Source organism: Equus caballus, chromosome 3 (assembly GCF_041296265.1).
Source record: "Equus caballus isolate H_3958 breed thoroughbred chromosome 3, TB-T2T, whole genome shotgun sequence".
Classification (NCBI taxonomy): domain Eukaryota; kingdom Metazoa; phylum Chordata; class Mammalia; order Perissodactyla; family Equidae; genus Equus; species Equus caballus.
The window spans coordinates 6,790,915-6,862,595 of NC_091686.1; the positions used below are offsets into that span (position 1 = coordinate 6,790,915).

General features: G+C 47.1%; 2 long non-coding RNA genes across 4 annotated transcripts; one reads left to right on the forward strand and one right to left on the reverse strand.

The window, feature by feature from the left end:
* Positions 1–11,499: 11,499 nt before the first annotated feature.
* Positions 11,500–46,247, reverse strand: LOC138923359 (uncharacterized). 2 transcript variants are annotated; one of them, XR_011436856.1, is made up of 4 exons: positions 45,981–46,223; positions 39,275–40,369; positions 16,495–16,707; positions 11,500–16,339 (listed from the first exon to the last, which is right to left on the reverse strand). It is a non-coding gene; the product is annotated as an uncharacterized lncRNA (long non-coding RNA). The 2 variants fall into 2 exon arrangements; XR_011436857.1 differs by lacking the exons at positions 11,500–16,339; positions 16,495–16,707 and adding an exon at positions 37,351–37,972 and having other exon boundaries at positions 45,981–46,247.
* LOC111772754 (uncharacterized) lies at positions 46,172–53,827 on the forward strand. 2 transcript variants are annotated; one of them, XR_011436855.1, is made up of 4 exons: positions 46,172–46,309; positions 47,568–47,685; positions 48,307–49,687; positions 52,753–53,827. It is a non-coding gene; the product is annotated as an uncharacterized lncRNA (long non-coding RNA). The 2 variants fall into 2 exon arrangements; XR_002806763.2 differs by lacking the exon at positions 52,753–53,827 and having other exon boundaries at positions 46,190–46,441; positions 48,307–49,807.
* The last annotated feature ends 17,854 nt before the right edge of the window (positions 53,828–71,681 follow it).

Here is a 71,681-nt window from a genome sequence, read left to right on the forward strand (position 1 = left end):
AAGCAGACAGTGGGGAGAAAGGGGTTTAGAATCATGTCTCAGCTAGTCGGAGGCTTCTCACCTCTCCAGGGAGAGCCTTCCACAGGGAAACACAGTGTCCAAGTCGGCCAGGCCGTGACCTTCCCTCCCTAGAGCCCCCAACTTGTGACTGCCTAGGTTTTCTTTTTCTGTCGTCCAGGCCAGTGTGGCCCATGTCCCAGTCATCCCAGTGGGGAGATCATTACTGGGAGTCTCTCACATTTCTGCATGTCTTGCAAGGGAGGTACTAACTGACCTGTGTTCTCTCACAAGGATGTTTGTGCAGCAAACAGCTTTGGAAGATGGAGATAGTGTTTCCTCCAGAACAAAGGCAGGCGTGCTTATTGCTCACTAGAAAAGATTCCAGTTCCCTAAGCATGGGGTTTCTCTCCTATGATGGAACCCCCTGCGTGGACAGGTATCCATGTGGCTAATCTGCGTCACCCCTGTGGGAGTGGGGATGAAGGGAACTATTGTAAATGTTCAGGTGGCCATGCCATAAGTAATAACATTTTTTCTCTCTGATCCAAGTGGCTTGTGTCTTCTGCCAGCATCCCTGAAACCGGCAAGCTAACTTGTTAACTTGTACTTAGGGTAAGGTCTTACACTTTCCCAGCTCTTGGTAATTCCCATCTAGTCTTCCTGATTTTTACCATATCTGCACAGCACGTGCATAGTTACTTACTTAATATTTGTCTATAAACCAAATTTCTTTTCTAAAATGTTGATTTATCTAAAAAGAATATTTTATAGAACTACCTTAAATGGAAAACCAGTATGCTACCTTACAAATCTAATCTAAACATAAATACAACAAAATAAAAACCCAGAACTTTCCATGCTGTATAATTCCATTTCTATGATGTTCTGGAAAAGACAAAACTATAGAAACAGAAAACAGATCATTGATTGCCGGGGAGCCGGGGATGGTGGGGGGTGGTGGACCTCAAGGGGCCTTGGGGGAGCTTTTTGGGTGGTGGAAAGACTCTGTGTTGTGATTGTGATGCTGACTATACACCTGTATGTGTTCATCAAAACTCACAGAACCATAAACTAAAAAGGGTGAATTTTACTGCGTGTACATTTTGCCTCCATAAACTTGACTTTAAAAGGAAAAATAAAAGCCAACTTCATTCAATTCTGGCCAGGTATCCTTGCTTGCCCAAGGCTTGAGCCTGAATTCTATTCTGTCTTTGCCACAAAGGGAGAGAGATGAGCCCCTGTTGAGGTGGTGTTAGAGATCTCCTAGCACGGAGCCAAGGCTTTCTCCCCGTCCCCATCAGAAGGACGAAAAGATGTGAGAAGGAGCACCTCTCTCCCCGTGGGATTCAGTGTTAGGGAGAACTGTGTCCCCACATTACCCCAAACGATCTTGGTACCTCCTGGGACAACCATGCCATGTTTTGTGAAATGTGCCTCTAAACTAACATTGTCTTCTTAGCTCTCCTTTCGCTGGGTTTCAAAATCACCTCCCAGGCCTGTCTGCTTGAAATTACTCCCAGGCAACCTTGATGAGAGTGTTGGGTGCTCCCAAATTCTCCTGCCCCACGGCACACTGACAGTCCTTGGCTGCCCCAGCGAGAGCCTTGCTCACCCATGGCCTATAGATTGTACTATTTAACTCTCTGGGGGACCTGGCCTTCATCAGTGCCAAGTTCTTGGGGGCATTTTGCTGTCACTTGAATGGACCCTTAATGTGATGAAACAACATATAGCTGAGCCTTTATCTGTCTCTCTATCTCAGTCCACCACTCCACCCTCCCCATCTGCATGAGATTCCGCCCCCCACCCACCCCTCCCCACCACAGATCCGTCTGCCAGTCTCAGCAACGCCCCACCAGCCCACCAGTCAGTCTCAAAGACCACAGTGGGGGAAAATGGCGGCTGCCTTTCACTAGAGGGTGTGATAAATGCTACTGTGTTTTTCTTGACGGCTTCTCTATTTTTCCTGGCATAGGCCTGGAGCAGGGAGTGCTTTGTGGCTGTGTCAGCGCCAATTATTAACGTGAACATCATCGGCGGCGGCTGTTCTGCTGCCCGGTGTTGCAAGCTAAGCTCGGCCGGTTTGCGCAGCCCCACAGTGATCTCTCTAATTCCCTGCGATGATTCACCCCTGTACGCCCATTGTGCTCTTTTCAAAGCCGGCGACATCTACTTACGCGAGGAGCTAAAAACAAGTATTTCCGCGGCCTGCCTTTGGATGAGCGTCTCAAGCATCCACCCAATCTCTCCTGATGGATGGCCTGACCTCACCCTGCCCTCCCTCCTGTCGGAAAACCTAGCCCTTGAAATTAGGCCATCAGGAAGGAGCCAAGGGTTTGGTCCCCCCTTCTTTCAAGAGAGATGCTTGGAGCCATGTCCGCCCCTTATGTTTGACCACATCCACTGCCTCACATATAGTGGGCCCTCAAGGAATGTCTTTTCTGAATTGATGACTTTTTCTCCCAAATTTCAGCTGTCCAAATGGATAGAAGCTTAGAAGAGTGGTTCTCAATCTGGGGCAATGTCTGGGGACATTTTTGGTTGTCACAATGGGTAAATGCTACTGGCATCTAGTGGGTGGAGATCAAGGATGCTGCTAACACCCCACAATGCACAGGACAGTCCCACAACAAAGGGTTATCTGGCCCCAAATGACAATAGTGCCGAGTGGAGAAACCCTGGTTTAGAAGATGCTGCAGCAAGCTCATCTTGCCGTGGATTTATTCCTGTTGGCGTTTGGTTGGGCTGGAGGAAGCCTGGGGATGTTTCTGAAGCCCCGAAATGATTGCCTGGATTTTGTGTGAATGGCTGCTAATGAACACAGCCTGCCTTGATGACTCTGCAGAGGCCACCATTCAAATGAACCAATTACAAAGGGTTTTTTTTAAATGTAAACTTTTAACCAGGTAGCCTGAGGGCTTGCTGAGCATAAAAGTACAATTAGAAAACACGAGGTTTCCTGAGGTTCCAGGCAGCCCCGGCAGGACCCATGCAGGCGCTAAGGCTGGGGCTGAGAACACGGTGTTCTGAAGGCAGCGAGAAGATTTGGCCAATGTGTACCCCAAACCCATCCCGGCAAAGAGGGTAGAGGGCCTCTTCACTTTTGGAAAGAGCTGGCCCCCGGGGCAGGTGCATCTGGGGGCGGGTCTCTGCACACATTCCCTACATGGCCCAAGCCAGTCACTTACATGCTGATTGCTGGTGAGTTGCTGACTCACGGCTTTCCTGCCTTCAGCCAGATGGCTGGGGGTTTAAGTAACCCAATGATTCATTCACTGCTTCCCTTGGCAGGCGTCTGCCCTGACACCTTGTGTGTCATCCCTCGGAAGCTGGAACCCAGCGTGGTCAGGGGGATGTGGAGGACTCCCTTTGATTCTCCTTGTTTCTCTTCTCTCTCCAGCCCTGATTTTCTCTATGACAGGGGATGCAGACGAGAAAGGTCCTTCCTCTCGGGGGTACTGAAGACCCTCACCTCTGCGTGCTCTGCTCCTCACTTCTGGGCTTTTCTTCTAGCACCATCCACCTCCTGTCTTCTTCACTTTCTCTCTGCCAACTGGTGCAACATGATGCTTCCCCAGGCCCTTTGCTTACCAAACAACAAATGTCAATACAAAATGGACAGGGCTCTGGTGATGACCTAACCGGACTTTAGAGCCAGCACTAACCTCATGGCCTTAGATATTTTCTTTTCTGGATCGGTGGCCTTTAAATGTCTTTTCATTTGTTTTTTCTTAGCAATAGAGCTATTCATTGATTCAACAAATACTTATTGGACATCTGCAATGTGCCAATCATCGTCCTGGCCACAGGAGATAGAGCCGTGAATGAAATGAATAAGATTCCTGCTCTTCTGGAACTTACATTGCAATGAGGGAAGACCAATGATAAGCAAATAAAAATGTAACATCTCACGTGGTGAGAAATGTACTAATAAAAAAAGAAGCAGAATGCAGGATTAGAGAGTGCCAGTGGTGAGGGCGTTATTTCAGATGGGTGCACGGAGAGGTCTCTCTGAGAAGGTGAACAGAGATCTTTCTTAAATTAAATCTTCTTTGGGAGCCCAGTATTTAAAGTAGTTAAAAGTGGAGCTATTCTGGTGGGGGATAAAAAAAAAATAGGGGAGACTGACATAGAAGGTGGGGTCCAGGAAGGCCTTGCTGGAGAGCTGATATTTCAGCCGAGAGCTGGAAGGAGAATAAAGAGCCAGGAGATGGAAAGCAACTTTATTTTAAAATTGAAAATGAACTATTTGAACACAGTAACAAACAATTCAAATAGTACAAAAAGTATGGGGGTGGGGTCCGGGGTGGGGGGTGGGGCAAGTATTCTAATCCCTTAGGAACTGGTCTCCTGGTTCCGCTGCCTCAGAGGCAATCTTGTTACTAATTTTGTGTGTCTTCTTCCAGTAACATTTTATATTTATGCAAGTGGTTACGGGTGAGTATCTTTGTCTCTATTGTCCTTTTTAAAGACCAACGGTAGCGTATCATACCCATTCTGCATCTTAATTCTTTTCATTTAACATGGTATCTTGGAGATTTTTCTATATTAGCTTGTGAAGAGTTCTTTCACTTTTCTAACAGTTAAGTGGCATTCCACTTTGGCACTTACTCCCACTTATGCAGCCTGTCTCTTATTGCTGATAGTCAATGGTTTCTTGAATGCATTCAACATCCATTTGCAGATGTGTGACTATTGGGTACATATTAATGGAAATAAATACATTTATAGAATATATTAATTAAATATATCTATTGAATACATTTATCTGTTGGATAAATTCCTAGAAGTAGAATTGCCAGGTCAAAGAGGATGTGTGTTTTTCATTTTGATAGATGTTGAAAATTAGTCTTGCAAAGGGATTATTCCAATTTATGTTCCCTGCCAATTTACAAAGGCACCTTTTTTCTCGAATCCTTATCAACAATGTATTTTTAAATGTTTTGATCTCTCTTTGCCAAACTGATTGGTGAAAAATGCCTCTGTGTGTTTTAATTTACATTTTAAAAACTCTCAATGAGTTTGAACACCTTCGACACGTCTAAGATAGCCTGTTGTGTTTCTTGTTCTGTAAACTGCCTAGTCACGGAAATGTCAAATTGAGAAGCGTGTTAGGTGTCCAAGTGGAGACGTCAAGAAGGCCTCCAGATATACAGCTTGGAGCTCAGGGGAACTTTCTGGGCTGAGGCTATAATTCTGAAAGTCAGTAGTGCATTGATGATTTTTAAAACCATGGAATGAATGAGCTCACCTACAGAGAGAATGAATGAAGCAGAGAAGAGAGGGCTGAGGACTGAACCTAGGGGCTCTCCTACAGCTAGAGGTTGGGTGGAAAAGGAGGGTCAACAAAAGACTGAAGGGCAGCAGCCGAGGAGAGGAGATGGTGGGAAGCAGAAGCTGAGAGAGAAGAGAGTGCCTCAGCAGGGACTAAGGGGTGGACAGAGAAGTCAGGTAAGAAAAGAAGAGAGATGCTCTTCGCATTGGACAATGTGGAATCACTGATGAACTTTAGATCAGTTTTGGTGGAGCGGTGGAGAAGCCGACTTGGACGTCATTGAAGAAATAGATAGGGCTTGGAGGCAAAACTTGCAAAACATTTCGCCCAGGTGGGAATTAGGAAAACAGGGCGTAGTTGGGTGTTCATGATGAGGACCCAGATGAGGGATCAAGGTAGATGTTTTGTTTCGGTTTGGTTTTTGAGATGAGAGATGCTGAGGACGTGTCATTGCAGATGAGAGTGGTCCAGGAGACAGGGTGCCGTTGATGCGTGTGAGTGTGTATAACTGGCAGGGCAGACTCTTCGAAGGGAGGGGACTCAGGACGCAGGTGGAGGGTGGCCCCTGGTGGGAGGAAGGACATGTCTTCTACTATGTCTTGAAGCATGAAAGAGAGTGGAGTTCAAATGAAGGCAAGTCTGTGGGCTTGAGTGGTGGGAAATGAGAGAGCATGAATCTGGTCGTTTCCATTTCCTCCACAAAGAATGAGGCCGAGTCATCAGCCCAGGGTGAGGGGCGAGGGAGTGGTACAAAATCTGTGAGCAAGAAGAAACCACACAAGGGTCCTCTCTCTGAGCAGGACAGGGACTTCTCCAAGGAACCGTGACAGAAGTGCCAGGCTGGTTTTAGTGCCCCTGGGAGCCTTGCCTGACTTCAAGGGGCTCTGCAACTGAGAGATGAATCTGGCCCAGCCGAAGGCTTTGTGCTGCACAGACTGGTTAATTTTGAGGTGTCTGATCTCGACACTGTTCAGGGAGTTATTTATGTCTGAAATGATGAAAATTCCCTCCCCCCACTTCAGGCCCATAAAAAGTGTGGGGAAGTGGCCAAAATACCAGCTTGGGTTCCTGGGTCGTGTGGATTACCGCTGTCACGGGCGTGTTTCGCGCCCCCATCCATCTTCAGCCCAGACTCCCCAGCTCACGCCTGTCAGGACGGGGCGCTGACCCCTGCTGAGGCCGGGGTCCTGACTTTGGGCGCCATGTGGGCCTGCACACAGCTTGTGAGCAAGTGCTTTTAATAAGCGTCAAGTTCCCCAGTCTCTTCTCTTTCCTGGCCTCTTCCTATCGTCTAAAGACAGCAGACCCCGGCTCCCACTGAGCGTGGGATATGGTTTCCTACCTAAGCACACACTTGCCACGGGATGGGGTATGTTCTGGGTCCACGGGGGTCTTGTGCACGTGGTTTTGTGTTACACCATTCTATACTGACTAGATTCTGGAAAATCCTACTCGAGGAAACGTATGGGAGGAGGCTTGTCTGAGACCCCTGACCCTGGGCTCTTTTTAGCTTTACCATTTGACAAAGTCCCCTAATCTCCCTGGATCTGTCTGCTCATCTGTAAAATGAGAGTGATTATTTCTGCCCTAAATATCTACTCTGGGTCTGTGTGTGTGTGTGAAATTTAAATGAAAGAGTGAGCGCAAAATTGCACGTCCATTGTAGATGATTTTTATTAGGCTTCTCTCCTTCCCTTCCTATCTCCGCGTCACAAATATAGAATGTCTAGCATGGAGCCTGGTATATCGTAGGTGCTCAATAAACGTTTGGGGAATTAATGAAGAACAAAATGAATGAATGAATGAATGAACAGAAGGGACAAATGTGTCTGCGTCTAAACCTACATGTGTGGTTAATAGTTATAATTAATCAACACTTAATATGTGCCAGGCACCCCACTAAGGAGTTTACACAGTGATGTCACTTACTCCCTGGAGGCTGATGGTCGTGTTCCCTTGTTATGGATGAGGACAGCCCGTGTAAGGGCTGGGGTGGGGATTTGACCCTAGGACTTTCTGGTTCCAGAGACCATGCTCTTGACCACTATGGTGTCACACTGTGTGTGAGTGCAGAGGGCCAAATGATGCCCAGTGCTGAAGTCATTCACGTTCTTGTGGGGCTGAAAGAGCATTACCTCCATGAGTGAAAGGCTGGTTCCTGAGAGCATCAATAAGCATGGGTGAGTGAGTAAATGAACAGCTTCTGTTCAGAGGAAGGAGACACGGAGTTATGTGTGGATGTACCTGGGGTCATCATGCTGGTTTGGACACAGCCCAGCCAGGTGGGTTCAGGCCTCCCATGTCTCAGTTGGACCGACTGGGTTAGAGGACGAAGCTGACCTGGCCACCAGAATGAGCTCCCTGCTACCTCCCCAGATCAAGCGGCGTTTGGATTGCGCAGGACTTGTTGACTTCTCTGTTATTTTCTTCCCTGTCCTGGTTGGGAGTGGGGTTGGGTCCTGTCCTTCTGACTCTGCTCATTGGGGCCTTTACTACCTGAGGTGGCCCATCAGACAGGCAGTGGGAGGTGAATATCTCACGGTGACCTTTCGCCGAGCCTCAGGCCATTGGTCCCTACCAGCTGGGCCATCTCTACTCCCGCCCAACCGGCTGTTCTCCAGAAGATTGGGCAGCGAGCAGGCAGGGGCCAGCCTGCCTCAGCCTTCCTTTGGTTGTTAGAGAAGATAGGGCTTTCCCCTATGAAGCTGGAGTGTTTGCTCCAGAAAGAGCCTGGGAGGCTGAGATCTGCACGTGGGTGCACAGCGGGGCATTGGGGCTGGATTCAGGAGGAGGGGGAACAAGCTGTCCCCCCCAGGAATGCCAGCCCCGCTCAGCTGGCGGGCCTGCGCTCCTGTGTGCTCTGCTGGCTGGCTGCTGTCTCGTTCTAATAAATTAAATCTGTTATATCATCACTGTTATATTCCTGAGACAAGCACTTCCAAGGCAGATTAGAAAGGAACTTAAGGGGATTAAAAGCTTCTCTTAGTGAAAAACAATGTTTCAGATGGGAAATCCATTTACCAATATGAATTTCAGCAGAAACGCGTGTTTTCCTCAATGCGTTGCTGCTGCTCAGAGAAAGTGGGCCTTCCCCGCACGCCTCCCGCCCTCTGTTTTGCATAAGTTATAATGTGGGCTCTGCGGAGCGGGCCAGGCCTCTCAGGGAGATTGATGGCTTCCATAAAGTTGCACGAAAACATTTCTCCTTTGTTCACCAGGGAGAAGAAAAGTGTCTAATGGATTTGGAGTGTTAAAAGAGTGTCGGTTTGTACTGGAAACCAGGGCAAGTCTAGGAGTAAATACCAGATACCAGAGGAAATGGATCAATTGGAGATGGAAACAGTCAATTCTCAGTTATCTGCATGTGGCTTATCTGCAAGAAGTTAAAAAAAAAGAAAAGGAAAGCATCCTAGTGCTTCCGCTCCTTGCCTGGCTGTCGATCACTGGGTATACTCAGGGAATTGAAAGTCATTTTAATAACCTGGGCCCAATATAATTTGGAAGCAATTCTGCTGCTGCAGCTATAAAAAAAAATCACAGAAGGCCATCCAAAGGATGTGTAATTAATTTTTTTTCTATTACTCACAGGTTGGGTCTCTCTATACCATTAGAAAGTTGACTTAACTTAACATCATGAGCTGGTTCCCAAAGCCAATGGGGAGCTCCTATTCAGGGGCTGTAAAACTTTGGGAAACTGCTGCGTCAGGCCCTAGCACTGCGTTGCAAAGAGATTCTCTCTCCAGGAGGCTGGTGGGACTGGAGAGCTGCTGTCTGGATCCTTTATAAATCTGAGCCTGGGCAAAGAGACAGGCCGTTGGGGTCTGCTGGATTTGGCCTGTTAGTGAGTGCTGTTCTGTTCTAGGTGATTCTCAGGAATTGTGAGGGTGCCGTGTGCAAGCCCTGCTCCCCTATGCCCCATGGAGCTGGGTCTCTGTGCCCATGTCTTTGCCTTGGCCATGCTGCAGAAAGTCCCTCCCTGACATGAAAGCCCCTGCTTAGGGTGGTGGAGAGAGCTCTTCCGGTGGCCAAGGAACAGAAACCCACTCAGGCTCGTTCAAGGTGGAGAAAGGTTTGTTACAAGGAGCCAACTCTCACGGAAGCTAAGACAGTGAAGCCAAGCTGGGGCCAGAGAGCGTCAGGGACTCCTGTCTCTCCTTCCTCCCTCCCTCCCTTCCCCTTTCCTTCCTTCCTTCTCCTCTTCCTTTTTCTCCAGCCTCCTTTTCCTCTTGCCTGAAGTGAGACTGAACCAGAGTTTCTCCAAGGTCCCAGGCCTGAGCTGCACAACTACCTGCCCACCGCCCCTCACCTACCCCGGCCTCTTTAAGAGGTGAGCACCAACTCTCATTCCAGAAGCCACGATGTTCCATGTGCAAAGCTCCTTAGGGGGCCCACGTTTCACCACAAAGACCTTCCATTTTGTCTGCACCGTGCTGGTGCCACATCTGGTAGAGGTTTTCTTCTTAAAAGGAGAGACTGAGTTGCTGGATTTAACTTTCCTAATTTTCAGCCCTAATAAACAACAATATTTGCTCACTGTTATTGGTGCTAACGAGGTGCCAGGCACGGTATTGAGCACTTGACGTGGAACATCTTGTTAAAACCTCTTGACAGCTTTAAGAAGTAGGTGCTATCAGGATCCCATTCACAGCTGGGAAAATACGGCTCCGAGAGGTTGAGTAACTTACCTCAGGTCACATAGTTGGTACATGGAAAAGGAAGATTTGAACCCAGCGACTCTGGGTCTAGAGTCCGTGCTTTTCACTGCAACATTATGTGGCCTTAATGATTGTCTAACTGGAGTCCTTGTGTGTGACTTCATGAAAGGGTGGTTTTTTAAAAGAATCTTTCAGGTTGAAAAACACCAGTCTCCAGCTGAAGAAGCCAGGGTTTTACAACCATATGGATGGAGGTGAACATTTCAGAGTGGATTAAAAACTACATACTGATAGCTGAGGCTGGATCCTAGCCTCGGTGAGATTTCTTACCAGCATTGCCTAGAGTACTCAGCCCTCCCCACAGATCCCTCACCTCCACTGCCTCCTCCTCCCTGGGGCTACCGCGCTCTCAGGATCCTGCTAGAAAACCTGGTGCTAAAATGTTGCTCAATTTTAATTACACTTCCGAGCGCCTTGCTGTCAGCCGCCCTTCTGAAATTGTTTTAATTGAAGTTCCATGAATCCTGGCGAGTTCAGACTGAGTTCATCTCCAAGCCCATCCTGATTTCATTAAAGATCTGATCTTTCTTTTTTCACCAATAAAACATTTATTATCGTTATCTGTTTCGCAACCATTTTCTTTCTGCAAAGAGGGGAAAAATCAATCTCATCTTCATGCCAATGAAACTAAGGAATCATCTGTTGACTTTTCTGGCACACAACAGCAGCAACGTTTTTAAAAAATAATTAATTAATTATTTCCCTTTTAAATTAAGGCAATCCTCATTCAAGAGGATTTTTCAGCCTGCAGGTGAGGAGATTTATGAATTAACTGCACACGGGGCTTAGGAAAGAATCAATTCCCAAATATAGGTGTGTCCCCCCACCGCCCCCCCCCCCCAGCCCCAATTGAGGCAATGTCGGGGCTGTTTCAATGGCCAAAGCAGAGAGGGCTCTGGAACCTTCTCCCACACCTCCAACCAACAGGAGGTAAATGATGGGAAACAAAGTTATAGATGAACCAAATAATGTCAAAGTAAAACCAGACTGCAAAGGAGCTTGTTGACCCCTGAGTGTTAATAATTAACAGTTAATTACTATTAAATCATCATTGGCCAGTCTTGGTTAGTTTCACAATTCACGCCCAGGAGTCAGCTCGGATGGAGTCTGTGTCTGATTCTCTGCTCCGAAACATTCTTAGCAAACCCCATACCTGTCTCCTGCTCGCTGGATTTGACTCACAATGTTTCTGTTAAGACTTCAGCTGCAGCTCCTTCCAGATCTTTGTTTCATGTATGTAATATACTTAAAATGCACTAAATGACAGTTTATAATATCATTATCTACAGTTAAAGATATTATAACTTCAAAAATGAAAAGAAAGTGCAGCCATATGTGGAAATGGTCTATTTCGTACCCTTTTAACCTCTCTCACTCATAGTTTCAGCGGGACCAGACAGGCAGCAGTACAAAAATCATAGGTCTGCAAAATCATTTTGCTATTTTAGCCCACAGTTGTCATGAAAGGAAACTGGGTTATTTAGACAGTAAATAACAACTGAAGACTAATTTATTTTGCTTTTTCTCTTTGCTTTTATTTCAGTCCCGGGTTCCAAGATGTTCTTTATTACATGGTTTGATAATTCAAGGATGGCTCAGCAACCCCTGCTGCCCCGCCACCGCCCCTCGACCCCCCCAGCCCCCAATAAGATGGGAGTTGATTTAAAACTTCACTCTGAACAGCCTTGGGGTTATTAGGAACAGTGTGGACCGAGTATGGATTAGGTTTAAAAGTAATAAAAAAGTAGACCTGTTGGTTAGGTGAAAAATTCACTATCAGATTCCTGAGTGCAGCGTTCCTTTTCATGTGCAAACGGCACTAAATGAGGCATTTAATTCAACAAATCCAGAGTTCTGATCCGCCAGAAATAGAGACTGGGTTAGTTCAATTTGTAACAAACGATCGCCCTATGATCAAAGTCCTGAGCGCTGATTTCAACATGCTGCTTAAATTAGTCTAACACCAAAGTCTTTGGCTCAGAGACAGTATTTGGAATGTCTTACCAGAGGAGAAATTCCTTCTCACACATGGTTCTAATATCATGCCATGCCAGCTTTGCTTTTTAATGGGCTGACAAGGAGGCACGGTGCTAACTTTCTGACTCCAGAAAGTTCTTGTGCTGTCACCCGCAAACCAGCTAGGATAATTTTTCCTTGGCTTCCTTATTAAAGCCTGAATGAAGGGATTGTGCGGCTTTCTTAATGTCACTTGGTCTGTTTGCCATAAATTCAGGCGCTCACGATGAAAGCTGCACTTATATTTCGCTGCGAAATGGAATCAAGGAGAATGCACCCAGGTTCACAATAAATAACGAAGCGTGAGTTATTAAGTGAATTTCATATACCAGGGCCTTATTACATCAGCAGTTTAGATAATGGCTTCTGAAGAAATACATCTAGGTATTTCGTGGCCAAAGCGTGGAGGGCGGGGGACCCAGAGGGCGCCGAGGTGGACAGACAGAGCCAGCTGGGGCAAGAGTGGAAATAGGTGGTATTTGAAAAATAATATAATATTTACATTTTTGCATGCAGTTTGCCTTTTTAGCTCAGCGGGGAGACCAGCGGGCCTGTTGGCCAACACGACACGCATTGCTGCAGGCTTCCTGCCTGCCATTGTTTGTTTTTGTGCAGAAGGAAGACTTGGGGTTGTTTAGACTATGAGCCTAATTTTAGAGGACGATAATTATGTTGCTTCTAAACCACATATTTTCCAGAATTTGCTGCCCCATGAAAATAACTTGCATGTGTGTCCAGCCTGGCTGGCAGCCAGCCTGATGCCCAGGGCCCTCTCTCCATGTCATCCTGGGGAACTCCCAGTGACCAGGAGGAGGTAGCATGGGTCGGTGGGAAGGGCTTTGTTTTGGAAGGCAGGGGAGCTGGGTTTAGACTCCCATACCACCCTCCTGTTGGGTCTTAGGTTGGTCACATGACTTCCAGAGCAGCATTTAGCAGCCTGTCAATCCCATGAAATGCTCTGCAGGATGTCTGGATCAAACAGGTTTGGGAATCTTTGCCTGCCACATTCTCTCCTTCGTGATCCACCGTGCACACAGTTTCATCATCCACGTGGGCTTCAGCCTAGTTCAATCCTACCTGTCTTCAGGTCTCCGATTCTCAGATACGCTCTTTCTTTATGGTGTAAACCGTGATTGTAGTCAATCCGCCAATTACTTGTGAAGTAATTTGATGTTGCAGTGTCTACTCCAGACTAACTCCTTGAGAGCAGGTGCTATCCATTTTGTGACGAATCCTCCATGCTTACGACAATGCCTGCCACATGGTAGATGCTCAATAAAGATTTGATAAATTACTGGATTAAGACAGTGTTCCTGGGGCCGACCCAGTGGCACAGTGGTTAAGTTCGCACGTTCTGCTTCTCAGCGGCCCGGGGTTCGCTGGTTAGGATCCCAGGTGAGGACAAGGCACCGCTTGGCAAAAGCCATGCTGTGGTAGGCATCCCACATATAAAGCAGAGGAAGATGGGCATGGATGTGAGCTCAGGGCTAGTCTTCCTCAGCAAAAAGAGGAGAATTGGCAGTAGTTAGCTCAGGGCTAATCTTCCTCACACACACACACACAAGACAGTGTTCCTAAACTTTAATGAACACTTGAATCAACTGGGAGGCTCTCGTTAAAATGCGGGTTCTGATTCAGTAGGTCTGGAGTGCGGTCTGAGAATCTGTATATCTAATATGCTCCAATTTAATGCTGGTGTTGTTGCATTTTGAGTAGCAAGGAATTCAAAAGTTTAACTGCGTTTAATCTTAAACATATCAACCTCGTTTATCCTTCCCCGTTGGAACACCTAGTGACATCTATGAGCGGAATCTCAGTTTATTCATCTATAAAATGAACTAAATGCTTTCTAAGGATCCTTATAGCCGAAAACATGACAGTCTTTGGATGTGCTGCTCTGAAGTTGTTGCTGAGTGAGCCCTGGGGTGAGAGGAGAGGAGCTTCCCCCAGCACGGGATCTCACGAGGTGCATAGGAAGTTCACTGGGGGACCAGGGACATCAAGAGGGGGTGGGCTCAGCCTGGCTGAGCTCTTTCATGCTCAGTCAAGGCTCCTAGGGAAGCAGCTAAGTATCTGTGACCACATTTGGGGAGCTGCCCTTTCCTACTCCTCTGAGCCCGGTGTGCGAGGTTGGGGTGATGGAACATTCCACGTGTTTTGAGCCCAGGATAATACAGATGCAGGGCAGCAGGGGCAACGTGGACAGAGCTGGCCCAGGGCCATGACAAAGACAAGGAAAAAAATATACAAAAAACTCTTAAAATTTAATGATAAGAAATTAAAATCACCCTATTTAAAAATAGGCAAAAGATTTGAACAGATACCTCACCAAAAAAGATATAAAGATGGCATAGATACTCAACATCACTTGTTATTAAGGAATTGCAAACTAAAATAATGAGATATCACTACACACCTATTAGATTAATTAAATTCCAAAAAACTGACTATATCAACAACCGGACGTGCAGCAGCAGGAGCGCTTGTTCATTGCTGGTGGGAATGCAAAATGCTGCAGCCGCTTTGGAAGGCAGTTTGGTAGTTTCTTAGAAAACTAAACATACTCTAACCGTACAACTCAGCGTCTGAATCCCTATGTATTAACTGATTTTTTTTTCTGCTTTTTCTCCCCAAATCCCCCCCAATACATAGTTGTCTATTTTAGTTGTGGGTTCTTCTAGTTGTGCCATGTGGGATGCCTCCTCAGCGTGGCCTGATGAGTGGTGCCATGTCTGTGCCTAGGACTCGAACTGGCGAACCCCTGGGCCACCAAAGTGGAGTGCGCCAACCCAACCACTCAGCCATGGGGCCTGCCCCTACCCAACTGATCTGAAAACACATCTGTATAAAACCTGGCACATGAACGTTTATAGCTGCTTTATCTTTAATCACCCAAACTGGAAGCAACTACAGTGTCCTTCAATGGGAGAGTGACCAAGCAGACTGTGGTCCCTCCAGACAATGGAATATTATTCAGCAATGAAAAGAAATGTGCCAGCAAGCCGTGAAAAGATATGGATGAATCTTAAACGTATTGTTAAGTGAAAGAAGGGAATTTGAAAAAGCTATTATGTTTCCAATTATATGATGTTCTGGAAAAGGTAAAACTACAGAGACAATAAAAAGATCAGTGTTTGCCAGGGGTTCGAGGCGCGGTGGGAAAGGGTTGACTAGATGGAGCACAGAATTTCTGGGTCAGTGAAACGATTCTGTATGCTATTGTGATGGTGAACACAAGATACAACGCATTTGTCAAAACCCATAGAAACTCACAGCACAAGGAGTAAACCTTAATGTATACAAATTTAAAAAAATCTTTTAGGACATTGAGGGATCCTAAGATAGAATGCGGAATATGGCACAACAATTTAACTGTATTACAAATGCAGGAAACCACCTCACTGGAGGGGATGGGGGAATAAGGTGCTGACCTAAGTAACTCTGGAAATGAGTGGAAATTGTAAGACTACAGGCAAAGGAAGTGTCATAAGCACTCTACTCGAGCCGATCAAGTTCTTTCCCACAGTTCTGAAACCACTATACTTGGACACTTAAACCAAGCAATTAAGCAAGTGGATGGCATGTGGTGGGAGCCAGATTTTTTACAGTGGGAGGGGGTTACAGCCAAGGAAGGAGAGGAGGCCAGAATAAGCCATAGGGTAATTGATTTGAGTTGTAGACATCAGAATGAACTCCTGTTTAGCTTAACATAGATACATATAATCACATGTAGAAGTTTTAATACACATAGATATATTCACGGGTTTAGTATGCATACGTCTGTCTCCTTTCTCTGTCAGCTAAGAGGGATTGGAAGCAATGACACCCCAGATGTCATGTCCACACCTCGTGCACAGGTCTTGATTTCTAATATCATTCTCCAATAAGAGGAATCAGGGGATGGGGAAATGGCTGATTCCAGGACTCTAGGACGGACGTGAAATATACAAGATGAGCCTGGAGCATCTTGTAGGGCCAGAAAGTCAGAGAGTGCCGAAAAACAAACACACAACCAGAAAACCAAACCCATAGTGATGGAACTTGTCAGTGGGATCTAGGATCCAGCTGAGAGAGCTCCCAACGGCCAGAGCTAGGACAATTTGAGCAACAGAATAATTAGTATTGGATTATAACCTAAAGAATAGAATAAATAACCAGGAGTCCATGCTGATGTAAATAAATGATTGAATAAGTAAATAAATAGGGGGAGAATCTTCTGCGCAGAAGAATTCAAATTAATTTATGTAGGTACTCTGTTCTCAAGGAGATGGAGAGCAACCCTCCTGTCCTTAGGAGTGGCTGCGCACAGTAGCTTTCTTCTGACGAGGACAATCTGGAAAAGGAGACAAGAAAAAATAGCTTTTCAGTGGAGAAACCTGACCAATACTACCTCAAGCCAGGTGATCAAGGTCAAGGTCAGCATCAACAGTGGTAAGTCATGATGATAGCAAGCACCCTTGTTGGGATGGGGTGAGAATGGCTCTTTACCTCTTTGGTCTTCCTCCCCAAAACACATCACCTCAGTCTAATCATGGGAAAGACATCAGGCAAATTCCAACTGAGGGACATTCTGCAAAAATGCCCGATCAGCACTGCTCAAAACTGTCAAGGTCATCAAAAAGAAATTCTGATGGAGTGTCACAGCCAGGAGGAGCCTAAGGAGACATGACGAATAAGTGCAATATGGTTTTGGATGGGATCCTGGAAAAGAAAAAGGACATTAGGAAAAAAGTGAGAAAACTTGGATAAAGTATAGACTTTAATTAATAATAATATATCAGTATTGTCTCATTAGCGATGACAAGTGTACCATGCCAATGTAAGATGTTAATAATGGGAGAGTGGGTGTGGAGTAGATGGGAACGCTCTGTACTATCTTCAGAATAGCTCTCTAAATCTAAAATTACAAGTTTATTAAAAACGCATCATCATAAAAAAACAATACGTACCAGTTGGAATAGGCTTGGGAAGAATGGAGTTAGCTTAACTTGAGCACCTACTGTGTGTCAGGCAGGTGCTGGCTGTCTTTGCCCGTGAGCTCTTTTGGTTCTTACAATAGCCCTGTGAAAAGAGTCGTATAATCCAAAACTCCCAGCTGCGGAAAGGAGTGTGCAGGGAAGGTAGGTACATGGGCAAGGGCAGATAGCTACTCTGGGAAAGGGTAGAAATCTACAAAGCTTAGGGTTTTTCTCCGTTCCACCAAAATGCACAAGAAGTTGTCCTGGACCTCTGGCCCCCACCCACTTCACCAGTCGTGCTGTGCGCTGGGATTGGGGTATTTCTGCCCAGGGTCTGGGAGTTTTCGCCATGACCTTCAGCTGAACACTCTCGCTGTGAAGGGCTCATGGTTGGACAGAGCGCTGTGGAGCCCTTGGCTTGAGTGGGCACTGCGCTGGCAGAGCTCTTTGCGGGAGGCCACGCGAGTGCTGCCTGCAGAGAGGAATGGAATAAAGGTCTTGGGCTCCTCTTGCTCCATCCCTTTGGTGCTCATGACCTTTCACAGCTTCTTTACAGCAGCATTCAAGGCCTTCCTGATTGGAAGCCCCACCTCTACTCTTTGCTGCCATTTCTCTCACTAAGTCCTGTGATCCTGCAGAGAGGAGGGCCTGGAATTACGCCTCTGCAGGCGCCCTCCTGTGCTCTGTCTGCTGCAGGTGTTAGTGACAGACGTTTGCTACTGCTGGTCCCACTGGCCATGCTCTTACTCTGGTCTGGCTGACTTTCTAGCAGTGGGGATGCTTTGCGGTCAGACTGGGTTCACATTTGGCTCTGCAGTTTATGAACTGGGTGTCCTAGGGAAAGCTATGTCACCCTCTGAGCCTCGATTTGTTCATCTGTCAAATGGGGCTATCAACAGTTCCTAAGTCGTAGGTTGTGAGGAGGGTTAAATGACACGGTACATGAGTACTTGGCCAGAACGGGTGTTTGACAAATACAAACGTTACTATATTATCACTATTATTAGTAGATATTTCTGTCTCCTTTATCCCACTGTCTCCCCATTTTGAAGCGCCATTTCCTCTCATCTTCACTCACCCAAATCCTTCTCTAAATTGGCCCTTTTTCTACTTGTGTCTCCACTTTGTCTGCACTCAGTGGGGCCTTCAGGAACCATGAATGGCTACACCGAGAACGAGGGTAAGGTTCTGGGGTGTGAATGGGGTAGGGGGGATGTGTTCCCCCAGGAGCTTGAGGGAGGGATGGAGGTGCCTGTCACCGCTGAGCGGGAGAACTGTGTCCCCTGATTTCCAGGGTGCCTTGGGCATTAGACACAGCCATTGGGGGCAGGGATGATGTTTCCCATTGCTGGCTGCTGGTGCGTCTCCCTCCCCTGCCAGTTGCACCTGAGGGCAACCTAGCTTCTCCCATCTGGATGGGGCTGCACTCATGGCTTCTCTGCCCCAGATCTCTGCGCCCCCTTCCCTGCCCTCAGACAGGGGCAGAGGGCCACCTATATGATCTAGAAGTGAACGAGGAACAGCCCTCGAGCCTCTGCCTGACAGTGGGCTGCGGCTACTCCACAGAGGCTGTCCTGCTCCATTCTGACTTTGCTACTCATCTGATCCAGGCCTTGAACCACATCTCCCTCCCTCAGATCCTGTGTTCTGACAACTGCATCATCTTTTAGGCATGAATGGAGACAGGAGTTGGTAATTTTCCTTTTTAAAATGTCCTTATTTCAAAAAGGGAAAAAATGGTAACTTTAGGGTAGTCATCTCAATGAATGCATGAACATTTTTAATGGCCCGTGAAATATAAAATTCTTGGCCCCACCTCACTGGGTGGCACAGATCTTTACTCTTATAGAATATACTCGGGGAGTTAAATGCAGAAGTCCTGGACAAGGTAGATGCGTCTTCCTCTAGCTACTTAAATTTAGCGGATAGGTATTTATGTTTCTGTGGCTACCTTAGAATAAAATAATAATAATGGAAAAGAAGAGAAAACCTTTTCCTCTAGTCACTTTTTTTTTAATGGCGAAGGAAGGTTCCAGAGGAACAAATTTAAACGCCATTCAATCTGCTCTCAGGAGAAAGAATTCAGAGGCACTCTGGGTCAGAGAAAGCTTCTTGTCTCCTTATAAAGGCCACTCAGATGGGGCTTAAGCGTCTTTGTTCCCTCGACCCAAGTTGCGAGAGATACATGTCATTTCGAGAAGTATGGAACTAATTGAAGACTATGTCCAGCTCTTGTAGAGGTGAACAGGGCAGATAAATAAAAACTCCATTGCACATAAATCTTTGCTCCCAACATCAAAGAAGCAGGATTCTGCTAAGTGTATTTGTATAATGCAGTAATTTATGCAAAAAGCAGCTTTGATAAATGTCCCCTAATTTATTGTCATGTATCTCAAATCAAAGTCAAACATTTACAGCCTGAGCCTGAAGGAAGCCAGGCCTCAGAGAGCCAGAGGGGGTTGAAGTACGTAGAGCTGTGTGGGGCACAAGGTTAAACGGGGTCTGGTTTGAATGTTAAGAACTTTCTAGAAATGATGGCGAAAGGAAGAGGAGACTAGTTTGGCTTCAAAACCAAAGCAAGGCAGAATTTCCCCAGAGGTTTTTCTTCCAAGGACAGACATGATCCATGCACTGAAATGGTCTTAAGGGAACAGACCTGGGGGCTGCCGTATACCCTCTACGTATAATTGTAATAAGATGAAAAAGCAGCAGAGGAGCCCACATTAACTGGATCCTTACTACAAGCCAAGAGCTGTGCAGAGCATTTTCATTCATTATCTTGTCACTTCTCAATACAACACTATGAAGGAGTATTCCTACCATTCTCCACTCATAGCCAGGGAAACTGAGGCAGCCCACCTAATGTGGGGTTAGAAGACTCAGGAGGCACAGGCTCTTTTTCCCGCTGGTGTGGCTCATTTCCACCTGATCCTTTGTTCCAACGGGGATGGGTCGCTGAGCAGAGAGAAGATTCCCAAAGGTGAAGGCTTGATCGCGAGGGAGACCTTGTTTGGAATCCCATCTTTGCCACTTTCCAGCTGGGTAACTCTGGGCAAATCCTTAACCTCTCTAAGCCTCAAAACACCCATCTGTTGAATGGACCAAATAGTTGTGTAGCGCCTACTCAATGGGCTTGTCATGAGGATTAAAAGAGAGAACGTCTGAGAAAGACATGGCTAGTGTTCAATCAGTGGACGTCGTTGCTGTGTTATCCTCTCTGACTGCAAGGGTCCCACGTTCTGGCACCAGACTACAGAAGAGACTAGGGCTCCCCAAACTCAACTCCAGGAAGTTGCCGCAGTCCCGAGATGCTGGGAAGATGAACTGGCCTTCGTAACAATGTATTTTTAATTTTCAGTCGAAGGGTTCTACAGGCCCATGATCTCTATAAAACAAACTTACAACTCCAGTAGTAGCGTAGTCGTAGACAGCAGCTGTTTAAAAGATTTTACTGCCCATCTGGTGGCTTGGCGTGGCCTTCAGGCTGGTTCCGGGAGAAAGGGCTTTGCTCTGTGATTCCACCAGCTGGTAGGTGGTACTGCAAACCCGCGTTCAGATCTCAGCCTTCTGGTCAATAAAACCGACAGAGGGAACGGACTTGTAAAGGGCAGGACGTTTTCCGCATCTGAGGGTTTAGCCTCCGAGGCCTGGAACGCGATGCTGGGCTGGTTTCTGGCCAAGGCGAGGCCCTTGGCACTTGTCAATCTCATGGTTCAGGGCGGGTGTGGGTTTGGGGGCCTTGGGAGTGTGTTTGCCATCGACTTGTGGGCTTCGCTCAGTTCCGGTTGCTGCGGGCGGCGCGGGAGGGCAAGGCTCTTCCCACCCAGATGGCGGCTGGGAAGTTTCACCACTTGACTTCTGAAACATGCAGACGAAGAACTTCCCCCCCACATACACTCACCCCCCCATCCAGAGCGGGGAGGGTCCCGATGCTTCAGCTGGAACCTGGGCCATGATGCATTATTCTAGAACATACACTTTATGATACCCTCGCTTTGACAGGGAAGCAGAACTGAGAGCATCTGGTCCCTGGGTCTGAATTTCAGGAATACTACTTCCTGGTGTAGGACCTTCTGACTACTCAGAACGTAGTTCTTCATCTGTCAGATGGGAGTTAATAATAACACTCATCTCTCAGGATTGCTTACATACGAGACACGCAACTTATTATATTGCCCAGAGGAGAGCTGGCACTTGACAGGTGTTCTCCTTCTTGGCCTTGGTTTCCACATCTGCAAAATAGAGGGGCAGCCTTCCACCTGACAACGCTGCTGTAAGAATGAACGGATCCCGGGGCCGGCTCCGTGGCCGAGTGGTTAAGTTCGCGCGCTCCGCTGCAGCGGTCCAGGTTTTGGATCCCGGGCGTGGACATGGCACTGCTCGTCAGGCCACGTTGAGGCAGTGTCCCACAACAACCCACAACTAGAAGGACCTGCAACTAAGATATACAACTGTGTACAGTGGGGGTTTGGGGAGATAAAGCAGAAAAAAAAAAAAAGATTGGCAACAGTTGTTAGCTCAGGTGCCAATCCTTAAAAAAAAAAAAAGAAAGAATTAACGGATCCCATGTCCGTGAAGTCCCTCACTCAAACACTGGTGCACTCCCAGTTTCCTCCTCACCTCCCTGCTCACCTGTAAACTGGTGGAACCCGGCACTTAAAAATCCAATCCAATACAAAAATCCACATGGCTTCTTCCATAGTTCTGGTTACCTGAGTACCAGGGATTCGTAAAGGCAGTCGAAGAAAGGCTGGGTGTAGTAGTTGATGAAGAGCATTGAATGGGAGCTGCTGAGGCCTCCGCGGAGGTCAGACATGCCATGGAGGTGCCCGAAATCCTGCAGGTCCCTCGGAAGTCCCCACTGGGCGCCAGCCGCCATACTGACTGCAGAGTTCCCATGCCAGGCTTCCAGAGGGAACAGAGTGGGGACGTGTCTTTCTTTGCTCCTAATCCTGGGAGGCTCCCAGCCAAGAAGAGAGAACAGAACCCTTCCAGCAAGGGCTCCGGGGCGTAAAGAATCCTCCGGAGCCACAGAGGTAAGTGGCAGTGAAAACCGGGCGGCAGCCCCCACCGGGTCAGCCTTCCATCTCAGTCTGCACCAGCTCTCTTCCTCCTTCCTTCTAACCCCACCTCCAAACACAGCCCAGAAAACTGCCACCACGGGGGGCCCTTGCCAAGTTCCAAGCAACATGCACCAGGGCCTGTGGGCCAGCAGGGGGCAGGTCTCTTGTCCACTCCATTTCCAGGTGCAGGTCACGTCCCCACAGCGACCGGATGTGGATTTTGCAGATGGTCCTCGTGTTTGTGTCTCCACGTGCCTCCAGGCACAGAGCAGGCCTGCCTGATTAGGAGTGGCAGAGAATCTAGCTTTTGTTTTGGGTTTTTTTGTTTTGCTTTTGGTTACACTCTTAAGTTCTCTCAGCTGCTCGGAAAGCTTCCTTTGTCTGGTCTTGGGCAGGGATGTTGCTAAACTTTATGGTGCTTTCAAGCAAATTAGAAAAAGATGGCCCTCTAGGCAGACACTTGGCTCGTCAAGTGGACAGCAACTTTGTGCAAAGAAAATGGCGCCTTTCCCTCACGCAGGCGAAGCCCTGCATAGGGCTCCCTGTTGGGTAACTACAGCACAGGCTGGGCTTCAGTCCTCACTTACCCCTTGGAAGGGCATTTTGCAGTGAGCAACCTGCACAGCTGTATGTGGCAACCCTGCCCCTGGCCCTCCTTCATTCTCTGCCATCTCAGTGCTTTCAGAGGTGTCGTCCTCTTGGTGTAGGGATTTTCTCACTTGTTGCCCTTTGCAAGGTCCTCATTACGTGACTCTAGTCCAAAGTAAAACCCTCCAAGAGGGGCCTGAAACGGGGATGGGTCCCACAGAGGTGACTGGGGGCAGGAATGGGACCCACTGGGTCCCAGCCTTCTAGAGCCTTCTAGAGGGAGGAGAAACAGCTGGAAGAGGTAGGGGAGAAAGGCCAGGCCTGAACTGTGTCTGCTGGGGCCCACTGCATGGTGCAAGCTGAGAACTCTCCAGAAGCCTTGCCCATCAGTGAGGAACTCCTGCAGTGTCTACCATGGCCTTCGGGGCAGGGCCGGCTTCACGGGCTTGTGTCCTGTGCAGTTGCTCAGAGGGATTCCGAGGTTGACTTCACACTCTGCCTCCGCTGTCTTGAAATTCTTAACGTTTTTCAGCAAGGAGCCCAGCATATCACTTTGCGCTGGACTCGGCTGATTATACAGCTGGCCCAGCTCTCAGCTCTTGTTGGCCTTTCGGGGCTGGTTTTCATGTAGACGTATTTGTTTATATACGCCATCATTCCACAAGTATTCACCGTGCACCTACTGTGTATTGGAAGAGAATCGAGAACTGCAGGAGACAATTTCAGAGGAGGAGCAGGGCATGAGGATGAGAGGCAGGGACACGCAGTGGAGAGACTTCCTGTGCGATTCCTCGTGATGAGCCCATTGGAGATGGCCTCTCTGAGAAGCGACCCTGGAGCTGAGATCTGCACATGAAGTAAGAATCAGCCATGCCATGGGAGTTGGAGGTGGGACCAGGGTTCTAAGTAGCAGGAGCAGCAAGTGCAAAGGCCCTGAGGTGGAACAGAGCTCAGGCTGTATAGAGTCTATAGGCATAGAGGTGGGTTTGGATTTTAAATACAAGAGACAGTGTGGAAAAGGAACAGCAGTAGTGAGTAGTAATAACAACCCTTTGTTAACTGGCTACTCTGTTCCAGGCACTCCAGAAACACTTACCCTCTTGATCAACCATGTAAGTGATATATTATTCCCATTTTCCAGATAAGAAACCTGAGATCCAGTCACCCAAGGTCAACCAGCCTATGAATAAGACAGCTGTGATTAGAACTCGCATCTCCCTGATTCCAGTGGCACTGCTCACCGCCCTTCACTGGCAGTCTTGGTCAACACTGTGTCCTGGCTGCCTTGGGGTGGGGCTCTCCACTGGGGTGATGGCTCCTTCAGTGTCTCGTGTCCCTTCTTGGGCTGAGGGACCTCTGAGTACCAGCGCTGGAGACGACAGATGAAGCAATCTTTCATCACGTTCACTGGAGATTGTGATGAAATTTTATCCTACGATCACTTAAATAAAGCCAGCTGGGAGTAGCTGTTCCGGAGACACAAACAAGACCTTGGTCCAAGATATCTTTGTTCAGCACAGTTCGATGTGCCCAGCCTCCAGTCCAGAAGAAAGGGAGAGACCAAAACAGATTAATTAGTTGTAACGGAACCTCTCTCTTTCAATGCTTGCCTGCCTTTAGCTCAGTGGTCCAGAAATGGCTAGTGGACTTTTATTTTTGGATGGGCTCCAAAACCTCTTGTTCTATGTGCCTGCCTCCATTAAACTTTAGAACCCGCGTGGGCAGGATGCGGTCCCAAGCACGCCTGCAGATAGAAATATACCTGCCTCCAAAGGCCTTCCACTCCAGTAGAGGGGGCTGGACAGGGTGGGGTGGGTCTTTCAAGGCAGGAAACAAGTACCCCAAGATGTATGCCAGAGGATGCGTGGAGGATTGAAGGAAGGGGAAGGCGCATCCACTTAGCAGGATTTATTCACGCACGCCAAAAAAGCATGCAGTGAGTACCTAGCTAACATTGAACAAAATGGTCAAGGATCCCTCTCCTCAGGGGTCTCACGTTCCAGAAGGGGAGACAGACGATTAATAAGTAAACAGATGAACACACAAGACACTTTCAGTGAAGGGAACAAACCAGGAAGAAGATGGAAAGTGACCAGGTGGAGGGCAGGCAGCTGGGGACCGGGGGGTTAGAGAGAGTCTATCTGAGGTGACCTTCAACGTGAGACCCAAAATATAAACGAAATAAAAGGAGAAAAGTCTTCAAAACGAGGCAGCCGTCACAAGTTGAGGAATCCCAAATATATTTTTTATTTGATGTACTTTGATGTGGGGGAACATGTTATCCTAACACTCCCAGAATTAGAGTGGTACCCAAAGCGAGCATGGTACTTGAGTAGAGGTGATGTGTGGTCCACCTTATTTCTTTGGCCACACTGACCGAAAAACAGCTATTAATATCTGGATGCTGATCTTAGTTTGGCTACAGATTCACTGTGTGACCTTGGGTAAGTCACTTAAGCTCTCTGGTCTATTCCGCTAAAAAAGAACCAGGCAAAACTTAAAGGTCTGAGAACTTTAAAAGTCAATGATTCCATGATCTAACAGATCAAAACAAAACCTCCTGATGTGTCATTGGGAACACATGGATTCCCGCACTTGGCAGAAAATTACATTACCAGATTCTGACCCGGGATCACAGCAAAGGTTTCGAGCTGGGGTTGAGCATTCAGCCTTGATCCCCAGCTCGGGCTGCCCAGGAGCTCTGGGGATGTGTCCTGGCCAGCACCCACATGTGTCTTGTATTAGTGTTATTTTCTTAATGGCAACAGCCCTAAAACCTGCCCATTTTACTATTGAGTTACCCGGCTTAGGCTCAGTATCGCTTACACATAAATGCCGTCTCCAGCCGACGAAGCCACTGTTTTGTTTGTACTTTCTCCACCTCTCCCTTCCTCGCGCAGGTGTTTACTGCAGCCATCAAAAATAAAGCGGCTCAATCAGAGTGCCGGTTTTAGATAAACCGAGACGCATTTTTGAACCTTTGCTTTAAGAACGAAGAAAGAAAAGAAAACGCTGGTCATATGCCTTCAGTAATCTGGCGTCCTGTCCGCGTGGGATTCCTGAAGAAAAACGGGAAACTAGAGGATGGCGTTTTGAATGAGTGTGGAAAAATTGATGGAAAACAAATGAGCAGAGGAAATGGCTGCCTTGCTTAACGGCTGCATGGTCTACAGCTGCAGTTCAGAAAGAGCCTTCACTGGAACGAAGTACGTCCTTGGCCACCACCTGCCCCTGGAGGACCCCCAGTGGCCCGCACCCCGCTGCGGCGTGGGAACGACCACCTTGACTTCTGGTTGAAAGAGAGCCTTCGCGATCAACACCAGCTTCTCGAAATATTTATCATAATTAAGGGTAACAAGAAAACGGACACCCCCTGAAAATCTGTCCTCTAAGTGCCTTGCCTCAGTTTCCCAAATTTTCAGTCCTCAGAATCAGGCATTCTGTGTTTTCCTCAACACCCACCCTTCCTTCTCCCACCGCCGTGTGTACTTTGAACACACCATCCCAGGCCACCTGCTGTGGGTTTCTCTCAGGCTGTGTCTACCCAACGCTACAAGACCCAGTCACTGTCAAGGCCCCCAGTTAATTTGTGAGTCCAGCAGATAACACCAAACGTACTGACCCATTTTAAAAAATTTTGTCCATTTTTGATGTAAAATATTCCGTATGGTCATAACAACCTCCAAAAGCCAATCAAACAACCCCAGTCAATGAAGATTTTTGGTTTTTTTTTCAAATTTACTCTCATTAATTTTTTGAATAGATACCATAGTCACGGAGCTCAAAATTCCAACAATATAAAGTATTCGGTGAAAAGTCTTGCTCCAAACCCCTGCTCAACGAAGATCCTGCTGGCAGGTGTCCTGTGCGCAAATAGAAACACCGCCACACGGCCTCGCGACGTCACGTCGTGGCGCAAAGGTGCAGCTTACACACGCTGGTCACCTTTCTGCCTCGTCTAGGAGGAACGGCGCTCACTTGAAATTAAGTCAACTGGCTGCCACAGCCGTTTCCAGCGGCAAATGGAAGAGCCAGCAGAAAAAGACTTGAAAAGGATAAAGGAAGTCACGCACATTCAGGAGAAGGAGCTGGAAGACGACCGCACCCTTTGTGAATTTTTAAAATGGAATATTTATTAAAAAAATAGAAAAAAGAAAAAAGGGAAAATTCTAGAACCATAGCAGTTCGAACTTAGAAGGACCCTTAGTCCGCAGTCTATATTATATTAGGCAATCTCAGAAAATGATTATGAAATTTGAGAGAAAACCAATGAGTAGGTCAGGATAAAATATTTTACCTTCTTTTGTTTTGAGAGAAAGACAGAGGGAGACGGGGAGTGGGGCTAGAGAGACGGAAGGAGAATGAGAAAGCGAGAGCCTGGCTTTGCTCACACGGAAAGGCCCGTTTGGTGAAGTTGAACAGCTGTTTGATCTCTTTGATCTCTGTAGAGAAATAACTGTGGTTTCCATCAGAGGCTGAAGAGAGAAGCCACGGAATATCCGATCCTGTCACACGCAGTCACAGCCCTCAGGACGAAACCCACTCGTCTACCCGCAATGGTGGATGAAGCGGCCCGGATACAGCTTACGGATCTAAGCTGCTTGACTTCTCAGTGTGGACACGTGTGTGTACATTCTCCCCTAGACGTTCAGCTGCAAACAAACTCACAGGCCTGAACACCCAGCCCCAAACATCAGAACCCACACACGTGCCTGGCCAGGGTGCAAATTGTCCTGTGAGTGAGAACCCCAAACTGGTCACGTGACTCAGAAAAGATGCTCCCACTCCCTTAGTGTATGTGGCACCCCAACTTACAGATTCTGTCTGCTTAAGAAACTTGCTATTTATGACGTTATTAATTAAATAATTAGTGAACCATGTGCTAGAGTATTAGGGTGAATTACTAACCAAATATTTACAGACAACCTCTCCTCGCAAAGACCTTGCTTGTCATTCATTTAAGAGCCACAAGCCCTGGGAAGATGGAACTAATGATCACTTAGTTCCAAAAGGAAAGAGTATCTCTAATAAGGAAATAAAGGAGAGTAGGCCAAATTCTTTATACGATGAACACAACAGCGAGGCAATTAAAATAAATGTGATTTTCCAGATGAAGAAAACTTGGGCCTGTTAATGCCTCCATGGCACCTCACCTGTCTCCCGCATTTCCTTGCAGCTGTTTTCGTTCTGCGGCACAGTTTGCCATCCCTGGGGCTTTGGGTCCTGGGATTTGATGTGGAGAAGCTCCTCTCAGCACTGGGCTGCTACCCGGTGTCTGTTCTGTGTACAGGGAACCTCGGCACAGGCGTCCCGTCCGCACACTGTTGGCAACATCTTTCTCCTGAGCCGGTGTATCTCACCTCCTCTGAGCTGTGGTTTTCATACGTGAGAACCTTGAGGAGATCTCAGAGCCCTGTGCTCCTTCGGAACTCACGACCCAAACTCAGGGCACAACTAACCCACTTTGGGGGTGACAAAGGCAACGACTTAAGTTCCGCTAACTGGCTTCCTAATGTGAATGGAGACTGCTTTTTAATTCTTTCTCTCTCTCTCTTAGAAAAATCAATGGGAAAAGAAGTTTCTCTTCGCCCACCCATCGGTTCTCTCTCAAATTCCATAATCACTGTCTGAGATTGCCTAATACAGCATTGATTTGGGTTGTTCAATTGGCAATCGGGATTCTAAGACTGCGAAGTGTAGAATATTTGCAACCTCATATTTCATGTTAGATTAGGCAAGAACATATTTTTAAAGATGTGTATTATTAATGACACAATAAAATCTCATTAGTGGATGAGGTTGATAGATGTGGTTTATCTAACATTAAGCAGGAATTGGCATCTTGAGGGAAGTATCAAGATTCCGTGATCCCAGACACTGATATTGAACAAGCAGGGGCCAGGAGCAATCCGCTATTGATCAGACGGTGCAAGTAATTATATTTACCGAGCCGTTTTATTGGGTGGGGCAGGAGGTGAGGTAGTTCTTCTTTAGAGAGGAGAGAGAGAAATCAGCCAAGACGGCGTCAGTGAAGCCCAAGAGCCGGTGTGATTTTCTCAGGTTTACTCTTGGTCTTGCCGGGTCCCAATCATTTAGAAATGCAGCATATGCTGGACGGTCCCTAGTGGCTTCCCTGGTCCAAATGCTAAATTTCCTGGCAGTTTCCTGGTATGTCTTATAGTAGGGCCAACCCCTTGTGTTTTATTCTATCCTCACCTCCATCCTCTTCCACTACTGACATTACCACTGCTACCACCAACGCCATCACCATTACCAACACCAACAACTCCAGTAGCGTTATCGTGACCACTGACATTGTCATGAATAGTATCGTCACCATCACTGTCATTATAATATCACCATTGTCACTGCCGCCCGCCACCACTGCCATGACCACCACTACTATTACCAGTACTGCCGCTGGTACCACCACCCACCCTTATGGGCACGACCACCACAACCAGCACCATTGCCACTATTGTTCTCACCGCCATCACCTAGATCACCGCCGCCACCACCATTAACACCACGAGCGCCGTGTTCCCCGTGAGGAAGTAGCAGCCTTTGGAGTCCGACAGGCGTGGGTTGGAACTCCTGCTCTGCCACTGTGTCCTCCCTGTTGGCATTTTCATGTGATTCAGAGGGCTGTGATGACGTACGAATGAGTTAGAACGAGCTAATGTTTGTAAAGTGCTTGGCACAGAGTGGGCATTTGGTAAATGGAAGGTACTGTGCTGTGTCTTTGATGAAACATTGTGAATTCTTAGCTTTTTTGCTCCCGATGCCTTTTTCCATCTCAAGGGAGATTATGGGTTTGGGCCTTTCTTCCTCCTTCTCTTCTTTCCTTCCTTCCTTCTTCTTTTGTTCTGTGGCTGAATTGTTTGTAAAAACCTCTCATTCCTCAGAACTACCATTGTCCCAATCTCGCCTTCCTCCTCAGCTCACCCCTCTCACGTGCCTCCGTCCTGTCCCACGCCTCCACAGACCACAAACACGTCGTGCGTCTGATCTCACGCCTCTTCCTGTTCTCCAAATATCAAAGCCGCGGATACAACCATTTACTGAAATGCCTGTGTATCTATCAGACGTCATGGTTCCCCGTGGAGTCTGTCCTCCTCTGTCCTATTCTCTCATTCCATCAGCGTGTCACCTCCCTAGGGCAAGACACCATCATCTCCTACCTGGACGCCTGCAGTGGCTTCCCAGCTGCTCTCCCCCCTCCCTGTCTTGTCCCCTGTGGTAGATTGGTGGCAAGATGGTCCTGATTCTTTACTCCTGCCTGTAATCACATACTTTCCAGGGTGACTTTACAGCTCCTCTCATCAAAAGATGGACTGTTTCTCTATATCCAGAATTGGCCCGGCCTTGTGACTTGCTTTGGTCAGTGGACTATGACCACTGATGCTGCGGAATTCCGATGCTGGGTCTCAGGAAGCCTTACCTACACCTGCTCTTCCTCTTGGATCACATGGAGCAGAGACAGTTCAACCCAACCCAAGCCCTCCTAGACCAGCCAGCCCCAGTTGGCCTGCCAGTTGCCTGCAGATACATGGATAAGCCCAGGCAAGATCAGCCCAGCCTGGCTGACCCATAGGCTTGTGGGAAATGATAAATCACATTCTATCCCTCACAAGAATAATGTTGTTGTAAGCCACTCAGTTGGAGGGTAGTTTGTTACGAGCGATATGGTAGCACTCGGTAACTGACACACCACCTGCAACCCATTCTCCACACAACGCTCAGCATAATCTTCTTAAAACATAAGTCAGATGCTGCCTCTGCCCTGCTTTACCTCATCCTGAAGCAGCCTCCCATTGCTCTTGGAAAGAACCCAGACTGGACACAGCAGGTGGCCTGGTGTGTCCTGCCTCTGCCTGGGTCGCTGGCCTTGTTTCTTACACCTTCCGGCTGCCGTCTCCACCCCACTCACCCTGGCGTTTCCCGCTCTTTGGATTAGCAAAGTGCTGTCCTGCCCCGGGGTGGTTGTGGATGCTGTTCCTTCTGCCTGGGTGTTTCCCCCTCCTCCCCACGCCCTTACTCTTCTCACAGCCAACTCTTCCCTTCCTTCAGGCTCAGCAGTTCAGAGAGGGCATCATGCCTCCCAGCTCAGGTAGGTCCCCTGGTCTGTCTCAGACCCTTGGTCCTTTCCCTTATGTTAATTATCACAGCTCACAATTATTTAGTTTTTTCTCTTTTTCAGGGGCCCTCTCTCTCACTAGATTGTAAGCCCCGTGAAGGCAGGGACTTGACCATATCTTTGCATCATGGACTTGTTGGTAACTGGCTTAGAATCTGAATCAGATTAGGCATTCAATAACCAATTTTTCTATCCCCACAAAAACAATAACCATGTCAGGCACTGTCCTAAATGCTTTCTATGTATTAGTCTAATTTTCAAGTATGAGGTCGGTACCATTACGATCCCATTGGTAGAAGAGAAAGTGGAGGCATACAGAGGTTAAGTAAATTGTCCAAAGACGCACAGCTAGAAGTTGGCGTTGTCAGGATGTGAACCAGGCCGTCTGGTGCCAACATCCGAGCCTTTGACCACCCTGCCACACTGTGCCTGTGAGCTGGTACCATTGTACGTCCGTTTACACATGAAGACAATCAACCCTTGAGGGCTGAGGCCTCCTGTGTTAGGGTCTCCCAGGCAGTTATTAGGAAGATGCTATCAAGGCACAGGCGGCTGACTCTTCGTCACTGATGCTGTGGCATCGGGACTCCGTGTTTTGCCGATGCTGTTCCCTCTTCCTAGAATTCCCTTTCTCTTCTCCCTTATTGACCTGGCAAACTCCCAGCCATTCTTCAAGCTCTGGCTCAGTTATTTCCTTCTCCATGGAGCAGGATTAGGTTCCACTCACCTCACTGAGTGCCCACATCAGGCAGTTCTGGTACCAACCGCAAGGTACTGTGTTTATTCTCTTTCTTGCCCGGTGTAGACAAGACTCCTGTCTACCCTACACCATCTCCTCATCGCGGTGTCTGGCACTGGTCAGGGCCTTAGACACAGGCTTTGACTGACTGACTCAATGGCGCTTACACTTACGTGGGTCTTAATTCCATCCCTGCAAAGCAGATTTTATTTTTTCCTATTAAAAGTGAATTCCATAAGCAGATAGATGTTCAGAGACATGTATACAAAGAATTTCATCACAGCATTGTGTGTAATAAAAAACAATAAAAAAGAAAACAACTTGCCTCAGTCTGTTCAGGCTGCTCTCACAGAAATACCATTACACGCCGTGAACCAAGTGGCTTAAACAACAAGCCTTTATTTCCCACAGTTCTGGAGGCTGGGAAGTCCCAGATCACGGAGGCAGCAGGCCTGCGTCCTGGTTCACGGATGGTGGCCTTCTCACTGTGTCCTCACAAGGGGGCTCCCTGGGGTCTCTCTCATAAGGGCCATTCACGAGAGCTCCACCCTTACGATCTCATCACCTCCCAGAGGCCCATCTCCTAACACCATCACATTGGGGGTTAAGATCTCAATACATGAATTTGAGGGGGATATATGCATCCAGTCTATTGAGTAATTTAAATGCCCATCTGTCAGGGTTGGTTAAATGCATTACTGTTCAGCCATATAACTAAATCCTATTCAGGATAAGGTAAAAATATGTTTATTGACAAGAAAATTGTTTATAATATATTATTAAATTTAAAAAGCAGGTTACAAAACAGTGATATGGTATGGATCTTTTTTTGTTGTTTTTGCCATCTTAATGGGAAGAGAGGCATCTATAGACAAATTCCACAGGAATAGCCTGAAGGGACACAGACCTGTGCATCAGTACCTTAGTCCCTGGTGGGGGCGAGGCAGGCTTGCGAGTCACTTCCTTCCTTACGGGGTTCTGTTCTCTTTTCAATTAGTTTTAACAGCGAACACTCATTGGTTTCATAATCACTGAGTAAAGCACTAATACAACAATAATTACATTTTAACATTGTCCAATTATCCTGCTTCCAGGGCTGACTCCACGGCCATGATCACTAATGGTCTAGACACCTTGAGAAGTGTAGCTGAGCGCTCTGAGGGTTCCCAAGGACATTTGCAGGGAACGGAAGTGCCTGGTGGTCACAGGACGTGGGTTCCCAGACAGGAGGAGCAGGTGCCATCAGAGCTGTTTGTCCCCGAGAGCAACTCCATGCCGATTGTCTGAGGGCAGCGGATTTTAGAATCCTCCATGTGGGGGCCGGCACAGTGGCATAGTGGTTAAGTTCACGGGCTCTGCTTTGGCGGCCCGGGGTTCTCCAGTTTGCATCCTGGGCGTGGACCTAGCATCACTCTTCAAGCCATGCTATTGTGGCGTCCCACGTAAAATAGGGGCAGATTTGCACAGATGTGAGCTCAGGGACAATCTTCCTCACACACACACATGAATAAATCCTCGATGTGGAGTTTCACAGGGTTGCTGAGTTTACCACTCGTAAAGTGTGTCGTTTCTGCTCCCCTGACACACTTGTGATCCTTAAAGAAAATGTGTGCCAGGATCCTAAGGCAGGAATAGGAAACTTTTCCCATAGTCTGCCACCACCGTCCCTACCAAGAGATGTCCATGTCATCCTGCTTGTGGCCGTCTCCTGCTTCCCCACTGACCCCTGAACTGTGCAGTGAAGCACGTTGTCCTTTGGACAGCTCTTAGCATCAGGTTGTAAGAGAAAAATTAAAATGCTCCCACATTTTAACATCCTCGTGTTCTATTTGGCAAATAAAGAGGTTTCCAGACCACAGATCGAATCACTTTGGTTCAACAACACTTTCATTTTTAGTCTGCTCTGTGGAAGACTCTGTCATATGAGTTGAAAGACAGAGAATTTCATTCATTCTTTCGACAAACAAGTATTGGGCACCTTCGAGAGCCAGGCACTGGCCTTGTGCTGGGGTACAAAGCTGGACAAGGAGATCCCAAAGAGAGGAGACAGACCCATGAACAGATCACCTCATCTGAACCAACTTCCTCCCCAGTGTGTGGAAGGGGAGCTACGAAATAAGCGGCCATGTGGCTTCAGGGATAAGAAGTAGGTCCCTGGATGCAGGACTGGCACTAGCCTGTGTTGTGCCTTTGTGCCAGTTAAAAAGAGGTTCCCTTTCTCAAGATACTTCCCTTCCAGCTGTCAAAAAATTGTAATGATTTTGCTTGAACAAAACACATTATTGTCATCTGCCAGAAAACTGTCATAACAAATATAGAAATCTACAAAGGATATGTGAATGGCATCCCCTTAGATATGAGCTCTTGTGCAGTACACAGCATGCACGGCTGTACATATGGTGGCTCTGTCTAAGTGGACCCAAGGGCTCACGTTGGAGGTGGGAGCGTGTCCCAGACCGATGGAAAGCCAGGACTGACGTTGCTCCATCTGGCCTTTCCCTCCTTATATGAGCCCATGTTAAATACTTTCTTATGAAGATAATCATATTTTTACCTCTGTCCTGAAGCCTGGTTTTATTAATCTAAACAGATTCCACTTATGAACGTACAGTCTTTAATTTTGTAGCTCAGATGGACCACGTGAGCCCATGACTGGCATATCAGCCTTAGGAGGGAACAGAAGGGGGTCACTGGCAGGGGATCGGTCACCAACCTCATGAAGATGACAGATATTGGATGAAGCATGGGATGGATGGGCGAGAGTAACAACTCAAACGCTCCTAGCCCAAGGAGAAAATCAAAGACATCTAGTTCTTAACAGGCTCACGATTTATGGCCTCCCCAAGCTAATCTAGAAATTACCTCGGCATTGATTAACCCCGACTTGCCTAGTCGGTAAATCTCCATGGCGACCTGAATCTGAGGCCTGGGTTTGAAAGGCACCTGCCAGGAAGAACTGAGGTGTGATTTAAACAGCGACGGCTTGTGGCAGGCAACAGAAAGCCCTCCTTTCTAGAAGGCACACCCTCTCCCCTCTGGGAGAAGAGGCCTTTACCCTACTTCCAGCCGGGCCTGGGAGGGAGGAGGCCGCAGGAGCATCACGCTGAAAACTGTCCCGCTCGCATCACCACTGATGGGAAGAGGAACTCAGATAAAGGAAGCAGATACCTCTCCGTTGTTAGGGAGCTTTGTTTCCACACATGATATATGGTTCCGGAGGAGGAGTTAGAAAACAAATTATTGTGTCTTCTCACCACCGACAGGTCTTTAGTGGGGCCGATGGGGGGGACAGATGCTGGAGGTTACCGGTTACCTCACAATAGGTCCACAGGACAGGAAAAGTGTCCTAAGTTTATCTATTGTTAAGTGAGATAATTTATCATCGTCAAGGGTTAAGGAGCAATTCCAGTCCCTTCCTACTTCGGGAACAGAGATTTATAAGATGATGCCCAAATTTAGACATTGAGACACTGCCGGCAGGAGCGTCCCCAAAGGCTGATGGCTTTTGTGCGTCTGAAGCCAAGTCATTCACGGAGCTAATTTGAGCCTCTCCTCGGAAACTATATTTGCTTTCTGAGTGCATGGTGAGTTTTCATTTGGGCTCTGACCAGCTGACAGCTATGCAAGTTTGTAGATACCAGTAATTGAATATAGATAACCTTGATGGTTGACCTCGTCAGAGCCGGGCCTGGCTGCTTCCCATTGTTCCTGGTTTTGCCAGTTGATACTAAACGGCTGCCGGATGAATTTATATATTAAGAATTTGCTGCAGTGGGAATTGCTTATCGTTCCCTGGTCTACCCTGGAAGCTTCTATTTACTTGACGTGGTGAGCAGGGAATAAAAGCCCTGGTTTGACTGTTCGCTCTCAGTGATGGAGAGCAGGGTGTTGGAAAAGCTCTATTAATTTCTGAAAACAAAGGGGAGGGTGATGCTTTTTCTTTGCACGAAATGCAAAGAGGCTCTCATCTCACAAAGCTGCTGGTGGCTGGCTGAAGTTGGTTCCCAGCCATCTTTTTAGTGTTCAATTTAGCTTAAAAGCAGAGTTTGCAGCAAGCTCAGCACTGTGGCCAGTGTGAAGCTCTCATATTTGTTTTTCTTTTTTTTTTTTTCGAGGAAGATTAGCCCTGAACTAACATCCGCTGCTAATCCTCCTCTTTTTTGCTGAGGAAGAGTGGCCCTGAGCTGACATCCGTGCCCATCTTCCTCTATTTTGCATGGGGGATGCTGCCACAGCATAGCTTGATGAGTGGTGTGTAGGTCCACACTGGGGATCCAAACCAGCGAACCCTGGGCTGCCAAAGCGGAGCACATGAACTTGACCACTATGCCACCTGGCAGGCCCTAAGTGCTCGTATTTTAAGGGAAATATTGGGAGAGTTTCAGAATTTATGGTTTATTAGGAGAGATGCTTTCAGAAGTCTCTAAGAGGGAAAGGTGGCCAGCATCCTGTGGGGAGCAGAGGGCACGTGGCTGGGCCACACCCAGAGCCGGGTTAAAGTTAGGCCCAGAGTGTGCATCGGGCTCCTTGGCTATGTAAGCAGAGGTTGTGAACGGGATGTAACCGTGGGCCTCTCCACAGTGGGCCACAGCCATCTCTACTTTATACTTTCCTGAATTGTTGAGATGTCAACAGTGAATATGGGTCACTTTTTGACATCAGAAAAGAAGATGAAACTGTTCAGAAAAATCTTTCTAGAAGCCACCTTATCTGCCTGCTGGAAGCTGATCTGTATCTCTCCAGGCTCTCCTTCCACGGCTTTGAACTTCTCAGCAGGCGCAGGGGACGTCGGGAAAGGCCAGAGTCTGTGTCCCCCTTAGAGGTGCAGGGGTCGGAAGGTGGCACTGTGGACAGAGGCTGCAGAGGGACAGATGCCAGCCACGGTGCAGCCCAGGTCGCTGCTGTCTAACCAGTGGCCCACTGGTGGCTAATGACACGGGCTGGACTCGGGGGCCCGGGCTGTGGAGCCGTGCGGGCGGGAGCTCCCGAGGCCCCCGCTGCCAGGCAACTGTGTGTCACTGCTCAGCTGAGGCGATCAGCCTTTGATGCTTTCAACATCAGAGCATCAGAGCTCTTCTTCATCCTGAGAAGGAAGGTGGGGTTAGCGAGCCAGGGCAAACAGCTCAAGGGAGACCGCAGCCTCCCTTTGTCGGGCCCCTGCTTTCATGTGGGGGGCCGTACATTCCGACCACGGCACGGGGACAGGCAGCTCATCGCGCTGAGGTGGCGGCCAGCGCGGGTCCTCAGTGGGGAGGCGGTGACAGCCTCAGCGCTCGGGGCCTCGTGGGGAGCCGCAACACAGACCAAGCCGGGAGGAAGGGGCTGCTGCAGGCCTTCTGCCGTCACCGTTGTCACTGTCACTGTGGGGGCTGACCAGGGAAGTTTTCAGCTCTGGCCAGTCCAACGGGTCTGGCCTCCCTTCCCAACAAGGACAGCCCTGTTTGTGTCTCTGCTCCTCTGGGCAAGTTTACTTGGTAAAGAAGGGAATGAAAGGCAGGCAAGGGGGCCGACTGCTGGGGCTTCCGCTGTCACCTCTGGTGAGTGGAGCCAGACGTCCTGGGTTCGAATCCAGTCCTGCTCCCTATTAGCTATCTGACTCCGAGCAATCTTTGCATCTTTCTCTGGCTTAGTTTCCTCCTCTAGAAAATGGGTGTGGTATTAGTATCAACTCTCTGGGGTTTTGGTGACGATCCAGTGGAGTAAATATGCATACAATGCTCCCCACTCTGCCTGGGCTCCACAAACACCAGCTATCATGGAAAACCGCCATTCGATATTCATTTGAACACAGTCCAGAAATCCTCAATATTGTAAAAGCAGCTTCAAGAGATGACTGCTTGTTCCAACAGTGGAAATAACTTTTTTTTTTTTTTTAAAGATTTTATTATTTCCTTTTTCTCCTCAAAGCCCCCCGGTACATAGATGTGTATTCTTCGTTGTGGGTTCTTCTAGTTGTGGCATGTGGGACGCTGCCTCAGCGTGGTCTGATGAGCAGCGCCATGTCCGCGCCCAGGGTTCGAACTAACGAAACACTGGGCCGCCTGCAGCGGAGCGCGCGAACTTAACCACTCGGCCACGGGGCCAGCCCCCAACAGTGGAAATAACTTTTATTAAGCAAAATAGTGATTTCAAAAAAATTAATACAGCTTAGCCAATGTTTCCATCCATCCCAAGTGAGTATTGAACACTTTGTAGTTCTGAGGGATGTGCTCCTCTCCTTGGAATGACCTACACTGGGACTCAGTTCTTGGGAGCTCAAAATCCCCGGATAAGGCATGGTCTGGGAACTGGTTGGTGCGGGCTGGGCTTGGAGAAGGAGACAGGAGTTACATCAGTGGCGAAAATCAAGCCAGACATCAGAGGTCCTTCAGTCCAGGGAGAAAGTGGTGGTCAGAGGGAGGATGTGGGCGAGGCAGGAGGAGCCACCAGACTGTGAGGTCCATGCAGGCCATTGTCTGCCACCTAAGAGGGCTGGGGAGGCCTGGAGGGAGATGGGGCAACTGCTGAGGCGAGCTTGACCTTGGGCTTGAAATAATGTGCCCTCCAGTGTGCTTAATGGTGTCTGTGAAATTTGGAGGGCCTAGGTATTTGCAGGAGGTCATTGCAGAGGGTTGGGTGACAGCAGATGGCCTGAGGCTGGCTGGCAGAGGGATAGGAGAAGTAGGATTGCCACAGGGGACCTTGGTCTCCTCCTCTTGTGAGCCCTGGTGGCACTGGGGTGTGGGCTCTGAGGTCCACACCACAAGAATGGTGGCCGGAAGGGTCCCTGGGGCCCTGTGAGTAGGAAAGTCCTGTAACTACCATCTGAGATGATCAAGTGATTCAATCAACGATATGTATCGCATATCAACTATGTGTAAGGAGGTGTGCCAGGTGCTGGAGATAGTTTTCTCTAGAACCAGGATTGTCACCAGTCTCCCACCCCAAGCTTTAGTAGGCCCAATAGCACGAGGGAAGCAGCTCAAAGTGCAGATTCCAGGGCTCCACCCCAGAGATTCTGATCTGGTGAGTCGAGCTCGGGGCCTGGGCATTTGCAGTTTGAACAAGTACAAATTTTGCCTACTGAGGCCAACGAGCCACGGTGTGTCTGTTTGTGTGTCCATCCATCTAGCTATCATTTACCGAGCACCCCTAGGTGCGAAGCACTGGGCTGCGTGCTGGGGATTGGAAGAAGGCCTGGCCCTTGCTGGCCAGTTGCTTGTGGCTATTGGAAAGGGTCAGGCTCAATAATCATAACCATTCCCACCATTTCAAATGCTATAATCTTTAAAAAGGTTGTTTTTAAAAAATCTAAAATAAGCAATAGAAATACATTCTCTGCCCACCAGCCTATTAGGTCCAGTTGTTGTACAGAGGTTACAATGGCCAAAACAACACTTACTATGAACCAGACAGTTTTCTTTCTTTTTTTTAAAGATCGGCCCTCAGCTAACATCTGTTGCCAATCGTTTTTTCCCCTCTTCTTCTCCCCAAAGCCCCCCAGTACATGGTTGTATATTCTAGTTGTGAGTGCCTCTGGCTGTGCTGTGTGGGACGCCGCCTCAGCATGGCCTGATGAGCGGTGCCATGTCCGCGCCCAGGATCTGAACAGGTGAAACCCTGGGCTGCCGAAGCAGAGTGAGCGAACTTAACCACTCAGCCAGGGGCCGGCCCCCAGACACTTTTCTAAGTGCTGTGCATATTGTATGTGAACGTTAGTCTTTGCAGCAACGTTATGAGGCTGATGTCACAAGCATTCCCATTTTACAGACGAGAACACTGAGACACAGGGAGCGTCACTTACCAAGGTCTTGCGGCTAGGAAGTGGTGAGCCACGCGGTGAGCCACGCTGTGAGCCAGGTGGTCTAATTCCAGAGGGTGCTCGCTCAGATGTTACACTGCTTCCCAACCCCACACGCTGTCACTGCAGTTTTGAGGCTGACAAATGCTGCCTTACACCTAGTTATTCTGAGACTGGATTTAGCCAGAGGGGAAAAGATCTTGTGTTTTGACTTGTATTTTAAAGAACATAGGACATCTTTATTTTTGGGGTGACGCAGTGAGAGTGAGAGGGTATGCCTGAGTGACAGAAGGCTTAACTTCACAAATAGCAAGTCCAAAGGTTTAACTTCACACACAGCTGAAAATCTCAACTCAGAAAAATGCATTTGGATTGGCAAAACTTACAGTGTGATAATATCAAAATGTCGGCCAATGTGTGGGGAAAGAGCTTCTTCCATATGCTGCTAGGAGATACGGGAATTGGCTCAACCACCTTGGGGGGCAATTTGGCAAAATCTAGTAACATTTCAAGTGTGTGTGACCTATGATTGGGCAAATCTACTTCTAAATACGTCTACGTGTGCCCAAGGAGATCAAAAAAGATGTTATCACAACACTGGGAAAACTGGAAACAACCTAAATATCTACCAGTAAGGAGTACAGGCGAAAAAAGAAGGTTCCAACCCATGGAACCCCTCCAGAAAGATCTCAGCTTACTATTTCAAACCCGTGGCTGAGAAACCAAGCCATGCTAAAGAGGTGGTGTCGCCTAATGGTTAGAAACACAGGTTCTGGCCCAGACTGCCGATCATGAATCTTGGCTCCTTCCATGACTCACAGTGTGATCTTCGGCAACTTTCTCAATATCTTTGTGCCTTAGTTTCCTCGTCTATGAAATGGGAGTGGTCCTAGTACCACCTTGTTCATGCGAATCTCCTAGAATGGTGTCTGTCACGAGTGTTTGTGGCATAGTGATGCTGCAGAGCCTCCCTAAATGTGAGATGGGGTGAGACGATGATGACGACGATGATGACGATGACAATGATGATGATGATGATGATGATGACGACAGTGATGATGATGATTGCCTATGCCTTGGGTCTGTCTCAGGTATTAACTGGAAAAGTAAAAACAAACAACAAATACAATGACTAAAGCTCAGAGAAATGAACTTGGCATGTATGAATTGTCAAAGATTTGATCCTTACTTACAAACTAGAGAAGCTCATCTTGTAGTCAGGAAAATGGCTAGAGAAACGATTGGTGGTGGCCTCTGATAGAGAGGAAGGGGCAATAAAGATACAGAGTCTTAAGGGTTCAGAACAGCGGCATCGATGCTTATTAGGGGTAAATATGGTGGCCACACATTCACACGGCCACGGTGAAACTAACAAAAGCTTAATCCTTTGGGGGCAGAGATGGTGTCACGGGGCACTTCCATTCTGGCTGCAATGCCAATATCTTTTGTCATCCTGAGAGTCTGAAATGTTGTTCAGGATTTTCCCACAGTGAGGAGAATGTTTTTATTCCAGTCCCCAGTGGACCGGTTGGATTCAACAGAAACGCTGCTCCCTCCGCAAACCGTGCACGCCAGTATCCCAGCGCCAGCTCTTCTTCAGGGACGTGGCTACTACTCTCTGCCGCCTAGCTTACTGCCCCCGGGGGTCCTGAGGACCAGCCAAGGTCGAGGGGGGGGGGGTCCTCGAAATTTAGCAATTAACAATTTGTCTCATAAAACATATGAGGACTTAGCGGTGAAGAGATTGCATTTATTTTACAGAAACTTGCCCAGGTTTCCTCCTCCACGATAAATGATAGATTCTCTGAAGTATTAAAGAAATCCCGCTCCTCCAGTGCCGGCACCGGGGCCTCTGCTCTGCCGTGAAGCAATTTTCATTTCAGTGGAAGAGGCAGCAGTCAGGTTCTAAACTGCTGCGGAAGGATTCCAGGGCATCTGCTGGGATCCCAAAGAAGCCACCGGGCTCTGTTTACCAACACAATTAAACTCGACCATTCCCAGCTGCAGGACAAATATAACCTCATCTACTTAACATCAGCCGATTAAGTCATCGGGGCTGCAGAGCGCAAACAGATGTTAATAACCAACCTCTACGTGAGTCCTTTGAGCGGAGGGCAATATCGTGGCAGCTTCTTCAGCTTTAAGGCGGAAAAGTTCACACCTTCCTGACTTTGCCATAAAACATTGCAACATTACAACTTTTCAACCATATCTAAAAGGCCAATTTAGGTTTATTCCCATCCGCGTTGATGGCCACGGTTCAGCAGGTGAAAACGGGTAATGGCTGCGGTCCGGCTCTGGGCGGATGCCAGCACAGATGTGTTCAGTCAAATGACTAATTGAAAACCTTAGACAAAATCAGCAGCCTGGCCATTTTGCCTGCATAATAAAACAGTGCTGATAAAGGCTAGGGGAGAAAAAAATCCACCCATCTCATCATCAGTGCCATTAACAATCATGAGAAAAGATGAAAACAACGCATGGTTTATTCTGCAAATGAAGGCATATAACTAGATGGTTTCCCAGGGGCCCATTACCCATTTTAATAATACATCAAGGAGACTGAGCAAACAGTTTGTATGTGCAAACCAAACAGAGCAAACTATTTACAGTTACCGCATACAGAGACAGCTCCCAGCACTCCGGATTTAACAAATTTATAAAGGTACATAACATGATAGCTATTAGCAAAATTAAAAGAGAACCATTACAGACTCACAGTCTGCCATGCTCGCTCGCCAGTTGAGAAGGAACGCCAACACCGACGTTCAATTCAGAAGAATACCCCCCCCACCTTTTTTTTTCTTTCCTCCAAGAGAGCAGCCTGACTTGGACTCAAATTATGTGCATGAATAATAAAATACCATCTAATTAAAAACTGTGGTTAAATATGCAAAAATTAATGGTAATGGGATTGTGCAACACCTCGGAGTATAGGCACTCTGTGAATTACGCACAGGAGCTCCTTCGCCCAACCCGAATGGGGGGAACGGAAGCGACTTGGAACACTCTGGGTCCTGGTGCCCCACGGTGCCCTGTGATGTCCCTCACAACCAGGGCATCGAATGGCCAACCTGGGTGGAAGGTGGCCCTGCCAGACCATCCTCTTCCAGTTCTTGGATGTGGCAGAAATGCAAAGGATTGGTGTGGGCCTTGCGCAAAAGGCTGGGTGCACCAGGGGACCAGGGCAGGGGCTTGTCATCTCAAAATAAGAAGGACCTGTTCACAAAATGATGTTGGCTGGACAAACAGATCCCTGGTAAGAGAAAACAGGGGGACAGTGCTACTTTGGGACACATTTAAGAGTGTTTCCCTTCAAGCTGTCCAGAGCCATCTTACTTTCCCAGCCCCCGCACAAGGTTCTGCCAGCATTCTGGATTGTACAAACCATTTTGGAGAAGACCCCGCATGCCAGCACTATTGCCTGGGACAAGGGCAGCTACTGGCACTTCTCCCCTGTGGGCAACCCGCTTGTCTCCCTTGCAGTCTGGGAAGGCTTCATTATGTCGTCAGTACAAGCTCCTGGCCACACTCTCCTCAGCCCTGTTTCAAGAAGCCACCGGTCTCCTTTCTGCTTTTAAGCTCTCTTGACACTTGACCAGTGAGCGCTTCGGGCCTGAGTTGCCCTCTGCCTGACGTTAGTTTTAGACATGGGAGACTCCCCATCGCCTCTGCTTGGAACTTCTGAATCTCCACGCCCCACCTACCCCCGCCCCTGTCTCCGTCTTCACATTTCTTCGAGGCTGGTGATTCAGCTTGAGGACAATTGTTGACAAACTGAGTGACAGCATCTTTTAAGAAGAGAACGTGATCTTGGTGCAGCAGACAACTTCAAAATCGCTCAATGTGGTTCCCACTTTTGCCTTTTCTTCTGTTGAAATGGCGTCTGACACGCAGAAGAGTGAGCGTTTCTTTGGGGAGGGATTTCTCAATGCGATGGGCCTGGTGGAAGACCTCTCTCAGCGCCTTCCTGAGCACGCCCGTGTCATCCTGCTTATGAGAAGGGTTTCTTGGCAAGTCAGTAGGTATTTGAGCTAATTGATGTTTCTCAACAACTCTCTACACCGGGCTGGATCCTCCGCGGTGCACAAGAACCACCATTGTGACGTGGGCCGAGTGCGAATTTTGTTCAGTGCTAGCTGACCGTAACCGTTTCTGAGATCCGTATTGTAATGTTTGGGGCTTGTGAGGAAAAGGCGAACTGGATTTGCCTTTTTTCCTCTTTTTTTCTTTGTCCTGTTGAAGAAGTCTGGCTTTCTCCCTTCCTGTCTCATAGTTCTACCTGACTTGCTCAGTCAGCAGTCGAGTTTTAACGGTGGAAAGACTGTGGTAAGGATTTCTAGTGTTTGACACGGCGAAAGTACAAACGTGGACAGGCTGAGCCTTCTTAAAGTCCCAGGGCAAAGCACACTTAGGTTTGGGATCCAGAAAAGGCTTGGGGCCAATGTATATGTTCCTTACTGATAGATTGATCGGTCATTTACACTTCCCAAGTGAGTAGTATTTGGGAATTCAGTTGAGTGTACAATGCTAATGCCATTCAGACTGGAGCTTTGCTGCTTGCTGGTTGTGTGACCTTGGGCAAGTTCCTGCACCTCTCTGAGTTTCAGTTTACTCATCTACAAGTGGAGATAATTATAATGTCTCCCTCATACGGTTCTTGTGTTGATTGAATGAGACAGTGTACATAAAGCAGTTAGCACGATACTAAGCTCATAGTAAATAGTCAATGCATAGTAGCTATGCTATATAACACCAACAGCAACACAACAGCAATTATAATAACTGCTAGAGCTCATCTTCATAAAATCACTTAAAACTGTGTAGGAAAAATAGAGATAAAAAGTTAGGGGTCAAGAAGCTTTGAAACAAAAGGAGAAATAGATGGACTGGGAATAAACATAATAATTAGCATAGTGTTTTATAGTTTTTCAAAGTGTTTTGATGTACAGTTATCCAGAGTATCTAACAGTTAAGATACTTTTGACAGCAAGAAGTGGATTGCTCAACTATTAATGGCTTAAAAGTTTAGGACTTTTTTGGTTTTGGTGAGGAAGATTGGCCCTGAGCTAACATCTGTTGCCAATCTTCCTCTTTTTGCTTGAGGAAGATTGTCACTGACCTAACAGCTGTGCCAGTCTTCCTCTATTTCGTATGTGGGATGCTGCCTAAGCATGGCCTGATGAGTGGTGCATAGGTCCACACCCAGGATCCCAACTGGCAAACCCTGGGCTGCTAAAGTGGAGCACATGAATTTAACCACTACACCACCGGGCTGGCCCTGAAAGTTTAGGACATTTGTTGTCCTGCATAGCAAGAAGCCCAGAGGTTTCCAGGGGTGGGTGTTTAGCAGTTCCTTGATTTCAGGCTTGCTTTCCCTGTAAATCTTTTGGCTTTCCCTTATGGCTCCAAGATGGCTGCCCCAGCTCCAGCTTTCACATCCCCTTTCTTAAAAATCTTATCCAAAAGAAGGAAGGCTTGGGGGCATGGGACGAGGTTGATTTTCTCCTTACTCACATCTCACGGAGGAAGTCTTTTCCCGGGCTTCTCTGCAGACTTCTCATTATAACTCATTTACCGTAACTGGGTCACACATTCATCTCTAAAGCAATCACAGGCAACGGAGAATGGGATTATCATATTTGGCTTTGACCAATGATGACTCATTCACTAGAGTTGGGTCCACGTTCCCTAAGCACATTGCCATTGGGAACCCAAACAGCCTTCTGCTATCAGGACAAAAAGTGAAGGAGCAGCCTAGAATGTCTGTCAAACCCTGTGTTGGGACATGTTATTACAATCATTTGACAGATAGGGAAACTGAGGCTCAGATAGGTTAAGTAAATTTTTCAAGGCACATGCAACTTGTAAGTGATAGAACCAGGGCTAGAAGCCAGATGTTTGGGCTCATGATTTAGAGTCCATTCCGTACAGTCAACTATAAGGTGACATTAAATTGGAAACTCCAAGCTTACTGGCAGACAAAGTAAAAAAGCCAAGAAGATGAACTTGTAGTGTATCTCCTGATCTGATCAAAAAGAGCCAGATCAGGAGAGAAACGTTTTTCCTGGCCCTAAACTCTTGGAGGAATTTATGGCATGGATTCTTACCTAGGGACATAACAAAATGGATAATGTCAAAAATGATAACTGGCAAATACTGTGCCACCATGAAACAGAACAGTGGTTTTAAACGTTTTGCTTTCTGGTAAGATATACGTGCATGTCATGCTCTCATGGCTGAACCTGGGTTTTGACTAACCTTAAAAAATTTGGCAGAGAAGTGAATCTCATAGTACTGGAACAGATCAAGACTAATAATAGTACATTGGGAACGATTACTCAGTACATTTTTTGGCATAGATAACTTGGGCTTTGGGTTATGTGCAATTCCTGGTATATCATAACCACATCCTTTTCCCTCCCACTCAAAAAGGCAAATGAGTGAGGGAGACCGTTGCTGAATTACTTTGAACTGACTCATTTATATATAAAAGAGTCAATCACGCAGAAAACTTTCTCGGCTATCACTGGTTTAATTGTTATGCCTTATTCCACATACTACAATCGCAAGGTAGACGCAAGCCCCCGGCCCCTGATGCCAGCTCAATATTCAGGCAAACAGTCAGCAAATTCACCTCCATAAGGAGGCGCTTAGCTAAAGACAGAACTCTGACCCTCCCTGCTGTTTGCCAAGTCAGTGTTCTTACCTGAAATAAATTTGCACACTATCTCAATCACTGGAACACATTCTACTGGAGAAAGACGGTGCTTGCTTTCTCACGGTGCTTGCTTTCTCACGGGCTACTGTTCAAAAAGTCCTGCAGTCGCCCGCTGGCCTTCCGCCTCACCCACCTCTTCAAGTCCGGACGACCTTTACTCGCTCATTCAGAGAGGCGTTGGCCAGTGTGGAGAGAGCACACACAGAACCCAGAGCCACCTGCGGTCACCGCGGAAACGCCATTGTTGGGCCTCTCTCTTCATTACCTGGGAGAGCCTCTGATCCAGGCGCAGCGTGATCTGGGGATTTGGTTTACGGGTGAGCACAGACACGTACCTTATTTTAAAGAAGATCGCATGTTTGTTCATCATGGAGGAAAGGAAGTTCTTTCTGCTGTGGAAATGCCATCCTATGCAGTGAAGCGTTGGCCAGTCTGGTGATGGAAATAGAGTAATTGTTTAAATTTCTTTTTTAATAATGACTATTTCATTTCTTGAAGAAGATGTCTGTAAACAAGTTTAGGGAAATGTCTTATTGATTAAGGAGAACCCCTTATGCTGAGAAACTTGAAATTTTCCTAAAGGTCCCAATGTATAAAAGGCAATAGATTAGTTACAAAGTGGGAAAATACAAGGAACTTTATCCAACTATTTTGTAGTTATTTATTGAGCACCTGCTGTGTGCCTGGTACTCAGCTCAGTTTTGTAGGTGATGCAGAGAGGAGTAAGACCTAGGAGATGGAATGAGATGGAACTTAAGTGGTTCCATCTTCAGGGCTCACAAACTCAAGTGCTTGTGAGGGCCAGCACGATGCACGATGCAGGCCAGTGAAGATGGCGACTAACTGGAGATCCAGGCCCCACCCAAAGGGGTGGATGCTACGCAGCTCCCATGATGATTGCATCTGGGAATGCTGGCCCAATGCAGCTAGATCGTCCCATTTTATAAGACTAATGGAAATCAAAGATTTTATGTAAACTCTCTGTCTACTTTTCACTGTTAATACCATTTAAATAAAATGAAAACTGAGGGAAAAATAAAGCTGACACAGTTTGCTGTTTTCCCTGAATCAATTTGTTGGTTTGGCAGCATAAAAGCTCAGGTCTTAATGGCGTTCATTTTCTGTCCATTTTGTCTCGTGAAGAAATTAATTACACCTTATGTCAGCCAAAAATACCTTTGGGTCTTTAAATCCCTTTTTTCTCTCTTTTTTAAGATGAAAGTATTTCTGCCTAATTGACCAGCATCTGCCATTGTGAGATGCCCGCCCTCAGGAGGGATGTTGCGCTGTGGTGTGAGGGCTGTCAGTACATTCAGCTCGATTTCAGCCACCATTTAAGAATTCCTTTTCTTCCCATCACGTGGGAGTGAGCCTAGCGGTTGAAACCTGAGGACAGAGGGGAAGACTGAGAGAAGAGAAGAGAGAAGCAGAGAAAGAGAGAATAAGACTGCTGGCGGCTGGGAATATGCAAGAGGCTGAAACTGATAGCAAATTAATTCTTATTCTTTTCATTCATGCATTCGTTCATTCACTGATGTTTATTGAGCATCTACTATGTGTCAATCTTTATTTTAGGAATGGATATATTGGGTGAATGGAACAGACAGAGTCTCTGCTCTTGTGAAACTTACATTCCAGCAAGGGTGTGGAAGGGATGGAATATGAACAAGTAAACAGAGTCATTTGAAATGAAGTAAGTGCTAATGAATTAAATAAAGCAGAGTAGTGAGATAAGACCAGCGTTTACGTTAGTGGGAGTGGTCAGGGAAGACTCCGAGAAGAAGTTTGAGCTGAAACCTGAACAACGACAAGAAGCCAGTTATGCAAAGATCCGCTGGGAGGTGGTAAGGGGTACAGGGAGGTGATGTTCAAGGGACAACCTTGAATTACAGGTTGGGTCAGTTATTCCCATTTCAGAGTATTTTTCTGGTCTGTTTGGTTACCATTTGGTATTAATATGTCTTTCTAATTGGCATGTCTTTCTGTTAGTAACATCTTTAGAATACTTGCTAGCCTGTCTTTTTAACAAAGAGAGAGCAGACCTCAAGCCCCGAATCTTGAGCAAGCAATAATAGCTGGCTAGAATTGATAGTGTTATTTCATTTGTTCTCTCTTTATTTTCATAGTTTCTTTCCAGTTTACCATTTTGCAGTAGTGGTATACAATTCCCTTTTTGAAGGAACCTAGTTAAGTGAAAAGAATGAATCAAATTTAAAGACAAATATTAAACAATTTAAAGACAAATTAAACAATATCATAGGACTTTCCAGAATTAGGATGACAGAGTGTTTTTCTTCTCCCTTCTCTTTTTAAGAATCACTTCCAAATATCGAGCGGAATGAGAAACCAAGTAGTCTCCACCTCTACTGAAGCTAGAAGCCATCTGTGATGCCTAACCATAATATGTTAAAATGGAAAGCAGATAGAGAGGTTGATGGAGAAGAGAGAACCGAGTTAGAATGAAGATGAGGTGCTGCAGTAAAAATATGTGGATTAAGTGAAAGCCTTTGTGCCCGAACAGTGGGCTCCCACCTGCCATGCACTTTCTTTGCCTAGCTCCCAGAATGCACCATTGGGCTGATAACCCATAAGTTGGAGGTGAAGAGGTGGACAATCCCTTTCTGGAGAACCTGGAATCAGAGAAAATACTAAGGAACACACTAAAAAGCTGTTTTTCCATCTGATTACCCATCAGTCAACAAGGTCTCTCAGGTAAATGGAACCTCCAGTCAATTATTTTGAGGGTGTTGCATTCCTAAGTATAAACTGGCTGCAAAGGATTCACCGATTTTAAAAGAAAACCTCCACTAAGAAAGACAGAGACCAAACAAGAAATCAGAAGTGAAGAAATTTTGAAATAGAGATAATGCAAGGAATAAGAGAAAATGCCACAATATTATAATTAATATTCACAGAGAGATGAAAATGTCTTGCATGCATGGAGCAAGAACAGGTTACTATTGCTTTTAAGTTTCAATCAAAGAACAAACAAGAAAGAACTCTATGAACTCAAAGTAGGGTTGAAGAAATAATAAATGAAATTTAAGGATTAGAGGTATGGTTGAAGAAATTACCTCAGTAAATAAACAAAAAGACTAAAAGATAGAAAGAAAATATTTTAAAAGTTATAAGATCTGGCTGTGAAGTCTGATATCTGACTAGCCAACCTTCTAGAAAGAAAGAATAGGGAAAACATAAAATGGAGGAATGAAATTTATCCGGAAATAACATAAGGACGAATTCCGGAACTGAAGGACAAGAGTTTTCTCATGTGGGTTGAGAAGACCCACTCAGAGTTGAGCACAGTGAATTTTAAGAGGCTCCCCTAAGGCTTGTCAGCATGGTATTCCAGAACACCAAAGACAGAGGACCCAAAAACTTTTTGAGAGAAAACAAGACATCATGTGACACAGAAAGGACTGGGAGGAATGACAGAATTGGATTGTTAACACTGGGAGAGAGAAGCTACAGTCTTTAACACACTGAATGATGATGCGTTTACAACCTAGAATTTTATATCCAGCCAAAATATCAAGTGTTGGGGTAGAATCAAGACGTCTCACAGACAGAACACTTACCTCCCAGGGACCCTTCCCCAGGAAGTGATTAGAGGGTGTGCTTCATCAAAGAAGGAAATTCTGGATCCAGGAAACAAATCTAACACTTGAAAAAAGCAAAGAGAATTCCAGGATAAGGTAATATTAACAGCCGTACATCAGTCCTAAAGGGCAAGTGGTCCAGAGGGGAGCAGGGGGACAGAGGGGTCCAGGAGGAGGGTCTCTAGGAGAAAAAAATTAAACCAATAGATGATCTGATATATTCACACATGGATGATTCTATTAAGAAGCTATTGGAGGAAATGGGAAGAAATTTAAATAGAAATTTTTTAAAAAACTAAGAAAATGAAAGAGTGAAACAGACGTTCTAAGAAAAGATACATTTTCCAAAAGAGAAGCGTAATTATGACACTCCGCTAGACTTAGCAGTGAAGGATATTGGTATTGTCAAAATAATGAAGACATTGGGGGTCAGTCCTGTGGCTTAGTGGTTGGATTCGCACACTCTGCTTAAGTGGCTTGGGGTTTGACGGTTCGGATCCTGCTGCAGACCTATATACCACTCATTGAGCCACGCTGTGGCAGTGGCCCACATACAAAAAATAGACAAAGATTGGCACAGATGTTAGCTCAGCGACACTCTTCCTCACACAGACACACACAAAATAATAACAGTAATAATAATGAAAACATGGGATACTGCTTTACCTGGGAAATTTTATATGATCCTGTTGAGAAGATGTGAGGGAGAGAGGGCAGGGCAGGGGCATGTGTGTGTTTGAGAGAAAGAAAGCCAAATCCTTATTTACCAAAATAGAAAGGCAGTATAAAAAGCCTAAAATTAATGAATCAAGAGATAGCAGTATCATCATATTATCTGTTAGAAATGTGGAGGTTAACACCTGAAGAAACCCCTAAAAGAATTAAAAGTGATGCTTCTGGAGAGGTGGAATGGGGTAAATAGCAAAAAATGTTTTCATTATAGACCTTTTACCATTATTTGACTATTTCAATTACATGCCTATATTACTTTGATAAACTTATACTATGCTTAAAGTAAGAGAAATAACAGCATAGGTATTTCAAAATAGTGTAGAAACTTCTCATTGTCCTCAACCATCCCTATCTCTTTCTTCTCCTGAAAGAGAGCCCCAGTTTTTCACTGGACATTTGTCCACCTAGAATAAAGTCCCTTGCAGCTAAATATGGCCATGTGACTAAATTCTGGCCAACCGATTGCAAGCAGAAGTAATATATCCAATTTCTGAGATGTGTCCTTAAAGGAAGTGGCCCTGTTTTTGGTACCTCCTACTTCCTGCTGGAGCTCCAGGAGCCATGATGGTTTTGGAATGGGCTACACAGGGCAGAGGAACAACGTAGAGGGGGCCTGGGTTTTTATTACTGTGCCATGCCCTGGATTGATGACTTCCAGACTCCTGGAAATGCTGTAGACATTCGTTGTATTTTTTTAAAAACCATTGTTACTTTGGGGCTGTTGAATACAGACAAATTTAAACCCGACTAATGCACTGGGGCCTGTCAAAAGCCGTAGCAGAGGTGTGAGAATAACTGGATTTGGGGAACGCTGACCTGGAGTGCAGGAGTGAGAAGACAGGAGAGGGACAGACAGGAAGGCAGCAGGGCAGAGCCCTTTCTTGGGGAGCAAGAGGAGTCATTTAAGCGGGAGGCCGGTGCTTTATAATCTGGGAAGCCTCATTCAAGAAGGTAAGGTGGCATTCAAGGGAGGAACTGGTCATTAAGGGTCCGTCAGTGTGACTCACCCTCACGGTGCTTTAGGGGCTCAGTCCTGACCCGGAAGTTACCTGTGGTCTCAAAGGATTCCTGCTGGGTACCCATATGACTCTCCTAACGATGGTGGCCACTGACTGAGCCAGGCATGCTGCATCCTCTCACTGCATCCTCAGACAACCAGCCATGTGATGTTAGCACGTCTATTAACATTCCTATTTCACAGAAGAGGAAACTAAGATTCCAAGAGGTCATGCAAGTCCCCAAGGTCATACAGGGAGAATGACTGTCTGGCTGAGCTTCAAGACCCGAGGCAGACGGTAAAGTGCTGAATCTGAGCTTCGAACAAAGGAAGAAGAGAAATTCCTAGCTTGATGGAGAAGCAAGTGTTTGAGCTGGGTCCTAAATGGTCTGAAAGGTGAAGTTGAAAATAAGAAGAATTCTAAGTCTTTGGAACAGTGTAAACAAAAGGATGGAGCCTGGAAAACACCAGGCTGGCTTGGGAAACTGGGAGTGAATGAGTCTAGCTGGAGGAGAGAGTGTGGTGATGTCCTGTGGGATGAGGCTGGAAATGCAGGGTGGGTACCAGGTTGCAGCAGCCTCGAGGGCAGGTTAGAGGTATATTTTGGGTTCCCTAGGACGTGAGTGTCAGGGAAGGTTTGTCTGTCTGCTTGATTCCTTTTGTTTTTTATTAAACCCATCAGATGCCTGCAGAATATTTAGATGGAATGTGGATGCTCCTCCATGAGCATGTATGAAGGCCACCCGTCCAGTGGCCTGCTTGGCCCCATCCCATCATGGCCCCATTCTGGCCCTGGTGGCAGGATGACCAAGGGGGCCGCTGGGATGTTTCCACTCCTGCCTTAGAGAACCCATCCCTCTAGGAAATGCTTCCCGGCAGATTAATGCTCAGATGGTGCAAGGACTCACCAAATACGTATATATTATAAAAATGTTTTCATGAATTCATCACCATTTTATTTGTCATGAAATTTTCCCTCCTGTCCATTTCCTGGCGGGTAGGAGAAACAGTGTGAGAACTGGAACCAGGTTCTGGGAGGGGCTTTTATTACCCCGAAATCGGGAAAGGGTGCGTCTGGTCCCTACATTACCTCACGCTGTGCAGCCTCGACCCGTCTCTGGAGCAATTTTACTGAAGCCTCTTCCCTCTTGGTTGCCAGCTTCCATCTGGGCAATGGCAGGTGGTTGGACAGAAGCTTTAATTGCACTTAAAGAATTAAAAGATGAGCTAGGCAGAAAACGATGGAACCGGCCCAGGGAGAGGTCCGTGATGGTGCTGGGGGCAGGGGAGTGAAGCCTCTGATTGTGTCTACACCAGACTGGCTGCCTGGTGCGCTACAGACAGGGGAGACTCAGATGGGGCATGCTGAGAATGGAGAATCCCCCTGTGGCCCTCGGGGTGCCCCAATCCTTCAACAGTCCCTTTTCTTCAGTATCCAGATAAAAAGGCTTGAGCATCCACTACTGAGAAAAGGCCGGGCTCTCACCGAGAGGTCTGAGGACTCCTGACGATGGCGCCCTGTTTCTCTCACTCTGAAGTCACGTGCCTCGCTGGAGCCTCTCTTGGCCATCTGCTGTTGCGTCCTTCTCCCGGCTCAGCACTGTTCCCCTCACCCTCCAAAGTGCCATCACCCCATCCGCTGTGAGAAGCAAACCCTACTGCACGTTTCAGAATAGCAGGAGGCAGGCCCACTCTTAACATTTGGACGTTCTGGGACACCAATGGAGGCCCACTTACCAGAAGTCTAAGCATTTAAAAGTTTTAAATAAAAAAATATTGAAAACATTCTATCCATCTACCTTGACAAATGGAACTTTGCAACCATCTGAAGGCCCGCTTGGAATTTAGAATTCTCGGCTCCTCAGAGTTAGTCCTGCAGCTTGCTCCCTGGGAGGGGCCTCTTGCTCACGTGTGTGGACCCACGCATCTGGTCTCTGTCCACACTCCCCACACCCAGCCTGGGCATGTGCACACTGTGGTACAGTTAACCCTCGGAGAGCAGGTCTCAGTGGCCCTGGGACTTGGCTTGGGTGACCTGGATGGAAAGACTCCACTATAGGAGTCAACTCTAGGCCAGTGGTCAGCAAATGATGGCCTGTGGGCAATTCTAGCCCGTGGCCTATTTCTGTATGGCCTGCCAAGCCAAGGACAGTTTTTAAATGACTGAAAAATCACAAAAGAATAGTATTTTGTGACTTGTGAAAATGCTGTGAGACTCAGATTTTGGTGTCCATCACTAAAGTCTTATTGGAATCCAGCTCTGCTTATTCCTTTCCGTGTCGTCCTCAGCTGCCTTGGCACCTCTGTGGTGGGCTCCGAATCTGCAGCGGAGACTGGCTGTTTGGCGAAGGCTCAAAGACTCACTGACTGGCCTTTGCAGAGACACAGTTTGCGTCGCTTGCGTTCCTTCACTATGCAGCATCGTTGATTCTCTCTAGAGCAGCCCAGGCAGCCTCACCGTTAAAATTTTTAAGAACTGTGGTAAAATAAACATAACCAAATTTACCGTCTTAGCCACTTTTTAGGTCTACAGTTCAGTGACAATAAGTACATTCGCATTGTTGTGCAACCACCACACCACCCATCTCTGTAACTTTTCCATCTCCCCAAAAGGAAACTCTGTCCCCATTAAACACTGACTCTCCCTTCCCCCTCCCCCTCAGGCCCTGGAAACCATCGTTCTACTTTCTGTCTCTATGAATTTCGCTGCTCTAGGAGCCTCATCTACGTGCTATCACACAGTATTTGTCCTTCCGTGACTGGCTTTTTTCACTCACATAGTGTCCTCCAGTTTCATCCATGCCGCAGCATGTGGCAGCATTTCCTTCCTTTCTAAGGCTGAATAATATTCCATTGTTTGTGTATCCCACGTTTTGTTTATCTGCTCATCCATAGGCACTGGGCTGCTTTCAACTTTGGGCCATCATGAATAATGTTGCTATGAACGTGGGTGTATAAATGCCTTCTCGGGACCCTGTTTTCAGTTGTTTGGGGTACATACCCAGAAGCAGAACTACTGGATCATATGGTAATTCTACGTTTAATTCTTAAGGAACCGCTACACAGTTTTCCAAAGTGATAGGACCGTTTAACCTTTCACACCCCCACCAACAACAGGCAGGCTTACTTTCTGAAACCAAAAAAGCTCATGGAGGTATTTCAGGACGAAAGTGCTACCCATCTTTTAAAAAAAATCTAATCTCTTTAAAGCAGTAGTTTTTGACCCTGAGAATCATCTAGGGAGCTTTTAAAAAATTACTAATGTGTGTGTGTGTGTGTGTGTGTGTGTGTGTGTGTGTTGAGGGGAAGAGCACTTCAGACTAATGAAACCAGAATCCCTGGGGTAGAGTCTGGCACAGGTATTCTTTCCATCACCCAAGTCTTTCCCCAGAGCAGCCTGGGTCAAGAGCCACTGCCCTTGGACAACCAGCTTGCCCTGCAGCCAGCTTTTAAAATAACTCATCTTTCCTCTTGCTTCATGTGCCTTTCTGAGAACCCAGCTCCAGGAAGCAATAGACATGTCCCTGGACTCATGAGTGGTGTTGGGCATGGAGGTGGTGACACATGGCTTCCTGGTGTGATAGCGGGTGTGTTGGAGACAGACGCCATCTGGAGTAGCGGGGGTGATGGCTGGGATTGGGCTGGCCACACCCTGTCCCTTCAGCACCTTCCCCTTTTCAGGGACATCTCTAGGGCCACTCTATCCCAGCCTCCCTCTGGGGGCATACCTCCCTGCCCCCACCACACACACACACACACACACACTAAGCTGGTGAGGCTGGAGTCATCCTCTTCATCCCTAACCAGTCCCAGGTTCTGAATATTTCTCTCTCAAGTAGTGTTAAAATAAACAACAGCGTTAGAGTCAGATAAGAGACAGGCAGAAAAGACTTATTTTTACACTTTTCCCCTTGAATCCAAATAGCCATTTTATTCTGCAATGGTAATTTCAGGAGCACCGTTCAGCTTGGTTATCTTCTGAGAGAGGCACAGACGCCAAGAGAGATTTTAAACAGTGCTTTGGTGAAATATATTGAGGAAAGCCCACAGTATGTGCTTAAATGATCTAGAAGGATGAAGACTGGGCAGGATTTTTTTTTCTTCTAAGCATGGCCCTTGTAGATTTAATTGTAAAGTATAATTACTTCAAGACATCATAATTTGTTGTGTACAATATAAATCAGCAGAACTCCGTGGAATCATGTTTTTAATGTAGACCCCAAATAAAATGTTCTTTTATGACACAGCAGATGTTTCTTAATTCTCTAGCGCCATGCATTGGGGTATTAAGATTATTCCTCGGCATTTTATTATGAATAACATACTTGCTCCATCATTAAGTGAGCCATTAAAGACACAAACAAGCGTTTATGCCCTGGTTTTCAACAGCTGCTGGTGGCCCACTATGTGATAATCCAGCTTTCAGCGAATATTCTTCAGCTCCAAGAAATAAATACATTTAACAGGGCAACCTCAGGTCAGTCCGCAGCTTCTGGGATCTTGGCCTGGGGAAATTCTTGAGGCGGGAAAATGGACTGAAGGGGTGTGCTTTGGGCAAGTTGTTTTGAGACTCCCTGTTTCCTTGAGAAAGTGTGCGTATATGTGTGCACATGCATGCACGTGTGTGTGAGTGTGAGTTTCTTTAAAATAAAAGACCAAAATTTAAAAGAAAAAAAGAAAAAGGAAGAGAGAGACCATGCCTTGGAGAGGGTGCGGGCTTTCCCCTTCCTAATGGAGTGGGAGAACATTCTTACAAATCCTACAACCTGTGCTTTGAAGAAAATCGGCTGAGTCGGGTGTTATGCCGCAGACAAAAGGAGGTGGAGGACAGTGTAGGTCACGGGCTGGTTCAGTCACTATGGAATCTGAGCGGATGTGACCCCTCTGTGACAATGTCCCCAAGGTGTACGGGGAGGAGCCTCACGTCTATAACGAGGATGGGAGCCAGAGAAGCGTTCCCTCTCCCCTCCTTGGACTTCCTAAAGATAACAACCGCGGGCAGCTGAGGAGCAGAGCGGGAGAGAGGCTGGGATCGGAAATACTGAGGCCTTATTATCCTTGGCTCACCCGGTCCTCGCTTCCTGTGCCAAAGGCAGCCCGAAGGGTGCGAAACTTTACAGTGCTAATGTACACAACGACATCCTCCTACAAGCAGATGCTAGAAGAAGAAGAAAAAGAGGGGCCCTGATGGAAATTTGTATTAAATCCATGTCACCCTCACCCCGGGGACACTTGGGACACTGAATGAAAGAAACGGAAGGTGGGACTGATTTCCAAGTCTGGTCACTTCCAGGTCTATTACAAGATCCGTCATCAGCCGGAGATGGGAGGAAGAGTTCCAATTTATATACCGAATCTGGTACCCTGGACCTTTAATGGATATGATTCCTCAGTACCTGGGTAATCTTATTGTAATATTCTAACTCTGGTTCTGGGGGAAAGGACGCTAGGACACTTGGGTGACATATTAAGTACTTTGTCCTAAATGATGAAAGATACAGCAGAGAATGTCTGTAGGAAGGCTTTTCGTCATTGTCATTTGTTCCTTTTCTTTAAATAGTGTGTAGTCATAAATTTTCTCTTTTTTTGGTTGCTGATGAGGGTTTATTTTCTTTTTGTGTTCTATTTCATTTTGTAGTTGGATGTACCATTGTTCTGGAGCTGCTGAAAAAAGAGGAGGGGAGCAGGAGGCAGGAACCACATTGTGAGCGAACTTGGCAAAGGGAGAGTTCAGAGGTGACTTTCCCGTCCGGCACCGCATTTGAGGTCTGCATTCTCCAGCCTCATCGGAGCTTCCATGGTCCCAACAGAAATATGCCTGTGCCCTGATGGAACCACAAATGGAGCCAATGTGGCCTTTTCGTTTTTTTTTTCTGCTTACCTGATTGGAAAGTGACATTTGATATTACTTTTCCATTAGGTTAATTACAACTCTAATAAGATTTTATTGTGCCCTTGATGACATCACTTTGGAAACATCACTCAATTGGGCGGCCCGTTTTCCTCTGAATGACTGTACAAAATAAACAAGCAAGCCTTCTTTTTATAGCTATAGACTGTGTCTCTATACACTCACGCACACTCACACACACACACACACGTGCATTTTTAGCCACGTCAGAAAGGAAACAGAGCTGCCAACTTCACGGCGTTCTACAGGATCTTGAATTAATATTAGTCTATTAAAAAGACCTGTAATCAGAAGAAAAAACTTAGCCCGATTCACACAGCAAATACATTTTCACAGTTGTTTTGGACAAATGCCCTCAGCGAGTATGTTTAAAGTCATGTACAACAGGAATATGTTATCACAAGTAACCATGTTTTAATAAACACTTCATCTTTTTGTACTGCTTTCTTTTCATCACAATAATAGAAATATAACACCATATATCACTGTAAAACACATTTCTACATAAATGCTGATAAGCACAAAATATTTTTCATCATTTACATTTTAACTGTAATAATATATGGCAGGATTAAAGCTGCATCCATCATGTGTCTAACTAACCTTGCTGTAATGAATTTTTAAATGTAATGATTTCTGTCGCAAAGTAAAATCGTACATAATGTCTAGTGACACAGTACGCTGGTGGATGGGTGGTTTTAAAATGTAAATGCAACTTCATTTTTAATTAGATTTATAAACTTCACCACCTTCACTAGCAGCCAGCCCTCCACCCCCTGCCGCCCCCTCCCCCCGGGTTATTTAAAGCAAGAAATACAAGAGGCATGAAAATGGGAAGTACCACCAAACAGCTACTCCTTGAGTTATTTAAAATCACTTGCTTGTTGGAAATTCTGTGAATTCGGTGTGTGTGTACGTACATGTGTTTGAGAAGAGCGAGGCGCCCAATAGAAACAAAAGCTTATGGAAATCATAGGGGGGAAAAGCTTTCTAGGCCGTCTGGGGGGCTTCACTACTTGGGGTACCCTCTTGATGACAATGTCCGGCATCAGATCTGGGGTGGGGGGCACCAAGGGCGCGTGCTGTGAGAATGTGGGTCAAGGACAAACACATTCCTCTCTCAGCTTGAAATAACAAATAAGCCGACTCACCAGAGAAGAATCATTAAAAATAATTTGCACAAGCTTTCGGTTGTGTGAGCTCTTTTTTGATACAATATTTCCTCCCGTGATTATCACTGTGGACATGTCCCAGCCATATGGAAGCGGGCTGGGCTGGGAGCTTCCGCAATACCTGAGTGGTTAATTAAGAGCCGTTGCCCGGCCACGAGAAGCAGGTTTGAAATCCCTCTTCAGTCTCCGACAATGAGTAGCTTTTTTAGCAGCAGAAGTCACCAGGGACAGCCAGAAGCGAGGGTAATTATTTGAGATAACATACAGCTGAAAAGAGTGTGTGTGAGTGCAGAGCGGGGCGGGGGGCGCGGGGGGAGCAATGTGCAGTTGAAAGAAGGGCAACAGTAGAGAAAAGTCTATAATAAAAAGGTCAACATCTCCTATTTTTCTGTACAGTGTCGACAGTCTGTAATGCCTTTTTAGCATGAATGACAACGGATTCTGTCTTCTTTTTTTTAAAAAGGGAATATCTTATTTTGTATTCAAACTTTGCAATTGTGAGTTCAGGCCTGCCAGCTCAATCTGAATAAGCTATTCTCACTTTATCAGGGTTTGCTGAACTGACTTTGATTGCATTGTTGCAAAATAGCAGTAATTTTTCCATTAACCCATACAAACCCTCAGCGAGCAGGAGAACAAAGAAATAGCAGAGGGATGAAAGCCATGAGCGCCGGGAGGAAAGCCAGGAGTTTCCTAAATGGTTCTAAATGCGACTACACACACCAGCTTCTTAGGCTGGCCGGGGCTTGTCGGGGAGGCCATTTTAGGCCCCATTCGGGGTCCTCTGGTGTCTGAGTCTCCACGGGCATCCTTCGTCCTCTCTGCCAAATTCTATTGTTTCCTCTGTGTTAGCAGGGTCTGGGAAGCCCAGGGCTGGGTTTCGCTCCCTTCAGAGGGACCACGTTTTATGCTGTATCTTTCCTGTGCCGGGGACCTCGGTCTTCTTCTAGGACTCAACTCAGGAACTCTCAAAGCCCTTCAGAACCCAAGATATCCGAACACGGAGGGGCCTTCCTTTTCTCCAAGGAAGAGGCCAGCAGGCAAGCGGGAAAGCCAGCACCTCTGGCAACTGGAAATGAGCACAGAACCCCAAAACCCTTGTATATGACATTTTGGCATGTCCCGCCTCACCCCCATGGTTCTGGGGGGGCCAAGTGCAGCGGATAGATTTCTGGTGTCCAGGTTGCTAGGTGAGGTCATGGTTTTACACAAATGGAGCTGCATTTGCTTGTTGTTTCCATGATGGGAGGCAACTGAGGGCAAGCAGGGACTCCCACCCTCTCCTCCGCCAGCAGGAGGTCTGTTTGGAAGCATCAGACCCAGCTGAGATGCTACGGTCCTGCAGAAAATCCCAAAGTCAGGATGTTGATGGCTAAGTTGATGAAAATCAAAGCATGAGGTTTTTTTTTAAATTTGAAATGCCCAGAAGTTAAGCTCCTCTCTGGCATTTGGCTGTCTGCTATGGAACTGGGCAAAGAGCTGAGGTCTGCAACAGCTTTGATCTCCCAGCCCCAGAAAAAACCCAAGTCAAGGAGTGGCGGTTTCCCTCCGAATCAGAGACTCAGCTTTGTTTAGGAACTGCCCAATATGTTAATTATCTCTTTTACCTCCGCCGCATGATACTGTCAAACCGTACTCCAGTCTTTAAAAAATAAAAGCGAACACCGTGCGCCCGCTGTACCCCGCTCCCACAATATCCAGTCCCTGACAATGCCTGAGCTGTCAGATGAGAGGCGGCGTCACTGGAATAAAGGTGGGCAGATGTGTGATAATGAGACAGAAGCGTGCAGATGCTAATAGAACTCACCAGAACAGGCCTGCCTTAGTTAGACGGGTCCAGGTAGCAGCTGCCGAGTGTCAGGACGCCCGCGTGCTACTTTCTCTTGATTCTCATTTAAGAGCTGCTTCGCGCGCGGCTGTCTGTCAGTGAACTTTTCCCTCTCAGGAGCTCCAACCCCTAGGTGATCAGTCACATTTCGACATAACTAGATGTCAAAAGAAGTTTAAGTTGTATGACGAACTGTGATGCAGTCAGTGCCAGCCTCCGGCCTTGGAGGCGGCTTCTTAATGACCTGCCTGGAAACTCTGGCGCCTATTCCTGCGTTTTGTTTTCTTATTAAAATACTGGCTAAGTCTTTGTCAATATCCATGTCAGCAACTGTGAGCTCAAGACAATATTATCCCCAGCATAATTTAATTTTAAATGTGGAACTCAGACCCAAGCTGGCCGGGTAGTGGAAGGTTTGTGTTGAGCAAACAGGAGTTCCCTCCAAATGGTCCATTTTAGCATCCTTAATTAAAATGAGGTCCTCTGGGGATTGATCGTCCACCCCAGTTGGGACCCTGGTGGTCAGAGGGGAATCTCCGGGCTATGTGAGGGGTGTCCCTGTGGGCTGTTCCTGAATCAGGAGTGTGGGAGTGGAGCTGAGAGTCGTAGATTGGGCTGAGGAGAAAGTGATTCTGACCCACAAAAGGCAGGAAGCAGAAATAACCCGAGAATTGTCATCTCACATGCCAGCGAAACCTTTGAACCGCAGTATGAACTTTATCAGGTCCTTATCAGCCTGGGTGAGCTGTGAGCTCCCTGGGATGGTGTGTGTGGTGATGAGCTGGAGGGGCGTTTAACCTCAGGCTTTGAGGGGAAGCTGGGTATAGGTGACACCCGCCATCACGCAGGCAGGGAGCCCGTCAGCTCTTGCCCCTCTCTGTGAAGCAGGCAGTTCTTGGAGTGTTTAATTGGGTCGGGTCAGTTTGTTCTCTAAATATTTTCATCTTCTCCTGCCACTGTTTACATTTCCATTGGGAAAATAAATACTGCATGTCGCTTCTGCCTGCTATATTTTCTTAGAGATTTTAATCCCGATTCTTCATGAAAGGTTTGCACACACACACCCCCTCCAACTGTGGTGTGAAGGCACCCCGGTTCATGAAACGCTTTTCTTTCTGCTCTTCAGAGAGTGAAAGGATGTTCTAGGGAAACCTAATGCTGCGTTGACACAGGGAAGCATTTGGAGGAATCTCAGGTTTTTCCATCGGAGAACCAGCCAGAATAATCTGGAATGTTCTAAGCCACCCCCATTCCCTTTTTCACCTCTCCACACCCCCATCTCACGACCACTGCCTCCCCCCGTAGAGTTCTTCCTTCAACATGGTGAAGTCCGGCTGCTTTGCGCTCGTATTCTCTCACAGGAAACAAGCCCTCTCCTCCTGGATTCTGATATTCAGTAGCCTGAAGCTCATTAGGACTTCTCCGCTTTACCCTGGAGTTTTAAATTTTTAAGCAGCTAGGATTCGTCTAAGAGGTCTTAACCTTATAATTTGTAATAACTTAGAGATCACGTAGCTAAAGTGTGAGTTATTAAAAAAAATGCTCCTTCCCTTCGCCAGCCACTAATTTGGTTCTTCCTGCAGTCAGAGCAAGCGCTACTAAATCAGGTGATGGAAAACGCTCATTTATTTCTCAGTAGTGGAACACAGGCAATTATGCGACATTGCTTAACGTGGATTGATCTCGCCTTAAACGGAAGCCCAGAGCGTCAGGAGTGACTGTGGGGGCAGCGGAGGGGGCAAGTGGTGGGAAGGAGGGAACCAGTGAGCCCCAGGTCCTAGATGGATAAGATCTGTGCCAGAATATCTGTCAGCTTGAATCCTAGCCTCCCTCCGAAACGTGGATGACAAGTTCTGACTGATGTTTTACCGTGCCGATGCCGCACTAAGCAAAGCATCACGGTGGACAGCTCATCATGGTTTGAATTCAGGTGTATGAGCTGTTTAATTCTGGTCAATTTGCTTAACCTCTCTGGGCTTCAGATCTTTTTCTGTATGAAACAGTAATAGAATTTGCCTCCTCAGTTTGGTAGGAATGTTAAAGGGGACGCTATAAGTAAAGTACCCGCCATAGTGCTGGAGACACCATAGCTAACAATGGAAACTACCTGCTCCAGGCGTGATGAGGAGGGTACACACATGGTTGTGACCCGGCCCCAGACCCAAATCTCTACAGTTGGGAGATGCGGAGAGAGAACTACACAACTAGGGCTGATTATAATGTGCAAGGAGCCAACACGAGGAGATGTTGTTCATTTTACGTCTGCTGCTTACAACAGGGCTGGGCGCCTGTGACACCGACTAAACTTTGCCTAAAAATTATCTAAGGACCACCTAATGTGTGTCGATGCCACACATGTCAGATGTGTCAGCCTCTCCCAGTAATGACTCTCTGACATAAACAGTAAGGAAGAAATATTACAATTACCGAGGGGTGCCGGAGCCCGGCATGCATTTTCATGAGGGGTCCTGGTGAATGGCAGCCTGCGCGCTGTAATCAGCTCCCCTTGCCAGCAGAGCCGGCCAGAGAGCCCTCGTCCCCCAAAGACAATTAAAACGAGTTAAATGAATTAAAAAGGCCCTTCCCAGTTAAGGTACAGACAGAGGTTAGAAACAGTAGTATTCGGATTTATGGAAACTTCACAGCTGCCAAGCCTTAGGAATTGTGGCTCACGGGGGAGTCATTTCAGTGGGAACGTAAACAGCTTATGAAATTGGAGGCAATATACATAATTTTAAATTTCTGGGAGGCAGTTCTCATTCTCCTGTTTATTTTGGCGTCTTAGGTCAATAGGAATATATTTTCACCCAAAATCAAATTGAGAGGGAGAGGGAGGGAGACTGAGACTGCATTACTGTATTTATTAAAACAAAGAGACAACTGAACAGGAATTTCCCTATTTTGAGACAATGGGGAGACCGGATCTGGAGGCAAGTGAGCAGAGAGGGTAAGAATGTTCCAGGCCTTGTTTCACCACTCACCAGCTGTGACTCTCTTGCAAGTGTCTCAGTTTTCCTCATCTGCAAAATGGGGTTGATCGCTTCTCCCTTGCAGAGCGGTTATGACAATTAAGTGAGATAACATATGCAGGATGCTTCGCAGGGGTCTCTGCCACAGCCGGAAACCCACCTGTTGGCTCTTGTTGTTATGGATATTGCTGCTGTCATCCTATGGAGGCATGAGGAAGCGAGGGCCTCTGGGACCACTCCCAAAACTTTCCTGAGCACCAGACGTTGACAAGCCACAGGGGCCACAGGAGACTATGACAGCCGTTGCTGCTGTTGTCCCAAACGTCCTGGTCACCTGCACGTCCAGATCTGGTCTCCCTGACCCCTGCCTCCTTCCACCAATTCCATACGAAATTCTATGGAGACTTCTGTCTGCTGTGTAAGGAGGAAGCCGCCTGCTGTCCTCAGCCAGCCCCTCCCACCCCTGAGTCCCCAGAGTCCCTGAGTGTGTGTACGCTCTTGCCCATTACATGCACAAACTCCATCAGAAAGCATTTGTCTACACCCTCTTTATTCACTTTCAAAGGGTTAAACAGCCTATTTACTGGGCTGTCAACAATCCCAGGCCCAAATCGTGAGGAAAGCCCCTTCCAGTTTTGTGCATCCTGGAGCCTTGTCTCTGCTGGCCTGTTCTTGTTACTGTCATGTAATATCCATGACAATCGTGTTGGGCTTTTTTTAGGGGCTCTGTGGGGCTCAATCTGAGGGGCCACTTTAAGCCAGGAAAGGCCTTTATTTATGTGGATTTGAAAGAGCCTTGAGAAGGCCCTTCCCCTCGGAACCCCCTTCAGCAGGTCACTGTCGTTTCAAAAGGATTTAAATGCGGAGGCTGCCATCAGCACTTCCATCACGTTCTAATAGACTGACATGAGCATTTGTGCCTGAAAGACAGGGGAAAAAGTGAGGCAGATTTTCCCTAAATTGCACTGACGCACAAAGCAGGCAGAGCAATTGAGTGACGAGCTAACCCCTCACACCCTCTTACACTTCTAACCCGCGCCGCACAAAGGGAGCCGTGGGAAGCTGCCCGGGAGCCGGCCGGGACATTTCCATGGGCCATATGGAAATTTTGTTTTGTGTACAGAGAAAGTGTCTGATATCAGTGACCTTAACTGCCATATGTGGGCAGTGAATAGGCCAGAGGAAACCACTCCGCAATCTGACCCTCACATATGGACCAGCCGCCCAAGGAGAATTTCATGGCCAACCCGCCGGCAACCCCGGGGGATTTCATTAGATTTGTTAATGAATTGCTCTATTGACTTATATCTGAGCTTGCCTCATTAGAGGAGAAGAACACAATTTTTATCTATGTTTTCGTGAAGGGGACCAGAGCGTTCCCTCCTTTGTGGGGCGGTGGATAATCTGCAGGGCTGTCATCAGCTTTGAACTAATTTATTGTGTCAGTTTAAGAAGGCCCTTCCGCGCTTGTGGAGGCTCTAGCCCCACTCCAACCCTCTTCAGATCAATGTTTTCCTTGTGAGCGGGATGTTTCCTCGGCTCCTGCTTGGTTTACAAATAGCCGAACATGATGCTGTCCTGGTGTTGTGTGTCGTCAGGGTGCTGGCAACAAGCCGGGGCCGTGAGTCCTGCGGCGTCACTGAAAGGAAGGGGCCTTTGGAGGCTGCAATACACTTTGCATGGAGGTTGCCCACTCACCTTCCCTGCCCACCGCCAGTGGCATGAGCAGCAATGCCTTTACACCGTCCGAGGAGCTTCCCGTCGGGACGTCGCTGGGTCAAGAGCACCCCTCTACCCTGCCAAGTCTGGAATCGTACAAATCTCCCCATATCTGAGCTTTATTAGCAGTGGCTCGATTGTTTGGGCTTCGCAAAGTGGGAAAGCTTGGGTTTTAAAGCAATAAGAGCTATCAATTAGCATATTATTAGGGGTAAACCAATAAAGAACCCATTATGGCTAATAGGAAGTGTGGAATCATGAGGAATTAGCAGAATGAGATTCAATAAAATGGAAACCATAAAGATAAGCTTCTGAAGATTGGATCTGGCTTTTTGAGCTTGAGTCTTGAATAAACAAATGAGTGATACCCACCAAAGCCGCTGTTGGGTCCTCTCCCAAGCCCTCCAAGGACAGGGAGAACTTTCTGAGGTGGAGCTAGAAAGACAGTTGGTCAGCACTGCGACTCCGAGGTGGTTTATCCCGGGGGGAGGAAGGGAGGAAGAAAGCAGGCCAATCCTTGGAATGCGTACAAGCTGGGCTCAGTGCTTCCTGTATGAGTCTCCCATAATAGGATGTGTCAGGGAAGTCCCCAAGCCTGGACCTTGGCCACCTGCACTTACCCTTGGTATACAGAGAACCCAAAAAGTTGAACAAAGCAGAAAACCTCTTATGGGTGTCACCGTAAAATTCTGGGACTCACGTAGGTCCTCCAGCAGCAGCAATGTTGAGACAGGGATGCAGAGATGTTGCAAATGAGAGTGTATCTCCCTGGAGGGGTGGTGTAAGGTGGGGCTGGGGTCGCTGTTCATCCTCCATTGAGTCTGCAGGTGGAAGCTTACCTCCCCGGTTTCACTCTGCCCTCCTCCAAAGCCTGGCGGCAGTGGTGGGACACGTTCTGTGGTGCAGAAAGAGAAGCTCATTAGCACTGTTGGTACCCATGGAAGGTTCAAAGAAAGAGCAACTCCCTCATTGAGAGAAAAAGGTTCCATATGTGCTCTGGGTGAGGCGAGTGTCCTTGGAGAGGGGGCCCACAGGATCTGAAAACTTGTACATGTGAGAACTGGGTCCTGGGGGGCTGTGAGGGAGCCCTGCTAATCTATCAGAGTATGAGGAAGGACCTGGCTCTGTTTTACCAGGAATGCTGTGTTTATCAAGATAGCTTCACTGGGTTGTTCGCCCTGAGCTCCTGCATGCTTGAGGTCGACTGTTGCCTTTATATTTGAAAGACCACTCGGCTGGGTATAAAATTGCTCCCCTCCTTCAGGACTTTGTAGACGTTGCTCTGCTGTCTTTTTTTTTCCTCCCCAAAGGCCCCCGGTGCATAGTTGTGTATTCTTCGTTGTGGGTCCTTTTAGCTGTGGCATGTGGGATGCTGCCTCAGCGTGGTTTGATGAGCAGTGCCATGTCCCCGCCCAGGATTTGAACCAACGAAACACCGGGCCGTCTATAGCGGAGCGCGCAAACTTAACCACTCGGCCACTGGGCCAGCCCCTGCTCTGCTGTCTTTGACACTGAGTCCCACACGAGTTCTTTACTGTTTGCTTCTTGGTTGGCTGCATTTTGTCATTGGATCGTTTTATTATGTTTTTTAATTTTCAAAAAGGAGTAGGGGTGCTTCATTTCCTGATATATTTTATGTTTGAAAATATTTCCCTGTTGCTTTTATACTTGCATGACAGCTTGACTGGGCATAACCTGCTTGGGTCACGTGTTCTTTCTCTCAGAACTCTGCAGACCTACCCCAGTCATCTTTTGGCTGCGAACGTTCCTTATTGGCCTGACTTCTCAGTTGCCAATGTCTTGATGTGGTTCCGGGGTGCCCGAAGAAATATCTCTTTCCTCTTGGAGTCTAAGAACTAGGCCAGGGAAGGTCTCAGTGTCACTCACTCTCTATCAGTATTTCCTGGACACAGTGTACCTTGTGAATCACAGATTCAGTTATTTCCTCATTTAAAGGATATTCTACACTGTTGTGTTTTTAAAGATCTTTTGATTCTGTTTGTGAAATTCTCTTATTCAGAGTCACTAATTATCCTTATCTTGCATAGATCCAATAGGCTTTTAATTCACTGATGGCTAATATCAATTACCAGTTTATTATCTCTCCCATACTCCCAGATCATAAGCACTGCAAAGGAAGACAAGCATCTTATTCATCTTTATTTCCGCAGAGCCCAGTACCTAATAGGTGCTCAATGAGCAGCTATGGAATTAACCTGCATGTGACCTTGTCAGTTAGAATTTAAACTTCATTTTGAGAGAAGTAGAGAGTCATTGGAGATTTTTGATGAGGATGGCAGTGGTTGACATGACTTGATGTGACTACACATAGCTTCAAAGTGGGGTGGGCTGGAGGGTGAGGGTGACACTCCTATTGAATGGTGGTGGTGTCTGGGGTGGCAGGACACGCTGGTTTGATAGGAAAAGTAGACAATATGGTGGACAAACATGAATATTTTGGACTCTCCCGAGGAGAAAATTCAAATTGCCATCTCTGCCAGGAGAGCAGGTGGCCAATGAAAATAGACACGGTCTTTGGTTCCAGGAAAATATCTGGAAAGTTCTTTAGGCTCCCTTTTCTTTTAGGGTTTTTTCCTTCTGAGATGTGCAATTATCAATTGATTTCCATCACCAAACTCCCCAAAAGTTTGGCACGTTAAATTTAAAAAATATACATCTATATTTGCATCCATCGGAGACCAGGCAGGAAAAAGATGGCACCTTCAAAGGGCGTGTTTGAAGAGAGTTTGGTGATGACATTCTGTACAGAGGTGGGGGCAGGGCTAAGGGGACTACAGGGGTGCAGAGGCACCAGCAAGAAGGTGCTAAGCCCCAGAGGCCTAAAGGGGCAAGAACAGAGAATGATGCTCTGGAGTCAGGTGAGGGTTGTGATGGCGGAAGGGGGTCTCCATTGAGCTGCTTGCCCATCAACAGAGCACCGCATCCCTTGGCGCCTACACTAACCAGAACTCGGGGAGGCCAAGGCCAGGGAGGGTATCTCTCCTCCTCCCTTTCTCTGCTTCCCTTCTTATCCCTCCCACAGGCCAAGCCCAACTAAAAGCCAGAGGCGAGGGAGCCCAGGTGATGCAATCGTTCATAGAGGTCAGCCTCCCAGGTCCAGAGCAGGGTGGCGAAGGGCAGTATGGCTCTGGAGGGGCCCAGGCTACCCCAAGGAGACAACCGCCCTCGCAGTGAAACAAATCAAATACGTCAAATTAAATTTCATTTTCTCCTATTACATTGGCAGGGAGGAAAAGGTTTGAAAACAAACTGAAGGTGAGGGTATGTGGAGAAAGAGGCTCCCTCATACACTGTTGGTAGAAAGGTAACTCAGAACAGCCTCTGCAGAGGGCAGTTTAACAGCATCTATCAAATCACGCGTGCACACGCCGTTTCATGGAGAAATCCCACTTCCAAAACTCCATCCCACAGGTACACTCAAACAGGTGCACAATGCTGTGCACGTAGGGCTGTTCATTACCTCATTGTCTGTAATAGCAGAACGTTGACGAAAACTCAAATGTCCATCAATAGGGGACTGGTTCAACAAATCATGGTTCACCCATACCGTGGGGTGCTATGCAGCCATAACAGAAGCATAAGGAGACACTTCCTATAATGCTTTATTGAGTGAAAAGAGCAAGATACTATTGTTCGTACTAAAGGGCAGGGGAGATGGAGATGGCGCTACGTGGTCTCTTTGGACCACAGATAGGCAAGAAACTAAGGACACGGGTTGGGTCTGGCCAGGGGACCGGTGCCTGGGGGATGATGTAGCAGGGGGGTTTTCACTGTGCGACTTTTGGTGTTTTGCACAGTAAGTAGATTTTATCTATTCAAAAAAATCAATAAAGTCTATATTTTTTAAAATCTCATTGAAAGCTCAGACTTGACCATCTTTGGACAGTGAAAAACTGTATTGAAAACTGAGTTTGCTGGGCGAGGGAGCCCAGGGTACTCAGCTTCCGGATGGCTGAGGCCTCTGCTGGAACTGTCAGGAGTGATGCTGCTCCTTGTGTCGGCCCCGCTTGAGCTGCCCAGAGCATGAGGATCTTTAAATCAGTGAAATAATGAAAAGGACCAGACCTCCCTTGCCTAGAAGCTTTGTGGCTTAAAGTAAAACAGAAACAACGGCCGACTCCTCAGTCCACCCTTCTCCCCGGGGATGTGTGTCATTGGCGTGGAGTGATGGCGACAGTGGGAAGAAGCACCGGGGCTGCTGTTTGAACCTGGCCCTGCCCTGTGGCCCCTTCATGCTCATCCGCCTCGTCCACGTCCCCACATGGCAGCCTCTCCCTGTTTAATTCTGCTGTGTCCCTTGAGCAACCACTTATATGGCAAGAGCTTCCATCCTTGCCCCGCGGACCTCCAGGGCTGCAATCTCTTATCTCTGGATAAGGAAGGAGCGATAGTGCGTGTCGTTGTGGTAGCAAACATGAGAATACTTGTCTTTCGCCTATTTCATATCCACTTTATCACCCTCCTCCATCGCTGCCTTTCCACACCCATGTCCTCTTGCCGGAAGCTCTCATACTCTTGCTGCAGAACAGAAGCAGACACACCCCAGGGCCAACACCAAGTGCAAAATGATGGGCAAGACTGAATAACCAAAGCCGAAGCACTCCCTCCACTCCGGCTGCACTGGCCTCCTTGCTGCCCACCTCCTTCGAGCCCACCGGGCGAGCTTCCGCTGAGGAGCTTCACCCTGGGTATGGTCTCTGTCTGGAACACTCGTTCCTTGGACGACAACATGGCGCCTTCCGCCACCTCCTTCAGGTCTCTGCTTAAATGTCACCCTCTCCGTGAGGCCTTCCTTGACCACCCTAAAATGGCACCCCGCATCCCATGCTGGCACCCTCTACTACACATGCTGGCTTTCCATTTCTCCAAAGAAATGTGGAGTATATTTTACTTATTTCTTTGATAAATTGTACATTGTCTGGAATGGAAACCTCACAAGGGCAGGAATTTTTTTGTTTCTGTTTGATGAACCCACTTAGAGGAGTGCCTGGCACATTTTGATGCGCAGTATTTGTTGAATGAGTGAATAAAGGAGTTGTAGCCCTTCATTACACTATTTTTATTTGTCTGTTTACTTCTGTATCTCACCCAGGGGCTGAGGGCTCCTTCCACTATTATAACCACAACACCTACCAGGATGCCTGGTGATGCTCAATAGATGTGTGTGTATTTCTGAACGAATGAACCAACGAGGGAGGGCTCTGTATTCCACAGTCTCAGTCATGGATGATTTTTGTTTTGAGGATACAGGTCTGACATCAGCCATGCTCAAACACAGCAAAGGTTATTTAGGGTCTTTACTGATACATCCTCTATTTGATTCTCTTACTTTCAGTTTGTCAGACATCTTTTGGTTCAAGATGTGTGAATGAGATGATGAGCACAGTTCTAGGACCTGGGGAATTGTGAGCAACACCTAGATAAAGGAATAGTGTCTGGATGGTTGACCTCAGGGACCTATCTGTCTGCTTTCAGATTGTGACGTTTAGTTTGTCTTTGAGTAAAGCAGTTGCTATGATGGATCTTGTTCATAAGAGAAAGGGAAGGGCCGTTTGTTGGTTGTGTACCCTTTGTCAGGAACTGCTCTAGGTACTTAAACATGCACGTTAATTTAAGCTTCGTGGCAACACCGTGAAGGGTACTGTTTTTATACTCAGTTTTCAGAAAAGTTGACTGAGCTTTAGAGATAGAGTTAACTTGCTCAAGCCCTAGAGCTGGAAAGTGGTGGAACTGGCATTTCAACCCGAGCCTGATCATCTCTAAATCTTCTGCTTCATCTGAAATGCCTCTCTGCCATCATCCAACCAAGAGCAACGCGCGGAGTGGTTTTGCTGTAAGGTGATGTATTCACTGGGGTAAGTGAATTGCTATAACAAACAACTCCCCAGACTTCAGTGATGTAACACAATCATTGTTTATTTCCCGTTCATGACACAGTCCCTAAAAGGCCTGCTGTGTGTATGTGTGTGTGTGTGTGTGTGTGTGTGTGTATGCATGTGTGCACACGTGCACGCACTCTTCTCCATGCAGTCATTCAGGGATTCAGGCTCCTTCCTTCTAATGGTTCCCCATCCCTCAGGCCTGCAGAGCCGTCCACTGGATTTTCTTCATGTATCTGGCACACGGGGGAACCCAGAGCGAGCAGAGCTGATGCACGTGCAGGGTTTCATGAGCCAGGCTGGGAAGTGCTGTGTGACACTTCTGACCACCTTCCTCTGGCCAGAGCTCACCACATGGCTGCACCCAGCCGCAAAGGAGACTAGGAAGTGCGGTCTGTGTGCCCAGGAGGAAAAACAAGGGATTTGGTGAACACAGAGTAACCCCTGCCACAGGAGAGGGTGGAAAGAGTGTTCCCTAAATGAGCTGTAGAGCCGGGCTCTAGTTGTCCATGTTCTTAAAAAATGGCAGAGGTTTGAGTCAACCGGAGTAGCAGACAATGAGACAATCATATACACAGTAGCATCTCACCTAATCGGGATTTTTCAGTCAATGTGCTATTTCGGTCAACGTGCTATTTCGGTTAAATGAGGGCTAGCTAAGAAGTCTTTTGGTTTCAAATCTTATTGCTGAAAATCCTTTCAAGATGTGGTGTTTCGCGTTCCTGCCTCGGGAAGTCCAGGGCGGGAAAGTCAGCGAATGTTTCCTCAGTGACTGGGATCTCGAGGGCTGCTGAGCCCCCGTGGGAGCCAGCATGGGTTTTCAGGGCACTGACTAGCCGCGTGGGAGGGGAAGAGGGAGTGC